Source organism: Hemicordylus capensis, chromosome 2, assembly GCF_027244095.1.
Source record: "Hemicordylus capensis ecotype Gifberg chromosome 2, rHemCap1.1.pri, whole genome shotgun sequence".
Classification (NCBI taxonomy): Eukaryota; Metazoa; Chordata; class Lepidosauria; order Squamata; family Cordylidae; genus Hemicordylus; species Hemicordylus capensis.
Window position 1 is genome coordinate 287162201 of NC_069658.1, and position 72089 is coordinate 287234289.

Sequence of the window (72089 nt, forward strand, 5' to 3'; positions counted from 1 at the left end):
TTGAGGGACCACTCTTCTTACTTCCCTCCATTGTGAAGATGGTCCATTTATTCCTACCCTCTGTTTCCTGTCTTTCAACCAATTACCAGTCCACACATGACCCTGTCCCCTTATCCCATGACTGCTACATTTACTCAAGAGCCTTTTGTGGGGAACTTTGTAAAAAGCTTTTTGGAAGTCCAAGTATACTATGTCAACCAGATCATTTTGTCTGTCCAGCGATGAGACAAATTGTGGATCCACCAGCCTCTTAAGTGTTATGATTGAAAAGGATGAGCTTTCTGCTAAGTCAGTGCCATCATGTGGGCACATATACACTAACATGTGATTATTTGGAATTCATCTACATTGAAACTTAAGAAATCTTAATAGTATACTTGATATCTCAAAGTAAACAACTGTCGTCTAGAGATCAGTGGTTAGTGAACCTGTCCTGAACATACTGGTAGTCCTTGAAATTAAAAAATGTTGTCCCACACCACCCATGAAACATTCCACTCTTTGCGTCAAACAGTATGTTGCTTATGGATAAGGGTTCGTGTTTTCTTAAACAGGCAGTTGTTATGCAAGAGAAAACTCTACAGTCTTCTGTTTAGAAGGAAGTAAATCAAAGAAATAGATGCTTTTATCCCTTTTCTATTGCTCATGAAACTAGTAGGGCTGTCTATGACTAGAATAACTAGATGCAGTTTTCCTTTGTAATTTAGGTTATAGTACCCTGGTACATGTGTGTGTTATGTTCTGTCTCCTCAACAGGCGCGTAACAATGATAGGGCAAGGGGAGACAGTTGTCTGGGGGCCCCACTGCCTGGAGGAGCACCCCAGAGGCACCTCATGTGACTCCCCATTGCCCCCTGCCCAGCCCCAAGGCCCCTCAGCCACTTGCCCTCTTCGCCGTCTCTCCTGCTTGTTCTGCTGGCCGCAATGGAAGCAGCAGCCCAGCTGCAGAGAGCTCCTTTTCTCCCGCCTCTCAGCTGATCGGTGGGTGGGCGGGGCTTCCACGGAGGTCTGGTGTAGGCCTCTGTGAAGCCTGAACTCAAGTAGGGCCCAAGCAAGCCAGGAAGGAGGAGGCAGCCAGAGTGTTCTCTGCAGCAGAAGACTCCTTGCTGCCCTGCTCAACCCAGACCAGCATTTGCCAGGTAGAGTGTGAACTCCTTTTTGTGGTTACCTTTCCCCCCCCCCCATATATAGGGATCTGCTTGCCATAGGGCGTGGATATGGGGGGAGGAGGGACCGAGAAGTCTCTGAATATTTATTTTGAAACAGCTTGGAAAATTTGCTGACTTAAAAAAAACTATCTAAAAAGTCCTATAAGTGGCTTGTTTCATGGCAGAAAATTGCAAAAACTTCTGGAACAGTATTTTGTTAATTTTATTTATTCATTCATTCATTTATAAATGCACTTATGTTCAAGTTGTTTTGCAACCCAGAAGGTCTGAGTGAGAACTGTGAAGCATGTGTGGTGCTTTTATTTTATTTTTCTTGTGTGTGAACTGCTCCCCAATAACTTGCAGGGACTTCAGGGTCAATCTGGCCAACATGTGAATGCAGCACCTCCATTCCAGAGGAGATGTGTCTTAAAGGGCTTTAAAAGCCTCCTGTGAAAAACCTCCTGCAATCAAACTTGACTGAATTTGTTCAGAATTCTGAGAAAACAAACATAGGCTCACCCTGCATGGTTGAAAGTCTCCTTTGCTAATCTGCAGCGAGGGGCCCATTTTAATAATTCATCTTTCTAGTGTGTTCTAGGCATTAAAAGTAATACAAATGTATAGTACTCAATGTATATCACTATATATTGTGACGTGTGTGTGTATTCAGTGAAATGTATTTGCAGGCAGCATACTTATTTTGGAATATCAGACTTAAATCCTTGGGGGCCTGGGGTGTGCGGAGGCCCTGGACTTGGGGGGGGGGCATTTTAAAATCTTGTCTCTGGGCCCACTCCAACCTTGCTACGCCCCTGCTCCTCAATTATTGCCAAGGACAGAAGAAAAAATGCGTAAGCGTGGTGGTATATTCCTCTTTTCAGCCAACAGCTGGAGAGCTTACTCATGCATTTTCCTCCTGTTCATTTTTATTACAGTGATGTGTTTGCTACAGATAAGCTTGAAAAAGAATCTGCAATTTGGCTGCATTCCAAATTCCATATTTTGCCTCCATTTTAAATCATATAAACTATTGCATCATTACACAAGGTCAAAACAAAAAATGCAAAATCATGCTTATCTAGGTTTTCAAGGTTCTGAAGTTCAGATAAGAGTCTAAGACTGCCTGAGATAACATGAAGCTCTATAGGTAACAATTATAAGGAACCTGGACCAATATAGCACCATGTCAAGGATTATACCTACTTAGGTAGTACTCTTGAACACACCTCCTTGGGAAGAAATGCCATTAAAATAAATAGGACATAGGATTATTTCATGTGTTACTTTTTCAAAATCAAGAAAATAATGAAATTAAAATAAATGTGGAAATGTTGAAATTACTGCATTGTTTGGTACAATGCATTGTTTGGTAAAATTCAGATCCTTTTGAGTGTTACAAGAATGCAAGAGAGTGTAAACTCTTGCAACACTGAGAATCAAGAATCAGAAGCAGGGTAACCATACCTTAGCTTGCGTCTTAAAACAAAATAAGTAGAGATGTGCAGAAAGCTTTGAGCTAGAAACGTTCTGATTCAAAATGAGCAGTTTCACGTGTCTTGAGCTTGAAACTGAATGGCCTTCAAAAAAAGGGCCTGTTTCAAGCTTGGAATAGAACAACCCTGTTCCAATTCAGATCCTTTTGAGTGTTCCAAGTGCCATTTTATTAACTATTAACTGATTTTAATGGTGTTTTAATGTAAACTGCCCTGAGCCTCTTGGAAGGGCGGTATAAAAGTTTTAATAATAAATAAATAAATAAATAAAATTTTGGACTCCTGGCAAGGGGCAGTGGGAGGTACCTTTAAAAATCATTACCTGGTTGCCACTTGCACCTGCAAGCCCCAACGAGTAGCAGTGCCCTCCCTGGCATCTCACACCAAGGCTGCCCCACCTACGGTGCACTTCTGACCTCTGTGCATATACGACAGCCATTTGCATGGTCAGCACCACCAGGCAAATGGCTGCTGTGTATACTCAGAGATCAGAAGTGCACCGTAAGTGGGGCAGCCTTGACATGAGATGCCAGGTGGGGAGCTGGTGCTCGCAGGTGTGAGCGATAAGCAGATAATGATTTTTAAAGGTACCTCCTGCTGCTCCTTGCTGGAGTCCAAAATGACACTCATAACACACAAAATGTTCCAAGCTTGTTCCTTCGGACAACCGACTTGATCAGTTGTTCCAAGAGAACATTACGAGCATTTGTGTTCCATTCTGAGCTTGGAATATAACACAAATCCTGTTCTGTGCACATCCCTAAAAATAAGATAATCCTAGGTATGGAGACTTCCCAATTATTTGTTTATAATTTATTATGATGGGAAAATGAAGAGTAGTAATCAATCACTTCAGCATTTATAGAACTTCTATATTTTAAAAAAATCTAAAAAGAAAAGATATCCATGTAGTGTCATAAAAGATCAATCAACAATACAAGGTAACAATAACTAGGTGGGATCGCATATTATCCAGAAGCAAACAAACTTAGCTGTTTTATATGATAGAAGGAAAAGGTTAATGCATCCCCCAGTACTGGTGACACAAAAACTACTCTGGCCCATAAAAAAATATGAATCTGCAAAATGAAAATGTTTCTGAAGCAGGAAACATCTGATTGACAGACTAATAAGAACATAAGAACCGCCCTGCTGGATCAGGCCCAAGGCCCATCTAGTCCAGCATCCTATTTCACACAGTGGCCCACCAGATGCTGCTGGAAGTCTACAGACAGGAGTTGAGGGCATGCCCTCTCTCCTGCTGTACCTCCCCTGCAACTGGTACTCAGAGGCATCCTGCCTTTGAGGCTGGAGGTGGCCTATAGCCCTCTGGCTAGTAGCTGTTGATAGACCTTTCCTTCATGAGGTTATCCAAGTCCCTCTTAAAGCTATTTAGATTGTTGGCTGTCACCACATCTTGTGGCAGAGAATTCCACAAGTTTATTATGTGTTGTGTGAAAAAGTACCTCAGTTTCTTGGTCCTAAATTTCCTGGCAATCAAATTCATGGGATGGCCCTTGGTTCTAGTGTTATGTGAGAGGGAGAACAATTTCTCCCTATCCACTTTTTCCACACCATGCATGATTTTATAGACCTCTATCATGTCTCCCCGCAGTTGTCTTTTTTTCTAAACTAAATAGTCCCAGGTGTTGTAGCCTTGCCTCGTAAGAAAATTGCTCTAGGCCCCTGATCTTCTGCACCTTTTCCAGTTCTAAAATGTCCTTTTTTAGATGTTGTGACCACAATTGTATGCAGTACTCCAGGTGTGGCTGTACCATAGTTTTGTATAAGGGCATTATAATATTAGCAGTTTTATTTTCAATCTCTTTCCTAATGATCCCTAGCATGGAATTGGCCTTTTTCACAGCTGCCGCACATTGAGTCGACACTTTCAACGAGCTGTCCACCACGATCACAAGATTCCTCTCCTGGGATCTGACAACTCAGATCCCATCAACGTATACTTGAGGTTGGGGGTTTTCATCCCAATATGCATCACTTTTCACTTGCCAATGTTGAACTGCATTTGCCATTTGGTCACCCACTCACCCAGGTTGGAGAGACCCAGTTTGGGGAGAACAACTACTACAAATAATATATTTGTAGTAGTTGTTGCAGATAAATTACATATAAATTGCTTAGCCTCTATAAGTAATTATACAGGAAGCAGCTTTAACTGAGAAGTAAGAGTTTGATATTTATTACTAACAAAAGCATAGGCTAAGAAAGCAATAAATAGACTAATAGTATCTTATGCAGAGAGAGGGAGAACCTCTCAGTTTGTACTTTGAGGTGGAGTCACAGTTTGTTTCTTTCCTCCTTATTTGCTGTCCTGAATTCAAAGTACAAAGACACATTCAAACATAGACAAGCATGCCCCAAACAAAGAACTGAGACAATGCTATGGCAAAATCCTTACAGTAATGGTGGTAAAATAATATTGGTACCACAGAGGGATACATTGTACAATACATACAAAATGGCCCTTTATCCAGGAAGCCACACAGAGGGTGCAAAACCAAGTGACAACTTTATTTAATATATGATACTAGAGAAAACTCCCTGAAGTAACTAGTTGCAGGCAACACTGACCTAGACTGGTTTAGTGTCTGATAGCTGAACTCCGACATTTCCTGATATGGCAAGCCAGGAAGACCAATACACTACAGAATCACTAGATTTTGTAGTTTTTGCAGCTTTACTTCTTAACTTTCTAAGTAGACTGGACATTTTATCAAGAGACAAAACTCAGGGGAAAAATTAAGAAACTATAGGCCGCATTCACACATAACACAGAATGCACCCATGGTTCCACACCCCCTCCGCCTGCTCTCCCATCCAAATTCAGATGTCAAGGAGAGCTCCCCCTCTGCAATCAGCAAGACTGCAGAGAAGAGAGGGTACTGACTGCTCGGGCTTCCTTCTTGACTGAAGGACAGCACCAGCAGCCAATAGCAGCCAGAGCGAGGGAGGAGCTTCCTCCCTCAACTCTGGTTGCAAAGCAGAGTTGGCACCACAGAACCAAAGGTCCAGGTGGTGAACCTCAATACAAACCGATGGTACATATCACTGTCCGGTGAGGGAAACCATAGGTCCATTTTATGCCATAACTGCAGCTGCCTGCATTTGGACATTAAGAAATTGAAACTGGAGGCCCCTTCACCTCCAGGTTTGTGTTATGTGTGAATGCGGCCTACAGTTTTTAGCAACACTATTTCCTGTCATTCAGTTTTATTTGAGCAAGAGTCATAGCCAAATTCAAGTTAAGAGGCTGAAAATCAAGGCCGAAGAATGAAAATGACAAACTATTTAAGTTATGATTGGAGCCAGTTCTGTGGAGTATATTATTCCTTTGCTGATCCAGTTACATTGGCTACTGACACACTTTCAGACTCGAGTCAAAATGCTGGTTGCTACTTTTAAAACCCTAAAGGTTTCTGCAGTCAGCTGGGCTCTTTGATGGCGCACCCTTGAGGTCAATTGCAGGGCCTCTCTTGCATAACCTGCCTTCTTCAGAGGTGCATTTGGGACATGGAAAAAGGCCATCTAGCACCATGTCTCTGTAGCATCACCCTGGGGTGAACACCTATAATTCCTGGGGCATCCATCTAGCTTCCTTGTTGTCCTTTAGCTTAAGACCTTTTTGTTTAGACAGGTTTTAATCTGAATCATTGATTATTTTGTTATTTTTGGGCTGCTTTATCTGCTGTCTCTGTTTTGATTTTGTATTGATTATGTGATGCTCTTTAAGTTTATCTTTGTGTTTACAAATTGGTGTGTTAACCTTATTGTTAGACCCCTTGGAAGCCTTCATAAGAGGCAAAGCAAACTATAATTACTTTCAAAACAAACTGTCAATTAAAGTGGCAAATAGAAGTTCTCCAGCAATAAAGTTGTATGCCTGGGTTCCATCAAACAAAGCAAGGAGAACAGGGCACAAAGGTAGAACCAATACTAGACTCTCCAACAAGGAAGCAGACAGCAAAGAAGCGAGATACAAAATAGATTACGCTGGTGAAATCTAAAGAATACCCTGTAATATAGCTCTGGGCACATATAGCAAAACTAGGATGTCAGAAAGCTGCAGTGGTGAAATGCCTGTTTTTCATACAAAGGGAGTTTATTTACTGGACTGTTCAAACATTCTATTTCCACCTACAATATGAAGTGGTACAGTCCAACAACATATGATAGTAATGACAATATGTTTTACTCTTTAATGAAATATCAGTAGGACTTGGGTCCTTTTCCATGCTTGAACTCAGTAGTACTTGACAGATACATACATTGGGAAGCCATGTCCATTGTTCACATACAAACATTCATTTCTATCATGAGTATTAATGCTCATACAAATAAAAGTAACATGAGAAGAAGATGGGGTAAAAGTATATGGATTGTATATATTTAGATTTCTGTGACATTGTGAGTGCATGGTAGTGTGACTGCATGGTAGTGTGACTGCATACTATAGAAAATCCCCTGACCTGAGAGGCAACACTGACCTGGACCTGTTCAATATATCATAGTTAAACTCAGGCACTTTCTGAATTTAACTATGACAAACTATGGCAAGTTAGGAGGCCCAACACACAACAGAATCACTAGAAAGGTTTTACAGCATCACTTTTCATGTTGCTAAGTAGACCGGACATTTTAGCAAAACGTATAGGATTGGATCCAGAAGGTAACTTGCACGAGTTGAAGACACCTCCAAGATGATCCCCTATTTCTGCTGCTGCTCACCTCCTGCTATGGCCCCACTATGCCTCACCCTATGCTATTCTGGAGGATCCCACAAGGGGCTGCAGTGGGAAGGGGTAGTGGGGAAAACTGACTGCATGAGTGGAGTTTTGTTTAAACGTATCAAACCCATAGTATTGAGAGCTAACTACAGAAAATCAACTCCACACATGCACAATTTATTTTCTTGTCAATGCATCAGCTATTCTAGACCACCCATTTATTTTTTACCACAGGAGATATTGTGGCTTGTCTTATAATATCATTCAGTTAGGATCTGCATAATTTGAGATGATTAAAACTAGACTTTTTTTATTTCAAAAACCCGCACACATCCTCCTATCTTATTTCTAAATTTAGATCTTAGCATTGCTGAATGCATCCCACATCTAATTAGCCATCCATCAGAGCTAACATTGATCTTTTATTAAACGGCCCTGTTATCATGAAAATATAAGGACATTGTGTCGAAGACTATATGAGAAGGGGAAAAAATATGGATTTAATTACAAATGTTTGAAACAGCTTACTAATATATATTACAAGCCTAGTTCTGGCAAAATACTAGTGTAAACTAAGATGATGTAACCTTTCCATCCCCTTGGATAATATTGAAAAAATTAGGGCATCTGGTATTCCAAAGACTAAATACAGGACATGAAATAAAAATAATATGTTCAAAACAATTTATTATTCTTTCTATTCTATTCTATTGTGTAGAAATACACAAAACTAAAACAATAGTATATTTTCCCCATGTTCATCCCTGCCTCATTCCGATCCTCTGTTGTCTCCCTTGTGTCGATGGCCTACATAAACAAAAAATATACTCAGATTAGTCCCATTATTAATTTCAATGGGGTTACATTGAATAATTTTCCTCATCATGTCAGCGAATATCTAGATTCTAGACTGCAAGCCCTTCAGTGCAGTAGGGATGTGCACAAAACCAGACCTAGCGGTTCATTTCGAATTTGAACCTGACCCAAACCGGGGAGGGCCGGTTTGAGTGCCGGTTCTGCTGAACTAGCCACTGGGCCAGTTTGAATTCAAACCAGAGTCAAACTGGTTTGAAGAGGTTCTGCCATAGGGATCAACTGGAATTGGGGCCACACACTCCAAAGACACAGTTCCTTGCCAGCACATGGATGGCTGCCCCTTGCTCCTGTAGGCACTGGAGCAAGAGATAGGTGGAGTTCCACCACATCTCAACATACCTAGGGATTATGTGTCCAGGTAGGCCAAGCTCACACTGCCTCTCTCATCTGCCTACCCTTCTTGCTCCGGTGGAAATAGGCTACTATCTTGTAGCATTTTCCCACAAGAGCAGCTGTGGCGGTTGCAACCCGTGAAGGGAGTAGCTCCCTATGTTCCCACACCCTCGCCTCCTTGATGCCAAGTGCATCCCTCATGACCTGGTGCAAAGTGTGTGCCATACAGAGTATGGACACAAACTTCAGCAGGCGTGCCACCCTCAGCAAGTTTACACCATTGTCAGTGACCAAAAGCCCCTGCAGAGGTTTGGCTTCTTGGACAGCCACTCCTCCACCTGGCACCTACTCAGCTGCCACGTGGTCCGTATCCAGTGGCTACATATGCAGCAGAGCCCACCTGGGGGGCCAGCACATGCCTGGGGGGATGTGCTCTTCTTCCCTGACTGAGCTTTTCCCGATTACTACCACCGCAGCCAGTGCGGCTGCAGTGCGGGAGCAGTTATCACCAGTGCGGGAGCCGCAGTGCAGGAGCAGTTATCACCAGTTATCACCGGAATGTGATCCTGTGCGCAACAAACTTTGGGGGACTTGAGCAACTTGGGGAGTAAGTTCTTTTCACCGCCCTCTCCCCAAACCAGCATCACTCGTCCCTCTGCCTGCAACCCTGCTCCTGAAGCCCTGCCCTTCACTCTTCTCAACATCCCTTCCCCCAAACCAGGCCCTATTTAAAAAGATACCAAGTAACCTAAACCAACTACACACCAAAGCACCACCTAAAGCAAAGCACAAAAAAACAAAGACTGAACCTAAAACTACACAAAGAGCACAAAAACCAAGCAAATCTGAACCAAAACCACCATGCAACCTCACTAAACCAACAACAAGACTCGGGGAAAACAGCACTAGGAAACCAATTAATAGAACTGAACCTCTCTCTCTCTCTCTCTCTCTCTCTCTCTCCATGTACCTTCTCCAATTGAATGGTTAGTGGCCAGCAAAAGCCATCGATCGTGGTCCCTAGAATCGTGGATGCTATTTTCTGCATCCAATTCTAGCCATTCTTTCGCATGTAACATGAAACCACAGTTAAATGGGGCAAAGGATGGGGTTTGTGGATGTCCAGATGCATGAAAATGTGGTTATGTGGCAAAAGTGACCTGTGGTTTCCTTCGGCAAACTCCAATTTGAACCTCTGGTTTGTAATGAGTTTTGTCGCCCCAACTGGAGGTTTTGCTGCAGCAACATTACAGCCAAACACAGACGCCGCCATAACTGCTGTTTCATGCTGTTTCTGGAACCTTTTTCATGGACAGGGCAGCCCAGACCCTCCTGGGATCATGCCCATTCCATGCCTGTGGCACTTCTCTCTGGACACCTCTACAAGCACTTGCCCCACCCACCCCCGTCTCTGATCCAATAAAACAGTTTCCTGGCAACAGGGAAACCACCATGTCCCAGCCTGTCGAACAGGAAAGTCACATGGGGTCAGGCCCTCTTCCCACTCTGTCCCTTGTTCCCTCTTCCTGGCAATCAGGAGAGAAAGGGGACGGGATGGCAAGATGGGCACTATGCTCTCTGAAATTAAAGCAATTAAGATGTGTGTTCACAAGCACATGCAGTTGTGGTAGCAACAGAAACAGGGCAACCCCATTAGATCACTTGGATGGCAACATATGGTAGGGCGGTCATACCCAGGGTAGGGTTTCAAAGAGCAGCCCCAACCCACTCTCACAAGAGTGTCAGGCCATGGAGATACACATGCAGGTCAGATTGCAGATGTCACCCGGCCTGGTTGATCCACACAAGTGAGCTGCGGGGACAGGTACCGCGCCAACACCTTTCCCTGTCTTGGCAACTGCCACAAAGAAGCAGTCAAAGTGGGCTCTCTTCCAGCCTGTCCACTCATTTGAACATGTCCATCTTTATTTTTGCCTGGAACAGTGACCCCACTCTCCTGGAGGCCGTAGACAACCAGGCCTCCCCTCACCCATAGTGGCCAATCTTAATACACCACAAAGCCAGTCCAAACCAGGGGAAATTGAATGAAGATCTTCCTTGGTCCCAGTGTTTCCCCAGTCTGCCCATTCTGGGTGCAATCAAAATTTCGTTTGGGTAAAAATTTCCTTTGGGTAAAACTTCCCAAAATTTCCTTTGGGAAGTCTCCAAGACTTCCCAGGAGAGAAGGGTATAGCTATGCAAAAGTTCTAACACAAACCAGAAAGATAGGGGCCCCAAACTAGCGGGGGCCCTTTTTTTCAGATGGCTCATGAGCGCACAGTCCAATGGAAGACCATAGGCTGGCAAACCTATGGCACTCCCCAGTAGACTGGCCCTCTCATGAGAGGGCTAATGCCCGGGCGGCAAGCCACCATGGGGGCAGGAGTGTAGTTTGGTCTCCATGGACTGCTTTGCCAGTGCAAGCCATCACAAGAGCATCCTTGGTCACAGCGGGGCAGACCCCAGGATCCTTTGCCCTCCCTCATATATATATATCCCCTACTAGGAAGTCATCATGTTCCCTTCCCTTTCCTGAGTAATAGAAAAATAGTGCCCCTCAACATCCCTCTCTCACTAGAAATTGTTCTTGTGCAAGACTGGTTTGTATGTTTGTTTGTTTGTTTGTTTGTTTAAAACATTTATACCCTGTCCCTTCAGTATACTACTGCTTGGTGCGGCTCACAACATTAATAAAATAGATACAATTTAAAATAAAATACTAATAAAATTAAACAAGTTAAGTTAAACAAGTTAAAAGACCAAGCTAAAATGGCATTTTAAATTACATTTTAAGGTTTTTTAAAGTTTCAAATTAAAAGTTATTTGAATAGCTAAAATCTGAGAACTATAAAAACTAAAGAACCTACCGTACCAGATATATGCAGCAGATAAACATTTAAAAGCCTCTTTTAAAAGATTTATTTTGTTGTTGTTTTTGAGTGAAAACTGAGGGAGGGAGCATGGCAAAGCTCTTCGGGAAGGGTGTTCCAAAGCTGAGGGGCCACAACCGAAAAGGCCCTGTCTCTAGGCCCTGCCAACCGGTTCTCTGTTAGTAGCGGAGCAATGAGCAGGGCCTGCGATGATGAGTGGAGGGCCCTGGCAGGTTCATATGGGTCAATGCAGTCCAACAGGTACCCCGGCTCCAAGCTACCTAGACCTTTAAAGGTCAAGGCCAACACCTTGTATCTAGCCCAGAAGCAGACCAGTAACCAATGAAGCAGCTGCAGGATGGGTGCGACACTCATGAAGTTACTTTTGCCCGTGTGCATCCTTGCAGAACATTCTGGAACAGCTGAAGCTTCCGAACCATCTTCAAGGGCAGCCCCACGCAAAGCTCATTGTAGTAGTCTGATCTGATATTACCAAAGCATGAGTGACTGCTGTCAGGTCCAACTTCTCCAAGTAGGGATGCAGCTGGTGTACTAGCCGTAGCTGGTAAAAGGCACCTCTGCACACCACCTCTACCTGTGCTTCCAAGGTCAGCATAAGGTCCAGAAACACCCCAAAGCTGTGGACTTTGTTGCGGGGCTCTTATGAGGGGTGGCAGTGCAATTACTGTCAGATGAAGGGCTTGCATGGCATTTAAAGGAATTTAAATGCCCTTTCTCTGCCAAGGGCAGGCAGTCCATTGCAAAAATGCACAATTGCACTGGGCACTGAGCCCCCTTGAAGATTGTGGCCAATGGCTGCCATCCTGGAGACATTCTGATGCCTTGTCCACAGTCTGGTGACATGAGTGCTACAGAGCTTGCTAGGATGTGGCCTCGGTGGACCAGGAAGATGGAGGGGTTCCCCTACCCTGAAAATGGAGGTTGCCAGGTTGCGTTTGGATGAACGTCTGAGATGCAATCCACAGTTAGAAAGATTAACAGTGGGTTCAGCAACCTCCAGTTTCACATTATGTGTGAATATGGCCTATTGGTCCACCAAACCCTGTAGTTTCTACTCTGACAGGCAGAGAATCTCCAAGATCTTGGGCAGAGATAGGTCTTCCCTATCCCTGCTCCCTGCAATCATTTTACTTGGAGATGCGGATAACGGAACCTTCTGAAAGCAAAGCTGAGATGGGGCTTCTGGTGTTCCTATGTACAACATGGGCAATTGTGGCTGAGGATTATGTAGTTTAAGTCCAACAACATCTGGGGATCCAGGTCTGAGAACTCTAGGGGTACATCATTATTTTCTGGTAGAATAAGCCACACCTCCACTTTTATCTCACTTAGAGAAATCTGTCATAACTTCTTTCAGCTAGCTGGACTACTCACATTCTCAGTGATAAAACCATCACCCTTGCCTTGTTGAATATAAATAATAGTTCCTGATGGACCAATTCATCTATTGCTTTTCTCAGCTTTAAATCTGAAATCTTAAGCCATTTTCACATGATATGAATTGCACATTAAGGATGTGGAAGGGAGTTGGGATCATGCCCACCAGCATTCAGTAAGAGCTTGCAAACAGATTTTATGTGCAAACACTGTTCACATATAGGTGTCTGTAGACATATATAATCTGGGGAGGAGGAGGAGGAGGAGGAGGAAATTGTGTAAATAAACCTATCCACGTAGGGTCTGTTCAGAAGGACTACTCAATTTGTGCAGAGTGAGAGAGGGGGTAGGGCCAGCAAGTAAGATCCTGGCACACACACACAAACCCACATGTTACATGAAAAGGGGTTTCATTATCTTAGCACTATTTACATTTATATTTTATTTCAGTTAGAACTACTGGAACTATCTGCAGTGTCCTATTTATTTTGCATAATGAGAACTAGTATATTATATTAAAATAGAATATTTGATAAAGAGAATATTTAAAAGATTATACTGGCTGACATACAGTGCAATTATACTGGCTGACATACCACACAAAGCCCCACTGATAGAAGTGTGGGGCTGAGCTCACTCTGCCTTTCTCCAAACAATGTTTATGCTGTGCTATGGAGCTCAGAGCCACCTAATGGCAAAGCGGGAAAATGACTTGCATAGTGAGCAAGAGGTTGCTGGTTCAGTCTCCACCGGTATGTTTCCCAGAATATGGGAAACACTTATATTGAGCAGCAGCGATATAGGAAGGTGCTGAAAGGCATCATCTTACACTGCATGGGAGGAGGCAATAGTAAACGCCTCCTGTATTCTACCAAATACAACTCCAGGGCTCTGTGGTCGCCAGAAGTCGACACTGACACAAGGGCACAACTTTACCTTTATGGAGCTCAGAAAGGAACCATGGCGGACTTTTAAAAGTGTCAGCACAGAAGTGGCTCTCTGCACTGATCTGCACTATTTTTAGCAGCCACAGAGCCTCTCTGTACTCCATAGCACAACACACAATGCAGTTTGAGGGAGGGTGGAATGAGCATGCGTACCCTGTGCTTCCTTCAGTGGGGCTCTGCATGTATGTCAGCCACTATCACATGAGTATGAAATCCAATCTTATCTTTTCCTTTGTTAAATCACTAATAAGCAATGTCTTTTAAGAGTGTGAGGGAAAAAACCATGTTTTTCAGTCACCGATTATCATCCCATTTTCACTTTGTAGAATATAACCCTTCTTTATATGAAAATTCATATCCGGCTTATAACAAGAGGCAAACAAGCATAAAACTGAAGTAATTAATAAAATTAATGTCAGCATGCTCATACTTGTGTTAAACTGGTTTAAAATCTCATAAAAGCAAAACTGAAATGCATGGATTTAAAACAAAATTACATTAGGGAGTAACATGAAGTTCATTTACATTTCTGATCTGCTATAAAAATGCAGATCAAGTATACTACTACTATGAATATTTATATACCGCTTTTCAACAAAAGTCATATATATATATATATATATATAGAGAGAGAGAGAGAGAGAGAGAGAGAGAGAGTGTCCCCCCTGAGGGCTCACAATCTAAAAAAGAAACAGAAGATAGCTGACAGCATCAGCCACTGGAGGGATGCTATGCTGGGGTTGGATAGGGCCAGTTGCTCTCCCTCTGCTATATAAATAGAATAGCCACATTTAAAAGGTATGTCTTTGCTCAGCAGGGGTTGTCCTGCATGTATTTTGACATATATCTGAAATGTCTATATGGAAACAAGAGAGCAAAGGTAATAGCATGATCCAGCCAAAGTTAAGCAGTTTTAAGTGATATTGATTTCAGTAAGCAAGATTGAAGTGCAGGATTTAACTCTCCCCTCATTTAAATAGATGAGACTTACACCTGCTGAATTTGCAGTGGATTGTTTGTTGAGTGTTTGCAATGAACACCTTTATTCTGATGGCATTTGAAATGAAATACATGTAGAAGAAAACATCATTCGTGAGCCAACTATTAGACTCTCCAATAACATGTATTACACTGCAATCTTAAATTAAGATGTACTTCACATCAAAAAAATTCAAAATGTTATTATGGATCAAAAATGATAATGATCAAAAATATATATCAAACATATATCATTGTTGGGACCCAGTCCGACCTACACCTTTATTAAGACTGCCTTGGTTGTTTTGCTGATTGACTTTTACTGAGGACAGCAGGCAGGAGGACAGTGCACTGTTTAGTTCTCCTGGATCTCCTACCAGCATTTCATACCATCTAATATGGTATTATTGCAAGGATGGATCTGGGGGTATGCTGTTCTGCAGTGGTTCTGGTCCTATTTCAAAGACACAAGTTAGCATATGCAAATGAGCAATGCCTTTTCAGGGGGATTGGTGAGGAGATTACCAGTGGTTAGATATGGTTTGAAAACTCAATTAAATGTTTTGCCTTGCCACCACTTTAATTGTTTTGGATTTTTTTAAAAGTAGGAACAATCAAGATATATATATATTCTCTAAGGCGTACCTGTGGCTAATCCCGTGTGTGGCAGATCTTGCGAGAGTTCGTGAGCAGAAGCACCATCGTGATTGGTCAGTGGAGATTCCACATGCAGATAGGGAGGAAGAGTTTGTGAGAGCAGAAGCAACGTGGTGATTGGGCAGTGGGGATTCCATATGCAGATAGGGAGGAGGAGCCTGTGATGGCTGAGGTCAGTTGGAATGGAACTGTTACTGGTTGGAAGATGTTCTTGATTGTAGAGGAGAGGAATCTATATTTATAAAAGGATAGTGGGCAGGGGTCTGCAAAGAGAGGAGTCGTGAGGGAGGAAAGAGCCTTTTCAGCAGAAGGAGGCTGCCACTGTGTGAATTAGAAAACAAGATCTGTTAACTCAGGAAGGGAGAGAGAGAGATGAAGAGAGAAAGAAAAGAAAAAAGAAGGGTGGGGAAGAGAGAAAGAAGGAAGGGAGAGGGACTGGCCCAAGCCTGTCAGCAGCCTGAGGGTAATGAGTGGCCATGGTGGCACTTTTTGGCAGCAAGGAAGGGCCCAGTCAACCACTGCTGCTGTTTGGGGCTACCGAGGTCATTGGCGGAGGGAGGCAGGCAGGCAAGGGACAGGCCCAGGCCTGTCAGTGGCCTGAGGGGAACGAGCGGCCATGGCGATGGTGACAGCGAGGAAGGGCCCAGTCAACCACTGTTGCTGCTGCTCCTCCTCCTGTGGGGTGGAGCTGGGCTCGGGTGAGGGTGGGGAGGTCTCTGGGGATAAGGGGCTGCAACCTGGCCAATAGGTGCCGGCAACACTGCAGCTGTGACCAACAGGGGTGAGGGGGATGGAGTAAAGGGATGGAGGAATGACCAAGAGAGGTGAGGGGGATAGAAGCAACCGGATGGAGGAGGAGGAGCAGGAGAGATGGAGGAGGAGGAGGAGCAGGAGGGTAGAGAGATATCTGAGGTGAGGGCGGCTGTGGCCGGGGGTGAGGGAAGCTATCAAGTACTAGCACACAGATGCGCTGCATAGGTTAAGCTAGTTTAAAATTAATTGATCAAAAATTAAGATTAGAGCTCTGTTTTGCAAGATATGAAAAATGCATGTTTCAACACAGTTTTGAGGACCACGGTGCCAGTTTTAACAACTGAAACAGGGCACTGAGTCATAATTCCTGAGATGAAGTTTCCAATTAGTTATTTTTGAGGTCAGGGTACTGTGAGAAAAGTTTTATTTCTACAGGATAGCAAAGTAGGAGTAATCCCACAAAAATATGAAATTGTTAGACAATATATAATGGTATCAAAGATTGTGAAGCAAAGAGGTGGTGGTGAAGGTTCCTTATTATCTTCTTGAACTAACAAAGGATGTCAGGCACACAATACGAGCTATCTAGTGAATCACAGAGAGATGTTTGTCCCAAAGTTGTCCTTTTGAAAGGGAATAAATTATGTAATTAAAGTGTACTTTGTGAAATCACATAAAATTATCCCTTTTAGGATCAATCCTGAAAAGAAATTTAAACTGACCATGTGTGGTTTTTAATGAGAGAATAAAAATACAGGGGAAAGGGGGAAAACAAGCCTAACAGACAGCAAAGTTGTGGAGCAGTTGAACTTAGAAAAGCTGTTATAGATGGTTCTTTTTTACGTGACTTTGAAAAGGAAGCCCAAAATAGGTCAGCCTTTATTTTATTTTTAAATTGCATCTCCGAGACACAGTGGGTTTTTTTCTCTCACACACATTCATTTTGGTATAATCTGATACCAGGCAGAAAGAAATAAGAAAGCCTTCCAAAGATTCAAACATGTGCATGAAAATGTTAAAATCACAGGCCTGTGCATTTAAAAGGGAGAAAAAGAAAGGAAATGTTTTTACTGCTGATGGAAGAATCTGTGACTCACCTGGATTCACTATTATGAGGATGAAATGGATTTTTCCAAATAATTCCCATTTATTTTCTCAATTCTGCTGTGTTAGAAGGAATAGATATTTGACAATTGCTCCATTTTCTTGAAAATAAGTATAATACTTCCTTATGGTATAAAACTTTCTCCAATCAGCTTTGTATAAAAAGTCCAGAAGGTGATATGAATAAATCAAATAGAACAAAATGTTTACACACATTTCTTCAGAGTATTTACACACAGCAATGTCCCAGAGCACTAGAACATTTGTAGAAATATTAGGCAATGTTTTATCTATTATTTCACCCATATACTTTTTCCAAATATAATATTTTATCAAATATTCTTACAGGAAGAGACAACATGGTGATCCTTCAGCTGTTGATATCTCCATTGGAACTCATAATTGTCATGAGGTAGCTTTTATAGTTTATTTATAGGATTGCAGCAGTTCCACCCCTGCTTTATCTCATGTTATGAGCCCCAGGAAACATCAAGATGTCTTGCCATATTTTTTCTTCTACATTACAGTAATTACATTAGCAATTCCTCTCTCAGTTCCTCTTCTAGTTTTCCACATGATGATGGAGTGCATTTCTGTCATTCTATGTAATCCCAGGGACTCACAAACACTGTTGTAAGATATCACTAGAGTATAGATATGTAACTAGAAGTGCTCTTAGTTGCAAAACACAGTAGCCAACATTCAGAATAACACTGCACTACTGCAATGAACAAAGACGCACACATGCAAGAAGGTCATGTAGCTGAGGAATGCTCACAGTTGCTCAATTTCTTGCACTCTCTATCTAGGGATGTGTACAGAACCGGTTCGGCGCTCCTTTTCTGGAGAACCAAACCAGTTCAAAATGCCGGCATTCGAGCTGGTTCATAGGCCACGGGGATACTTTAAGGGGCAGGGAGGGTGCCTGTTACCTGCCCATCCATGAACTCCAATCCCCCCACCCCGCCGCTAGTGCTCTCTCAAATAGTGTGAGTGCAGGGCGGCAGTGGTCCTCCTTGCAGCCCCATTCAGCATCGCCACACAAGTGCCCGGCGCATGTGCCCACGGTGCACACACACACACACACATTGGCCATTTGCCTGGAGATGCTGAACAGGACTGCAATAAGGAATGCTTCAGCCCCATGCCCATGGTTTTTGTGAGAGCGCCATGGGTGGGGGGGGAGTGGGTGGGCAGGGATGGACAGGTAAGGCACCCTCCTTGCCCCTTAAAGTAACCCCCCACCCTCCTGGGAGTGCACAGAACCAGTTCCATGTACTTGTGTAATAAGGCTAACAGCTGAAGCAGCCTGTTGTACCAGCACAATAGTAGTCTGGAATGCAAGTTCCAAATTTAGCTGAACTAATTAGCACAACGTCCAGGTACTAGTTATATATGTTTGCAGCAGTGCAGCATTAGTCTGGATGTAAGCCAGACTAATGCTGCCCTGGTGCAAACATATTTAAGCCTGTCTGGATGTAAGCCATTGATATTCACTGGGAGACATTGCCATTATATGGTGCCTTCCATTCTGGATCTCAAAGTGTAAGATAAGAAAAGAATTGTCCTTCTGGATCAGACAAACCTCCATTTAATCCAACATTTTGTTTTACAGAAGTGAACAGGCAGATGCCTCTGGGGATTTCCCAAGCAGAGTATGAAAACAATTCCCTCTGTCACAGGGTTGTGGCTAGCTACCAGAGAACCAGTAGGACCCAGCAGAAGATCAGGAGTGAGAGAATAGACTTGATGTCAAGAAGCAATCGGTGAGTCAGAAATGAAGCAAGGAGATAACAGGAACAAGGAGTGAAAGACAACTTGAAGGTTAGAGCTTCAGTTGCTCTCTGGAATGGAGAGATAGTTTGGGCAGTTGACACAATCACTCCAAGTCCCCTCTCCCACAAAGCAGAGCTATTAAGAAACTTGGTATACACCTGAGCTGAGGATGATGCAGCAAGTTGGGAGACAGCTGGAACGCAAGTGGAGGAAAACTCCAGATCAGTCTCAGCAAACACAGGTTAGAGCTCATTATCGAGCCTATTCTGTAGCAGTGATGGAACAGAATAACATTTTTTTCCATCCACCTTTGCATCCTTTCAATGTTGTCCAGCGGGGCTTTTCCGCTGTTAGAATCCTCTGTAGTATATTGTGACACATTTGCACAGCACTTTGAGAGTAAAGTCACTCGCATTTGCCATGCATTGGACTCCACAGTTGATGCAGTGTCATTGGGAGAAGTCTCCAGAGTACCACCTGGTCCAGTTTTTCTGGAAGAGTTTCAGTTATTGGTGCCCAAGGATGTGGACAAGGTGTTCAGTCAAGTTTGGCCAAGCATGTGCATGCTTGGCCCTTGCCCTTCATGGCTTATTAAATCTAGTAGGAAAGGAATTTTTATCTGGGTCCAACTGGGAGTGGTCTCAGTTCCACTGAAGGAAACGATTGTTCAACCACTCCTAAGGGAACCTAGTCTGGACCCTGAGAAAGTAAACAATATTTCCTTCCTGGGCAAGATGCTTGAGCGTGTAGTCACTGATCAGCTCCAGACACTCTTGGAGGGAACGGATTATCCAGATCCATTTCAATCAGGCTTCAGGCCTGGCTTTGGAACAGATACTGTTTTGGTCACCCTGTGAGTTGACTTGTGTGTTGGGGGGGGGCCGAGTATAACCCTGATAATTCTCTTGGACCTCTCAGAAGCTTTGATACAATTGACCATGGAATCCTTTCAGATAGGCAGTGACTGTCCTGAATCAGTGCCTGGATGCAGTAATGGACTGGATGAGGGTGAGCAAGCTGAGACTCAGTCTGGACAAGACATAAGTACTGTTGGCCAGTGGTTCCTCTGCCTGGATGAATGATCTTCACCCTGTTCTAGATGTTGCACTGTCCCCAAAGGACCAGATGCACAGTTTGGGGTGCTCATTGATCCAGCACTGTCACTAGAAGCTCAAGTGGCTTCTGTGGCTTAGAGTGCCTTTTATCAACTTCAGCTGATATGCCAACTGTGACCAGACCTGGATAGAGATAGCTTGACCACAGTTACTCATGCTCAGGTAACTTCTCGCTTAGATTATTGCAATGGGCGGCCTTTGAAAATGGTCCAGAAAATGCAGTTGGTACAAAATAGAAAACTGAGCCCAGACAAGAACACTTTGTAGCCTTTCTGCCTGAGAAAAGAGCCAATGAACAGCCTGGCTTGGAAGGCTGAGCCCAGGGTCTGGTAAGGGCATTCTTTTTGGCAAGGCTTGTAGAGTTCGGCTGTCTGCTACACAGGGCAGCAGCAATACTGGTTCTCAGATTCCCAGCCTTGACACAATGGACACCCTCCTAACCATTTTGGACTTCCGTTGTCTTTCTTTGCCAAAAACATGGCAACCACATCCTAATTTGCTACACTAGTCAACCTTCACATATTTCTATTCATGACACAAAGTGCTAAATTATTGCCTTTTAACACCAAAATGGTTTGAGTCAGATTACCAGCAAGACTGTCTCCTCGTGCAAGAAACTGCCCATCCACAATGATCAGCTGCTGTGGCCCTCTTGCAACCTTATGAGGCACGGGGTTCGTGGATATGTGGGAGAGGGCCTTTTCCGATGCAGCACCTAGAATGTGGAACTATCTTCACTTCCCATCTCTGAGTTGTTTGATTTATTGGCTGCTTTCTATTTATTTTTCTGCTATTTTATTACCAATTGATTTAGTTTTGCTTTTATTAATTTTATACTATGTTTTTATAATTACCTGTCTTCAGGCAAGATAAGTAACAGATAACAAAACAACTACAATAACAGCAAGTAGCTGATCCAGCGCAGACCATCTGCACCCCTAGTTTTCCCTGTCATTTCCCCCCTCCCTTCAGCCCCAGTCCGTTTTCCTTTTCACCCCTCCCTTCAGCCCCAGTCTAGTTTCCCTTACCAGCTGAGCTGGGCTGTGGGAGCTTTCCCTCCCCGCCCGCTGGCAGCACTTTCCCTCCCCACCAGCTGGCCGCTGCTGCCATTTTCTCCCCATCCCCGTTGCTGTCCCCTAGGCAGCTGCTTGCAAACTCCTGCGAGAGCTGCCACACATGGGATTAGCAACTGGTACATTTAGGAGAAATCTATATATAGATAACAACAACAACAACAAAGGCTGACATCCAGCACAGCATTAGGAGAGCAGAGTAGGAACTGTGCCCTTGCAGCAATGTCTGTGCCAAGCTCAGCTGAGCAGCAGAATACACTGGTGGGGTGGGGGAAGAGACATTTTTGTTGCTCTCCCCTCCCTCAAAAAGTGTTCTTTGGCATCCAGGAATAGGCTTCAGGGTTGTTGCTCTGCATAGGCTTCATGTATAGGCTTCAGCAGGTGCTCTGATGCTCTCCCTGCACGCATGCTCTGTTACTCAACAAGCCTTTGGCTGAGCTTGAAGCAGACTTCACTAAGAGGGTGCAGACTTCACTAAGAGGGGGGTTCAATGGGGGCCAGACAGGACTTGGCCAGTCAGGTTCAAGTCCAGTCTGGACTCGAACCGAACCAGGCCAGCCTGCCAGTTAGCAGGGGATCATCAATTATAATATTTATTTATATATTATTTATTTATTCATTCATTTATTTATTTTATATATAGAAATACAGTTGGAATATTTTTGTAGATAATTTTTTGTAATAAAAAAAGCACCTACATCGCTAATGAGACATATATACTGTACAGGCTTTTCATTTTAAAGGAAATTAATTTTACTGTCATTTTTGCTCAGAATTCATTTGTTGAAAAAGAAGACATACAATGACATTGAAAAAGAAAACACCCAGAAGATGAGATATATGTTTCTGCTGCCACAACGACAGATTCCAGAACTGATGAGTGATGGATAAAATGGCAGCTCAAAATGACAGGCTTCAAAAATCACAAGAAATATGCTGAATATTATTCCCTTGGTACCTTAGCAGCCATCAGCTGTTTTTTCTTCTTCCCCTTTTTCTTTTTCTTCCAACAGCTGGAAATCTAGAAGGGGGTGGGGGTGGGAATTAAATGCATACATGGAAATGGAAGGTAGAAAGGTTAATTTTAGACAAGGCAACAGAGTGTTCAGTTTTCTTACAAAAAGTAAGGAATGCTTCAGTTAAGTTCTATCCCGCTTGTCTTTCTCTGCTCTCTTTCTGTTAATTTATTTTACATACACACAAGAATTTAGGAGAATCTAGCAAGGTATCTTGATGTGAACTCTATATGAACAATATTATAGGAAGTACAGACTCTATTTTTCATATCATACACGTGTGAAGATAGAAGGCTTGTACATTAATAAAGACTTATTGAAGGAAGATTATATTGCCAAAGAATGCATGAAGATGTAACACATTATAGCGAACTGGTATTTTACACATTCAGTCCACTAATAGTAGTCAGCAGGGAAACATTACCAAGTTAATTACAGTCTGCTGTTTCTGATGGTGTAGAAGCAAGCTATTTTTATTATTTTCCCATTGCACAACTTATTTTCTGGGACACAGAACATACATAGACAAGACACGTTTTGAATCCAGAGTGCCTCTACAAAATTAATTTAGATTCCTTACACTTTGGACTATTTGGAAGGTGGAATACCAACAAGGCAATTCTAAGGATCTTTTGAATTACTTCTTATTTTAAGTCTCTTGGTTGCTAAAACCGCCAGGATTTTTCAATCCAGATTTTGAATGATTGTAGTGACACTAAAACTCATTGAAACTGTTCACAAGAGCAGCCCTACCCAGGATTGGGCAGACCTACCTGGAAGTGGCTGGATTGCAGCCCATCCCGGGGTTGCCCCTCCAGGTAGCCCAGGAATTTCCCCCAGACTTTTACCTGGGTACAAGACTGCAAGTGTGCCCTTGTACACAGGTCCCCAGTCATTTGTCTGCTCAGACTTCAGGCAGCCCAAGCAGACACAGAGCTGGGCAGAGTGCCCGGTTTGAGGGGAAATCCTTCAATGCACTGCACTCCTTGCTCAGTGCATATCTGGAGGCCAGGCTGCATTTTTCTGGCCTCCAGATAGCCACAAAGCTCCCGGGAGAGCCACTCATGTGGGAGTTCAAGCTGCACAGCCAGAAGAACAAAAGAGATTGTTGGGGGGGGGTTAAGGAACAATCCTGCCTCCCCCCACCCCGCTCACCCCACTGGCTCTACAGTCATGTGAACAACCTTTTTATCAAATATTTCTTGTCAGCTGAATCTTACGTACCTAAATCCAAGTTTTTTGGCTTATGGTGAGCACATGCACATGGAGGCTTAAGAAAACAACTTCTTCATTATGAGCCCCTCCGCCCATGGAGGTCGTCTGGAGAGGTCTGTTTCCAGTTGCCGCCAGCTCGGCTGGTGGCCACATGAGGGTGGGCCTTCTCGGTTGCTGCCTTGAGATTGTGGAATGCACTCCCTACTGAAATACGATCCTCCCCATCTCTGAAATTTTTTTGAAAGCATTTGAAAACTCACCTCTTCACCTAAGCTTTTTCAGCTTTTTAAATTTTTAGGTTTTAATCTGTGTTTGATTTTAAATTATCTACATTGTTTTAAGTTTTTGTGTATGTTTTAAACTTGTTTTTATGTTATTGTTAACCACCCAGTGACAAAAGTTTGGGGCAGTGTACAAATCTGATTAATCTGATTCTCTTGTAAACCGCCCTGAGCCATTTTTGGAAGGGCGGTATAGAAATCGAATTATTATTATTATTATTATTATTATTATTATTATTATTATTATTTAAAATAAAATAATAGGGTTCACATTTCTTCTATGCGTGTTCATTTGAAGGTAATTAAGCCCACATGTAGACACAAAATCAGAATTTTAGAGTTGCAAGGGAACTTGGAGTTCTTCTCATCCAATCTCCTCTGCTCTATGCAGGCAACTGCTACAGTATCTCTGGCAGATAGCGGTTTAGCCTCCTTTTGAAAACATGTAGAGAAGGAGAGCCCACCACTGCACAAGAAAGATTGTTTCACTGTCAAGCAGCTCTTACAGTTCAGACATTTCTCCTAATGTCTAGCCTGAATCTGCTTCCTCGTAATTTCAACCAATAGTTCTTGACATGCCCTCTAGAGCAAAAGAGGGCATTTTGTCTATCTGACCACCCTTCAGATATTGGAAGAGGACTATCACATGGCCTCTTAGTCTTCTCTTCTCCAGGTTATACAAACCCATTCATTCAAGCATACTACGAAGGACTTGCTTTGCAGGCACTTGGCCATCTTTGTTGCCCTCCTGGTTCCGGTTTATTAATAGCCCTGTTCAGACATTCAAAAGAATGCTGCTGAACACATTACAAGCACATGAAAATGGTAGCGTTTATTCCCCCCACACACCTTTTTAAAAAATTAATACACACTTTATTGGAACAAAATTTACAGTGCAGAACAAAATTGATCCAAACACTTTGGATTCAAAATTGATCCAAATTGGTCTTAGCCCGCTCTCCCCGCAGACAATCGAGCCGCAGCCCTGGGTGGCCAGATCAGCCACCCACATGACTGCCAGCTCCATCATGGAGCCGGCAGGGGCTGAGGGGATTGAGGGCCGTGCGGCCCCTGGAAGTTCCATGATGCCCCATGCAAGTGCATGGGGCAACCTGGAGAGACCTCCGACCCCAGGAAGCTGCTTGCAGCCTCCTGGCGGGGGTCTCCTCATGTGTCAACGTGTCGCGGAGCCACACTGTGGCAGCAAATGATCCAGAAACCCAGGTTAGTGGCGCACTTGCTCTGCTAACCTGGACTAAGGGGAGGGGTATTCATGGCAGCTAGCTGCCGGGAGCTGTGAGGCTCCCGTTGCAGCACACGGTCGCCCAAAAGCGGGCTAGGCTCCCTTATCCCGCTTTTGGGGGATCATGAGAATGGCCTGGTGGTCTGGTTTGCACGGGACCAAATAATATGGGTTAACTTCTTTGAAATCGGAATATACCATAAGTTCTTGTACTAGATATCCATCAACAAGTATTGATTTTTCCAGTGCTTGGCTATAGCTAACCTGGCAGCGGTTACCATAAACACTACTAATTTTTTTGACCCCAGAAAATATATTTACTTACACTAGCTGGGGGCATAATCCTATTTTCTGATTTGTGATCTTACTCATCTCTGTTGATACCTCTGTCTAAATGTGTAAGACCCTGGGGCAGGTCCACCAAAGATGAAAACAGGTTGCCTTCATCCCACAACCACTCCAGCAAAGCAGAGAACAGTCTTTATGAGTGAGGGTATTCTCACCATAAGTGGAAAGCGGGCTAAGGGAGTTTAGCCCACTTTCCATGGATCATGGGAACCAGCCTGGTTTCCCCAAAGCAGGAAACCCGCTTAAATACTCCTCTCCTTAAATGAGGTTAGCGGAGCAAGCAGTCCACTAACCCCATTTTTAAAAATCGTGTATTGCCACGGCGCAGGTCACCGCTGCAGCAACACATGAGGAGACCCCCGGCGGGGGGCTACAAGCAGCCTACTGGGTTTGTGGGTCTCTGCAGCATCCTGGAAGTAACGGGGGCTGTGTGGCCCCCCCCAATCCCCGCAGCCCCTGCCAGCTCCATGATGCCCCTGCCGGCAGTCGTGTGGGCAGCTGGTTCAGCCACCCTGGGCTGCAATAGTAATCGTCTGTGGGGAGAGCGGGCTAAGCCTACTCTCCCCGCCAGTGGCGTAACTAGGGAAAACGGCACCCAGGGCAAGCACTGAAATTGCGCCCCCCTGCCACACACCCCGCCACACCCCCCCCAACATACATCTGACTGACACACATGTTTCAGAAAACTTTTATTTTAAAAATTTAAAAAATTACAAAAATTACCAATATCATACATGTGGTCAAGCTCCTATCTACCACTTCAGATTTATTTTTTAAAACTATCCAAATTGTGGGGCTATCATTAATTTGTTTGGATAGCTCAGGTTAAAATGCTGGAAAACGACAAATTTCAGTATGCTGGGGCTCATGAAATACCCAAATATTATACGGAGTTGTATTTGGAAAAACTAAAAGAAGTGCCTTTCTAATTCTCTGCTATGCATTGTAGCATCACGATTACATAAGTTTTAAAAATAAATGGAGAATTTGACTTTTCCCAGATACTCTGAAAATAATTAAATGATATGCAGAGTAAACTGTGTCACTGCTTGGAATATATTCTAGTATTTCAGAAAGACAGAAAAAATGAGAGAAAGAGCAAGAAACTCCCAGTGGGCCTTAATACTAAGGATTTCACATTGATTCAAAGACAAACTGACCATTAATAGCCATATTATTAAGAGATCACATTTAACTCACTTATCACAAGAAGCAAAGTAAGAGCAAATGGATACAATCTTAGCTCATAAACTTCAGCTCAGTATTCACAAGCCCTGATTCTCTGTACATAGTGCCAATCTGAATATGTGTACAGTGACATATTATATTATTATTATTTTTTTAAAAAAATTACCTGTAGCCCCTTTGGGGGACATCTTAAAGGCTGTGGGGGGTCTGCAAAGTTTCCCCCTCCTCCCACTGGCCTCTAGGGCCTCACAGGCACCATTTGAGCATGTGCGGTGGTCATTTTTAAAAATATTTTTTTATAAAAATGGCCGCTGAAAACAAAATGGCCACTGTACATGCTCAAATGGGCTCTGTGAGGCGTGGCATGCCCTAGGGCCTCACAGAGGCCATTTGAGCATGCCCAGTGGCCATTTTGTTTTTGGTGGCCATTTTAAACAATTATTTAATTTTAAGAAATTGCACCCCCCTTCAAGTGGCGCCCGGGGCACATGCCCCCCCTGCCCCCCTATAGATACGCCCCTGCTCCCCGCAACCCAACTTAAGCTCTTCTCACTGATTGTGAGAAGAGCTTCAGTGTGTGCTAATTTTATTGAGGTCAGGTACCATCAATTGAAAACTTTAAGAAAAGTTATCCTTAATTTGAGCCGAGGAGGAAGTAACTGTCTTGCATTTCCCTAAGTTCAACCACTCCTAGTCTTTGGTTTCCTATTAGAAGTCCCCAAGACACTTTAAGGCCAGGTAGTGGGTTCCATGTGTGGTTTACGATCAGCACATATAATTTTGAAACCACAGCTTTGAGGGAGTCTGAGGCTTCCAAAACTAGAACTTCAAAATTTGTTAACTGTCTATTGACTTGTGCTGTTATTTCTGAGGTGAATATAAAGGATCTGCACTGTAAAAGATATATCCATGTGCAGTATAGAGGACCCAGAATTTCCCCTATAGCCTCTAGGTCAATAGAGTTTCCACACTGGTGAAAGTTACACAATCTGGCAACTTCCAGATCAGTACCTTCCAACAGTCAAGGAGATGTTGTCAAGGAGAATAGTCCAACAAAATTTGAGATGACAAAAAGTTTGAATAAGAGGTGAATGAAGGGGCACTAAACTCTTATGCCATTTTGCCCATCTCTTGGAAGTGGCCCTCAGAAAAGGGTTGTCTGCTGCTTTAAACTTGTTAATCCAATCTGGTATTAAAGGCAAGCTTTTAACTCTATAAGAGTATTGATCAGCAACTTCCATATTAACCCACAAGTTAATTTCTACTTTGATCAGCATTCATAAGATATTTTGGAGGTGAAAAGCCTCATAGTAGGCACGTAGATGTGGGATTTGTTAGCTGTTTTTGTGTAACAAACGCTGTATCCAAGTCTCGAGTTTTTGTTAGCATGAATAAAAGAGATTTAAAAAATTTGCCATCTCTGCAGAGTGTGAGCAGATAAAGTAAGACTTGAAACAGAAACAATAATTTGGGTAGTAACACATTTTAAGTGCTGCCAGGAGAGATAGATCCCTTTCCACTTCCGAATCTTTCTTTTGATCTATTTTAATACTGGAGTGAAATTGAAATGTTTAAGATTTGTGAGATTCTTGGAAATGTGTACTCCCAGATATCTAATCTTTGTAGAGACTTTGATGATGCACAAGGATTTAATTATGCCCTTTTGAGACTTGGTGCTGATCTCAGTACCCAAGATTTCTAATTTAGAAAGATTTATTTTTAAACCCACTACTATTTCAAAATTTAACAACACATCCTGTATAGATGAAATAGCCTGTAAGGGATCTGCTAATATTAAGGCAATGTTGTCTGCATATAAACTGATCTTATGTTCAGTACTATTAATGGTCAATTCTTTAATCTGCTAATTACCTCTAAAGGCCTGAGCTAATGGTTCTATGGTGAGAAAACAGCAGCGTTTATCTGTAGCTGGCAGCACTATAACTGTGATGGCAAGTGCTTCTGTGATTGGCAGTTTGGGGTGATCCAGGCTGCTCTTCACAGAAGCAACTGCCATCACAGTTGTAGCACTTCCCTTTGCAGATCAACACTGCCACTTCCATGAGCAGCAGGACAAGAGAGATGAGTGACATGCCAGGGTAGGACTTCCAACCCACTTTCAGCATGTGTAAGCGCGTTCAGTGGTGTTCTTTTGAATGCCTGAACAGGACTAATGTCCTTCTAAAATATGGTTCCCAAAACTGGACACAAGTGAGGTCTGACCAGAGCAGAATAGTGGAACTATTACTTCTCATGATCTGGATACTACCTCTGTTAATGCTGCCCAAGATTGCATTAGCTTTTTTAGCAGCTGCATCACACTGCTGGTTCATGTTTGACATGTAGAGGCTATTCCCACGATCACTGGAAAGCAGGTTAAGGGAGATTAGCTCACTTTCCAGGGATCGTGGGAACCACCGGCAGCTAGCCTGCCCAATTGCCCCTCCCCTTAAATGAAGTTAACTGAGCGAGTGCTCTGTTAACCTCATTTGGTTGCTCGTGTGTCACCATGGCGCGTGGCGACACGTGAGTAGAGGATGCCCTGTGCACTCACATGGGGCATCCTAGAACTTCTGTGGGCCATGCGGCCCCGTATCCCCACAGCCTCTGCCAGCTCCATGATGGAGCCAGCAGCCATGTGTGCAGCCGATCTGGCCGCCCAGCTACGAGTGGCTGCTCATCTGCAGGGAGAGCATGCTAAGTCCGCTCTCCCAGCAGAACCTCACTATCTACTAAGACATCTAGATCCCTTTCACATATATGGTTGCCAAGCCAGGTCTACTCCATCCTATATTTGTGCATTTGATTTTTTTTTTCTTACTCAAATGCAAAACCTTTACCTTTACCTTTATCACTTGTTGGTTTGGGTCCAATATTTGAGCCAGTCCAGGTCAATTTGAATTTTGGTTTTGTCTTCTAATGTATTATCTAACCCCTCCCAACTTTGTCTCATCTGTAATATTACAAGTACGTTTCCTCCCTCTCTAAGTCATTTATGAAGATGTTGAACAGCATGGGACCCAAGGCAGAGCCCTGTGCCACTCCACTTAATACCTCCCTTCAGGATAACATGGAGCCTGTGATGAAATACAGATCTCTATCTTAACTCAAGAATGTCTTACACTTACACTTCAGTCTCAGTACTCTGAATGGGGAGCATTCCTCCCTTTTATCACTGAATGAGGACACTCTTACTTTTATCATTGAAGGGACAGGGCCATCAAGATACAAGCCTAAGCTCTTTTCCACAAATGGTAACTGGCTCAAACTGGACCCACCTTTGGTCATGTAAGTTTAGGCCCGTAAAGGAGGAGGAGGAACCTCCAGTTTGGAGGGGGAACCTCAAATCCCAACTGGCCCCAAACCAGTGTGATATCAGAGATGTGCTAGGCCTTCTCATTGGATCCAAGAGCTGTCCATCCTGGTAAGAGGAGGATAGCCTTCCACCTCCATAAGGGCTATCAAAAGAGAGGGCAAGGGCCTGGCTAGCGTTCACCATTTTCCATCTGCTAACAGGTGTTCCAAGGGAGAAGCTGTAGAGATAGGGGTGTGCACAAACCTGAAATCATGCTTCAGTTCTAATTCGGACCGAACCACATGTCCCCAAACTGGTTCAGTTGAACCAACCATCCTTGCCATTTGACTGAACTGGTTTGGCAGTTCGAGGACCTATACTTGTAAGGGCAAATCTGGTGAGGATTCCTCTTTACAAGCAAAGGGGTGGAGAAATCCTCTAATGGGTGGTGGGAGGTGGCGAGAGAATTAGTTTAAAGCTCTTAGTGGCCTGGCCCGCCTGCTGGTGCCACCACTCGCCCTTCTGGTGCAGCCCAAGTGCACTGCAATCCCCATTCAGCAAGCTGCCAGCATGGTGGTGGAGTGGTTCCAGCCTCCACATGTGTGGATGCCATTTGCACGGCCACACAAATTATGTGACTACACAAATGATGTCTGTGCATGCACAGAGGCCAGAACTGCACCATCGCTGTGCAGGAAGCTTGCTGAACAGGTATCACTGCGTGCTTGGGCTGTAGGGGGGGGCAGCAGTGGTGCTGGCAGCTGTGCCAGGCCGGTAAGAACTTTAAACTCCTTTCCTTACCATGACCCCTACCTCCCTTTCGATACCGAACCCGTCCTTCCAAACCGGCCTTACCTCGGTTCAATCGCGGACTGAACTGCCTTTGGTTTGGTTCACGGTTGAGCCACCAAACTGGCCCGGTTCAAGGCAAACCAGTTCAGCATCGAACAGTTCATGCACACTCCTATGTAGATATTAACACTCTCTCAGCCAAGGACCTGCCTACTGCTAGGTTAAGGTAAAATTCAGTGCTAGTTAGTTGATGGTTTTGTATTTTGTTTTGAATTCCTGTGTGCCTTTCTTTACTTCCAGTTTCCCCTATTTCCCCCAATTCCTTATTCTGTGCCCAACCCTTATTTCTTAATCAATTTTATATACGTAGAAGTAGCTTCAGTCTGGTTTAAAAGGTTCTGGAGGGTTACTTGCAAAACTCTTCCCAATGTGCCTCTCACTATCATGCGCTATTGATGAGTTATTTTTAAATTAATATATTGTTGTCTAGAGTTGAGTTGTGTGGATTCTGGCTGTACAGTGCCTGTAAGTCCCATGCCACACAGTTCTATCCCCTGCTAACTGAGCAAATAGGCACCTTTTTAAAGTGGTGATTCTCTCTACTGAGCAGGGGGAGAGCAACTGGCCCTATCCAACCCCAGAACAGCATCCCTTCAGTGGCTGTTGCTGGTATCTACCTTATGTTTCATTTTTAAAATTGTGAGCCCTTTGGAGACAGGGAGCCATTTCATACATTCATTCATTCATTTATATCTATGTAAACCACTTTGGGGGGTTGGTTAAAAAGCGGTATATAAATATTTGTTGTATTCATAGGTGTCTGAGCCTGGTCAATGGCTTTAGATCAGTCTTCAACTGGTGGCAACCTACCTCGAAGGAGCAGCATGCTCCTAAATTGGGATCAGAGCAATGTCTCTACTGAGGATAGATCCCAGGAAAGCATAAAGTAACCCTCATCTCATCATAGGGCCATTAATGAGCACCTGTTGTATATTGATTGATGATTAAGTGCCGTCAAGTCAGTGTCAACTCCTAGCGACCACATAGATAGATTCTCTCCAGGATGATCTGTCTTCAACTTAGCCTTTAAGATCTCTCAGTGGTGCATTCATTCCTGTTGTAATCAAGTCCATCCACCTTGCTGCTGGTCGTCCTCTCCTTCTCTTGCCTTCAACTTTTCCCAACATTATGGACTTATTCATAGGAAAATGGGTGTCCCAGAACATCTCATTGTTCTCATGAGACACCTATACACAGGACAGGAAGCCACAGTCCAGACAGAACAATGTGAAACAGACTGGTTCCAGATTGGCAAAGGAGTAAAACAAGGCTGTATACTTTCTCCATATTTATTCAATTTATATGCTCAACATATACTGAGAGAAGCTGGATTGGAAGAAGATGAGCATGGTTTTAAAGTTGGAGGGATAAACATCAATAACTTGTGTTATGCTGATGACACCACTGTGATAGCTAAGAATGTGGATGATCTGCAAGCTCTAGTAATGAAAGTCAAAGATCACAGTGAAAAATGGGACTGTTGTATATAAATGTATACATTTAGCACCCATTGTGTAAACCCATTGTGTACAACAGGTTGTATTCTGACCTTCAAATGAGCATGGGAGGGGACTGCTGACCCATTCTTATGCATGTTCACTCATGAAAGGGGCTATTAAGATAGATAGGAAAAAAACCTAAGCAATATCCCTATAGGACACTCTTGGGTCCTTGGCCAAAAGGATGGCCATACTTTTGAGTTGAGAGAATTAAAAGAGAAATAATATCTTGTGAATAGAGCCAAGAAGCTGGGCAGTCTTTTAAGATAATACATTTCCCTCTGTCAATCTTCTAACTTCAAAAGAATGGCAATCCTTCTGGCTGAACTGCCAAATGTACCCCAAAACACTGTGGTCCAATTGATACAAACCTTGGTGGTGGATAGCTGCTATAAAACTGCTTCTATATAGGCAGTGTGCTATATCACAGTGATAACATCTAGGTAGAAACTGTGTGGTTCATCTGGTTCAAATGATCTGTGGCTATGCCAGTGCCACAACTCTACCTCAGACCACAAGTACATTAGCCGTTTCTGGAATCCATCATATTATCAAGATAACTGGGTATGTCACTTTCCGAAAGAACTTCTAGAGAATCAGTGAACGCATGTAATGTGTATCATCTACCCATTATAGGCCAATGACTTTGCTACATGGCAATAGTTACACTGATGGCTTCCACTTTAAAAAGAAAAAAGGTAGATATGTGTTGCAGTGCAAGAGATGTTGAAGTGCAACATACAGTAATTATTTTAAATACAATGTCAGGTCAAAATGCAAATATGGAGTGCTTGCCACTCTTGAGAGGCTAAATACAGTGAATCTGTTTCCTGGGCTACTGGCTGACAGGATGTCAGCCAGTATTTCATTTACTTGAATATGCCTTCTTACAAAATAATACACAAAATGTTTGCCATTTAAATCCCTCTTTAAGGCCTCAGTGGTGACTTAGATTTCATACATCTTGCACTGCCTTCCAAAAAGAAAGAAGAAATTGGGTGAATTTCAGTCAGCAAGAATTTCACTGACTTTTGCAAATTAAATTCACAGAGAAAAGTAAAATGTTACAAAAGAGAATTAAAAATAAAGTGGGCTTCAAGGCTTGATTGTTTGATGTTTTAATATTCATGAAAAGGGGTAATTATCTGATTGTAATCTGGCCACCCTGTTTCTTTAAACTTGCTATTAATTTTATACAGATTAATTAAAATACAAAGAGGCCAGCTTTGTGTCATTTGCATCCCTCCCTCCCTCGCCCCACCTCTCTCTAAGAAGTGGCTTTATGGAGGGTAAATCACACACATCTCACAGGTAGAATAATCTCTTGAGAGACAAGAACTGAGGTTCCTAAATAAAATGAAAAAATGTTTGATTTCTCACTTTCATCTCCTGAAAGGTTATTTTAAAAAGTTAACTGCTGAGGAGGAACATATGCATCCTAAAATTAAATATTCAAAGCATGGCCTGGAAAAGCCCATTGCGCCCACAGCTTAAATTGACTGTTGAAAAGAAAATATTTGAAAATAACACAGAATTCCAGGACATACATCTAAATCCATTCCCTTGCTAATATGTAAATGCAAAGTGATTCTGATGCATTTATTCACCAAATATAGCATTGCATTTTGAAAAATGAAGAGAGAGCGAGGGGGTCAAAAATTCACTGAAGCCTAATGTTTGTTTCAGTAATGGCTGAAGTGTGTCCCCAATAGACTTGCTACACAACCGCATCTATTTTGCCACTTCTTTTTAAAAAATTTCCCCAGAACTCTGAAATTACCTTCATTTAGCAGATTTTTCACAGCCTGAGTGTGATTCTTTCCCAAGAACACTATAAAGCTTTAGTGTTGGCCAGATTTTCAAGAACAGAATGCAACAGTGAATAAAGCATACTTAATATGGCCAAATTAAGGAGGGCAGTGGTGGCATATGCCCTGGGCCCCTGTATTCATAAGCCCCACCCCACTTCCTCTCTTGCTGGGATGCGCTGGCCTGTCTCCTCCAGATGTCTTTAAAGCATCTGTGTTCTGATGCCTGGTTCTTCACAGTGGCATGCTGACATGTCTGAGTGACAGTCAGGGAGTAGGAGAAGGCTGGTTCAAATGTGGGGGGAGGCCAGGACACTCAGACAGAGAGGCTCTTCTTATAATTAGTGAGAAGAGCCTGGATGGGGTTTGCGGGGAGAGCGGGCTAAGCCCGCTCTCCCTGCAGACGAGCAGTCAGTCTGCTCTGGGTGGCCGAACCAGCCACGCACACGACTGCCGGCTCCATTACGGAGCCAGTGGGGGCTGGGGAGATCGGGGGCCGTGTGGCCCCCGGAAGCTCCACTATGCCCTGCGCAAGTGCGCAGGGCATGCTGGAGACACCCCCAAGCTGGGAGGCTGCTTTTCAGCCTCCCGGTCAGGGGACTACTCATGAGTTGCTGCGGCATGGAACCACACCGCAGCAACTCCCAATCGGAAAGCCTGGGTTAGCAGAGCACTTGCTCCGCTAACCTGGACTTAGGGCAAGGGTACTTTAGCAGGTGACCCACTTAAGAACCACCAGGCTCGCATCCGAGCCTGGTGGTTCTCACGATGGGAGGAAATTGGGCTAGCCTCCGCTAGCCCAATTTTCTCCCATCATGTGAATAGCCTCAAAGCTTGTTGCTACTGCTGCTGTGCTGCCCAGATAAACTTAGTCCTGATAGAGCTCGGCCTTGTGGCTCTGAGTAGCACCCAGCTGGTGTGTGTGTCTGGCCAGGCCAGCTGCATCCTCTAGAGACTCTTCCAGATGGGTGCCTGGGGGGAAGGCCTGAGACTGCATCGAGCCCCCATGGTAACCTGGAGAGAAAAGAAGGGAAATCAAGGTGGTGAAAGGACAATATTCTCCCAAGGCAGAGAAGGGATGAGGGCAGGGATCCCCTTCTGTAACTGTATCTGGGGCAAGGGGGGTGGAGATTCTCCTCCCTTCAAGTTAGGGACTGAGATTCACTTTTTCCATCCCACTCAAAGTATATCTAGAAAGGGATGGAAGATCCCACCCACCCACAGGTACACTGCCATTCCCTCAGGTGGCTTTCCCCCAGTGTTACCTGGTGCTCCAACTGGGCCTATTCTTGGACTAATCAGACGTGACTAGAGTGGTCTATGTCTCTGTTGCATCTTGACTGGGTTACTGTAATGCGCTCAATGTGGGCCTGAAGATCCTCCAGAAACCAGTTGCTTCAAAATGCTGCAACAAGAGTCTTGACTGGGACAAGACTCTTGAATACAAGAATACAATACAAGACATGAATACAATTAAGAACAGGCTGCAGAAGCTGAACTGGTTGCCTGTTTGTTTCCAGATGAAATTCAAGGTGTTGGTGATGTCCTTTAAAACCCTCTGTGGTTTGGGACCAGGGTACCTGAGGGATCACATTTTCTCATATTCTGCCGAATCTGTAAGAATCTGTACGAATCTGCTAGAGAGGGACTCCTGGGTGTGCCTCCAGGTAAGGTTCATTTGGTGGCCATGCAGGGTAGAGCCTTTTTCATCCCACATCCTCTGAAATTTCCTATCTAGGGAGGTACAGTTTACTCCTCCCCACTTTGCTTCAGATATCTTGTGAAGATGACCCTGGTTCAGAATTTGGGTGTAATTTGGGTGTAATGCAAATTTAGGTGTAATGTGGAACCACGGGTCCAATGGACCCATGGCTCCGTGCCCCACTTCCCCTGCTCTCCCATCCACATTCGTACCAAATGGAATGCTCCCTCTCTGCAGTCTTGTTGACTGCAAAGAGGAGAACATAGCCACCCCGAGCAGTAGTATACTGGAGGAGTGGGGTATACATATTTTAAATAAATAAACAAACATAAGAACAGCCCTGCTGGATCAGGCTCAAGGCCTATCTAGTCCAGCATACTGTTTCACACAGTGGCCCACCAGATGCCTCTAGGGAGCCCACAGGCAAGAGGGATGTGCAAGCCCTCTCTCCTGCTGGTGCTCCCCTGAAACTGGTATTGAGCGGCATAGTGCCTCTGAGGCTGGAGGTGGCCCACAGCCACCAAACTAGTAGCCATTGCTAGACCTGTCCTCCATGAATTTGTCTAAGCCCCTTTTAAAGCCATCCAAGCTGGTGGCCATTTTCACATCCCATGGCAAAGAATTACATAAATTAATTATGCACTGTGTGATAAAGTACTTCCTCTTGGCCCTAAATTCCTCTTGGCTCTTCTTCCTCTTGGCCCTAAATTCCCCAACCTTCAGTTTCATGGGGTGACCTCTGGTTCTAGTGTTGTGAGAGAGGAAGAAAAAATTCTCTCTCCCCACCATCTCCACTCCATGAATAATTTTATACACCTCAATCATATCTCCCCTTAGTCGCCTCTTTTAACAAGGTAAAAAGCCCCAGATGCTGTAGCCTAGCCTCATAAGGAAGGTGCTCCAGGTCCCTAGTCATCTTGGTTGCCCTCTTCTGCACCTTTTCCAGTTCTACAATATCCTTCTTTAAGATACGGTGACCAAAGCTGTACACAGTACTCCTGATGTGGCCACACCATAGATTCGTATGAGGGCATTATAATATTAACATTTTTATTTTCAATCCCCTTCCTAATGTTTCCTAGCATGGAATTAGCCTTTTTCACAGCTACCACGCACTGAGTCGACACTTTCAATGAGCTGTCCACCATGAGCCCAAGATCTCTCTCCTGGTCAGTCACTGAAAGCTCAGATCTCATCAGCATATATGTGAAGTGCTGGGGTGGGTGGGTTGCCCCAATATGCATCACTTTACACTTGCCAACATGGAACCGCATTTGCCATTTTGTCGCCCACTCTCCCAGTTTAGGGAGCTCCTTTTTGCAGCTCCTCACAATCTGTTGTGGGTTACACTACACTAAATAGTTTAATATCATCTGCAAATTTGGCCACTTTGCCCAACTTCTAGATCATTTATGATCAAGTTAAAGAGCACTGGTCCCAGTACCGATCCCTGGGGGACCCCATTTCCTCCTTCCCTCCATTGTGAAAACTGCCCATTTATTCATACCCTCTGTTTCCTGTCCTTTAACCAGTTACCAATCCACACACATGAGCCTTCCCCCTTATCCCATGACTGCTAAGTTTACTCAAGAGTCAAAAGCTTTTTGAAAATCTAAAGGGCTCTCCACACGAGCAGTGTTGAGAGCCTAAAGGGTTTTTGGGGGAGAGCAGGCCTGACCCACTCTCCCCAAAGATGATCGCCGAGCCTTCCCTGGACGGCCGGATTGGCCGCCCAGACAATTAATGGCTGTGTCATGGAGCCGGTTGGGGGGCATCCTGCGCCCCCCCCAAGTCCTAGAATGACCCTTGTGAGTGCACGGGGCATTCTGGAGAGACTTCCAACACTGGGAGGCTTGTTGTAGCCTCCCAGTCGGGAAGCTACACGTGAGTCACTGCAGCGTGGAGCCGCACTGTAGCAACACAGGATTAGAGAAATTGGGTTAGTTGAGCACATGCTCCACTAACCTCATTTGGAGGGAGAGGCTTATAGCTGGCTTGCTGCCAGGAGTCATTGCAGCAGATAACCAGCCGAAACCGGGCTGGGCTCCCTTAGCCCAGTTTTGGCTGCTCATGAGAATAGCCTCTCTGTATACTATGACAACCAGGTCACCTTTATCCACACACCTGTTGATACTCTCAAAGAACTCCAAAAGGTCAGAGAGGAAAAACCTGCCCTTACAGAAGTCATGCTGGTTCTCCTTCAGCAAGGCCTTTCCTTCTATATGTTTAACAATTTTGTCCTTAAGTATGCTTTCCATCAGTTTACCTGGCTCCAAAATAAGCTGACCGGCCTGTAATTTCCCAAATTCCCCTGGATCCCTTTTTGAACATCAGAGTTACATTGGCTACTTTCCAGTCCAGTACAGAGCTGGATTGTAGGGACAAGTTCTCTGTTTTTGCTAGGAGATCAGCAATTTCACATTTGAGTTCCTTCAGAACTCTTAGGTGGATGCCATCTGGCCTGGCGATTTGTTAATTTTTAGTTTTTCAAGACAGTTTAGAACATCTTCCCTTGTCACCTCAAATTTGCCCAGTTCTTCAGCTGCTAAACCTGAAAAGCTCAATTCTGGAGAGAGTATCTGGTCAGTATCTTCTGCCATGAAGACTGATGAAAATAACTCATTCAGCTTCTTGGCAATCTCCTTATCCTCCTGAAAAACCCTTTTCACACTGTCATCATCTATTCTGAGGGGTCAGTTGCCTCCCTGGAAGGTTTCCTACTTCTGATATATTTAAAATAGTTTTTGTTATTCCCCTTGACACTTCTATCTATATGCTCCTCATATAGAAAATATTCTCTTTTTGCATCCCTTATTGTCTCCTTGCATTTCTTTTGCCAGAGTTTATGTTCCTTCCTGTTCTCTTCATTTGGGCAGGACTTCCATTTCCGGAAGAAAGTCTTATTCCCTTTTATAGCTTTGCTGACTCTACTTGTTAGCCACGCTGGCATCCTCCTGAACTTGTTGGTACCTGTCCTCCTTCTTGGTATACATTCCAACTGTGCTTCTAGTACTGTGGTTTTAAATAAGTTCCATACTTTCTGGAATGAGTTGACCATCCTGACTTTCCTTTTCAACTTCCTTTTTACCAGTCCCCTCATTTTTGAGAAGTTTTATCTCAAACAGAGGTAGGGGAAATGGCTGCCATGGCTTTCTTTTTAAATGAAGGACAGCTCCAGTAGCCAATAGCAGCTGGAAGAATGGAGGTGCTTCCTCCCTCAACACCTGTTGCATATGAGGAAAACTGCTGCTCTAGCACTCAAACGTAACACTTGCACTGCAGATCTGGAGTTAAAGGTGGTGACACTCACTACAAACTGAAGGCACAAAGGACAGTTTGGGGAGAAAAACTGCAGGTCCATTTCTTTAGGAAATGGCAGTTGCCCACATTCAGACATACAGTTTCTGAAACAGGAGGTGAAGGGACCTCTGGTTTTGTGTTAAGTGCGAATGCAGTCTATAATTCTCCCCTCCTCCTACCTAAGTTTTTGCGAACTCACAACTGGAAATCAAGAGCATGGACAGCTCTCAAAACTGGGTAGGATGCCTGTGCTACACAATCTATGATCTTGTGGACTAGCTGGCTGTATATCAGTGACTGAGGATCAGAAACAATCTCCCTCTTATGCCAACCTCACAGCCAGACCAACAGCTGTGTAGAACTCTGAGGATATGTCTGCAGATTTCTTTCTTTTTATACCACTCCTGTATTCTCATGTAATTACTTCCATTATGCTCCATGAACAATTACCATAACAATATGATATCTCACAAGACTGGGCAAAGCATCAAGATTGTTTTGCAGCAAATTTTGTAGCAATGCATAATTTTGGCCAGTATTTTGGTAAGAGAAAAAAACAGAATATAAAAGCAACCCATTTGAATACTAAACATGATTTGTGATGGTACCATAATCTTTGTTGGAAGCATTTATAAAATGGTATGTGATGACATTTACAAACGTGGGGCATGAACCCCAGGAAATTTTCCATTGCAAGAGAGCTTCCTACCGGATTGAGCTCTTGATGGAGTGTCAGCTGCATTTCACAGATGAACTAGGAAATCAGAAAATTACCACAACCTTTGAGAAACACTGTGAAGTATAGTGACAGTGGCATCTGATTTATTCAGAATAAACATGCAACTAAATTATCCAGTTGTCAAAGTAAATCACTATATAATGCAATCTTCTTTTTATTTGTTGAAATTCTCTTTTTTGGTTTGATCTTATTCCTCCCCCTTTTATGTTTTCTTTCCACATCTGAAAATGTGTAAGTTTCTTTGTCCACTTGTAAAAAGCATCTACTAACAGTTCTCTTTCCAACATCTCAGCTTGTAACATCTTAACATATTAGTTGCTTATTATTATTCTTAAAGTGAAAGTTCAAACAGCATGAAGTGTTTTCTACTTGGAATCCCCCTGAGGAAAATCTGTGTAAATAACAAGTTGCTAAGATGAAGCCGAACTAAGCACAAGACCACTTGGTTACACTCTGTGGAGTTTGGATGAGGGGCAGAATAAACAGGTCACACCACTGAAAACTCCAGAGTGCATTGCAAAAGTCAGAATGGCTCTCAGAGTACACTCAGCAATGAGGGGAAGTGCTTTACCGACCACTCATTGCATTGTAGACATTCAGGCCCAGGATGCTGAGCACTCTCTGTGTCACAATAGGGAAGATCTCCGATAGTTGAAACAACCTTTCCTTCACTGGATCACAGAGTAAGACCTTGAGAAGAGCAGGGTGCTGGCACCAACTCCCTATATGGCACTCTTAAGGTCTCCAGTCCTGGGAAGCAAAGGTGTATTGTTGTTTTTAGCCTCTCCTGGCTGGATCAGAGACCTTTGCTCCCAGAATATGGAGAAGGACTCTTGCCTCACATGCCTTGACAGAAGAGGGAAAATCACCACTGACTCACCTTACAATCGAGGCCTTTCTACAGTATCTTGACAAAGTTGACCTAACACTTGTCAAAAAGCTCAATCCATTTCAGAACTAGATCCACCCACCAGTAGCAATGGTTCTTGTCAAGATTCTGGAGGAAGAAGCTTGAATCTATCCATTTTTCTACTTTATACCCAAGGGCCTTCATCTCACTGAGATGGCAAACCTGTGCCTGGGCTGTTGTGCCACTTCACACTCATGCGTCTTGTATAACTGACCCACAGGGAGATGTACAATTCCCATGTTACAAACCCATAAAGAAACAGATAGGGTAAATTTATTCATGCTCCTTGTTCACACTACTTGAAGTGTCAGACTTCTGAATCCACTTCTGCTGTATGAATAGTTTGATACAAATTTATACTAAGCAGCGAATACTTAAATGTGAAGAGTCAATCTGAAAAGCACTGTAGCAGAATCCACATTATCCAAATTTCAATGACCTTAATCTCCTTGTTCTCCAAATGCACTATATTTACTCTTTCCACATTTAATGTAGTACTTTCCACATTTAATGGAGTTCTAAGTCTAATTATATTTATCCAAACCTCTAATTATTTAAATGTGCTGAATATTTCCCAAACTCTTTTAATATGTACAATTATGTTATATTCTCTCATATGTGTTTTCTATAGACAGATCTTTCAAAATTATAGCTGTGCCTTTCATTTGCTTTAATCAACATTTAAGAATCTTGTCAATACAAGGTCTCTTGAACTGCATTTTCAACCTCCACTAATGCTGCTGAAGGATTTGCTATACAGCTCTCAAGCAATCTTTCACTCTAGCTTTAAAATCTGATAAATGTTTGGATTCACATTTGAGAAACTGGTCTGAATTGACTGATGTGCAACATATTTATAAGCAACCCCTTTTGAACCCCTCTGTTCTCAGATTTCCTCCTGGCTAGGTTTTGATCAGCCTCACTACTATTTTTTAAATAGAATAGTCAGTGTGTCTGTGTGTGTGAGAGAGAGATCACTGCAGCCTGATTATGAACAGTTAAGCTTCAGGAATAGCAGTTGCTTTCCTCTGTGTAGTACATCTCATAGAGAAGATGGAAGGAATTGAACTAAGACAAAATGTAATGAATTTCTTGTACATTTTTAAGAAGGCCAAAAGAATCTTGTTCAGTAACAGAGGAGGGAATGCTCCAAAGCAAGGAACAATATTGTCTGGAAGGGGGAAAGAAGGAATGTATCCCACTGCCAAAGCAGGGGCGTAGCCACTATTGGGTGAACAGGTTCAAGGAACATGGGCCACCACCCCTCAGGGGCCATGCCTTGGGGCCCCAACACTCCCTCCGCATCTGACATCAGACATGGGAGAGGGGGATGGTTTAGCTCCCAAGCGGGGCCGCGTAGCCCTATTCAGGAGTGAAATGGCCATAGTTGCGTTCGCAGCATGGCCAGGAGTGGATCTTCCCTGCCTTTAAGACAGGGAACAGCTGCTCCTGGCCACACTGCGAACACAGCGCTGGCCTGAATCTAACGCCCGAACAGGGACGTGCAGCTCCATTCGGGAGTCAGACCATGCCCCCCACATCTGACATCAGATGTGGGGGTGTGGCTAACCCCCACATCTGACTGCAGACATAGGGGGCAGGCGAGTGCGGCCGCCACCATGGCTGGACACAGGCTGCCGCTGGTCTGGCTCCACTACTGTGCCAAAGCAATGGTCTACTACTGTATGCTAACCTAAACTGTTCCCTAACTGGTGCAAAATTGCATCAGACTGTGCATGGGATATCTACATTCAGACTCACATGCCACTGAAAGTAATAGAGAGAACACTGCATAACACCCTCCCCCCCTTTTGCTAACATAGTCCTTCATCCACTGAGGGGGAACCCTTTCACAGGATGGTCTCTAAAGTCTACTGGTGAGTGTAGAAGGTACTGCACACTGGCAACTCCCACAGGCAAGGAATAACTATCACTCTCATCCCTTGCTGGCTCTGGTAATTCCACAGGGAATGTGGCAGACACATCAGTTCCAGATTGCTCCAAGGAAGATGCCTCTGATGAGTCCATTGGTGCCAATTCACTCTGGGAAGAACGCCTTCTCAATTGATCAATGTGGTGATACCACACTGGTCCATCTGCCACAATAGTCCACCTGACAAAGGTCCAGTGACCTGAATGATAGTGTAAGGAACCCACCTTGGTACAGATCCTTGCAAAACCTGTTCATGTGGCACAAATGAATGGAGATTAGGTGCTGACAGAGCAGCATCCAGAGCATATTGCTGTTTGTCTTGTACGTCAGTTAATCCAGATAGAGATGGTCAAGACAAATTTATAGATATCACCCCGTAGGTAAATCAGTGGTAGGGATGTGCACAAAATAATTTTTGTGATTTGAGTTTGAATCAAATCAGCCTGATTCAATTTGAATTTGAATCAGCTGCCCTCAAAGCAGGGTAGATTCAATTCAAATTAGAATCCACTAAATTTGATTTTAATGGGCTAGGGAGCAGTGGAATACATTCCTTCTTTTCCCCTTCCAGATAATATTGTTCCTTGCTTTGGAGTATTCCCTCTCCTGTTCATGAACAAGATTCTTCTTTAAAATGTATATTATATTCAGTACCTTTTAGCTTAGCTCAATTCCTTCCTTCTTTTCCATGAGATGTACTGCACAGAGGAAAGAAACTTCTATTTCTGAAACTTAACTGTTAATAATGATGCTGCAGTAATGTTGTAATTTTCTGCCATAGGGAATAATGGGGATTGAAAGCAGACCTGTTATTTCCTGTGGGTAGTGCCTAGGTGATCAAAGGTGGGTTCGGGGATATGGCTCCATGGGTGCTACCTTCTACCCAACCCGTACGGCAGTGAAGCATCCTGGTGATTTTTAGGGAAATTATATGTATTTTAGAATCTTGGTATTAACTAAATTTTTCTCATAATGAATCTCTATGAAGAAGCAATGTAACATCTGAGAATTGAATGAGGTGTTTCACATGATCCGTGTGAAGTGCCAGATGGGGTTCGGTGGGGAGAATGGGCTTAGCCCACTCTCCACACAAACGTGCAGTCGCTCATTGCTGGGCGGCCGGATTGGCCACCCAGACAAGCGGCTGCTCCAGTCGGACACTCCCGCGCCTGGCCGTGGATCCATCAGGAGCTCCAGGAGTCGGGGAACCGGGAGTGCCTCTGGGCAGCACCCTGGGCCCCCGAACTCCAGAAGGCACCATGCAAGTGAGCAGTGCCTTCCTGGGGTTCCTCTTCCCCTTTCCCCCCACCCCGAGTGTGCAAGCCGCAACTGCAAGCAGCCGTAGCTGACACACTATCCACAGAACAAGGTTAATGGAATGCTCACTCCGTTAACTTCATTTAAGGGGAGAGGTTGTTAGGTGGGCTAGCCGCCAGAGAACCACCAGGCTTGCCCTTGATCCCAGTGGTTCCCACAATTTATCAAAATTGGGCTGGGCTCTGTTAGCCCAGTTTTGATCAATCGTGAGAATAGCTTCAATGTGTTTAGACTCTCAGATGTTACATTACTTCTACACAGGGATTCACTATTCAAAACTGCCCAGTTTTGATTCAAACTGGGTGATTCAAAACCGCCCAGAGACTTGCGTTTTGGGCGGTATACAATTATGTTAAATAAATATGTTAAATAAATAATGAGAAAAAATTAGTTAACACCAGAAAATCTAATGCACATAAAAAATTCCCCAATAATCCGAGTACCCCATTGCCTTTTGGCTTGGGTGGTAGTTGGCACCTATACCACCATATCCCCAAACCTGCTCTGGAGTACCTAGGCACGACCCACAGAGAATAATGGGGCTGCTTCAAATCCTCATTATTCCCTATGGCAGAAAAATTCAAAATCATTCAGAACAGGAACCCACCTCACTCCTTCAGCAGCAGCAGCAGCAGCAGCACTTCCCTCTTCTCTCTCCATGAGGAAGAAGGAAATGGCTGCCTCAGAGACTCCCCTTAAGTACATTTGAAAGTCCCTCAATATGCCTCCAGCATTCCCTTGTCCCTCCCCACAGCCAATGCTGGCACAATTATCCCTGGCAACACAGGATTTGCAGGATAACAAGCCAACCAAGAAGCAAAAGGGATCGTCAGCCAATTGTTAAACACTGCAAGGAACCAACCACAGTGTCAGAGAAGGTCAGAGGAACATGATGAAATGGCAATGACTAAGGGAAACTCAAATCTCAAATCGATTTGAATAGAATCTGGGGAGATTTGATTCAGTTCTATTTTGGCCAAGGATGCCAGGAAAGATTTATTTTGAGGTCGACTTGCTCCAATTCACCAGATTCAAGTATAATTGATTCAACCTCGAAACAATTTGCACATCCCTACTCAGCAAGACTAACCCCTGTTGTTGAGCAAGGAGTAACAGGTTGAGCAATCAGAAACATGGCAAGATGTATTGACCAGTCTCTTCTAACAATTCACTTCAAGGCATCCTTCATTGTCTGCACCATCCGTTCAGCCTGGCCATTTCTTTGGGGAGTAAGAGGTGCAATTGTGACAGCCCAGATAAGGTTTCTGCCCACAAAGTCCTTTAACTCAGCTGATATGAATGTGAACCCATTGTCTGAGATGTCAGGCAATCCATGGGTTGCAAATAAATGGGGCCTTGCTATAATTGTCACAGTAGATATTTGTGAGGGCACTAAGACCAATAGACAGAGCTGGGGGGGGGCAGGCAGGGCACGTGCCCTAGGCGCCACTGAGGTGGGGGTGCCACCCCAGTTCCTGCCACCCCCACCCCATTGCCCACCTGCCCAGCCCCAGGGCCCCCAGCCACTTGCCTCCAGCTCCGGCCTAGGATTGGAGCAGCCTGCAAACTGCAGAGCTCTTCTCTCCCCGCCTCTCAGCTGATCGGTGGGTGGGCGGGGCTTCCAGAGAGGCCTCCGAGTAGGCCTCCCTGAAGCCTGAACTTGAGTAGGCCCCAAGCAAGGAAGGAAGGAAGGAAGGAGGAAGCAGGCAGCAGACCCTCTGCCCAGACCAGACCATCCAGAACAGCTATTGCTAGGTAGGCTGTGAATTCCTTTTTGTGGTTACCCCCATATATAGGGATCTGCTTGCCATAGGGCTTTGATATGGGGGGTGGGGCGAGACTGAGAAGTCTCTGAATGTTTAATTTAAAACAGACTGAAAAATGTGCTGGCTTTCAAAACAAAAACTATCTAAGGCCTATAAGTGGCTTGTTTCATGTCAGAAAATTACAAAAACTTCTGGAACAAATATTTATGTATTCATTCATTCTTTCATTCATTTATAAATGCACTTATGTTCAAGTTGTTTTGCAACCCAGAAGGTCTGAGTGAGAACTGTGAAGCATGTGTTGTGCTTTTATTTTATTTTATTTTTCTTGTGTGTGAACTGCTCTCCAATAACTTGCAGGGACTTCAGGGTAAATCTGGCCAACATGTGAATGCAGCACCTCCATTCCAGAGGAGATGTGTGTTAAGGCACTTTAAAAGCCTCGTGTGAAAAACCTCCTGGAATCAAACTTTACTGAATTTGTTCAGAATTCTGAGAAAACAAACATAGGCTCACCCTGCATGGTTGAAAGTCTCCTTTGCTAATCTGCAGCGAGGGGGCTATTTTAATAATTAGCATTTCTAGTGTGTTCTAGGCATTAAAAGTAGCACAAATATATAGTAATCAATGTATATCACTATATACTGTGAAGTGTGTATTCAGTGAAGTGTGCATGTGTATATTCAGTGAAATGTATTTCCAGGCAGCATACTTATTTTGAAATATCAGACTTAAATCCTTGGGGGCCTGGGATGTGTGGAGGCCCTGGACTTTGAGGGGCTGGGGGCCCATTTTAAAATCTCATCTTGGCCCATTCCAACCTTGCTATGCCCCTGGCGGTCACTACACATGGGTTTCTGCACAACACCTGCACAGAAGAAACTTCCATGTAGAAAATGTGTCTCTTGTAAATTGACCCTGAATTTTCCATCCATGACTGGGATATTTGTGAGTTAGAGTCAATAATAAAAGAACAGCACACTGCTTGTGACAGGGAGGGGCAAATTACAATGATTTCTTAGTCTGGCAGGGGCTGGTTTTGGCCCTGGCAGAACTTGGCTGTCTGCTCCTGTTGCAAATGCATCTATCTAGTGTGGCAAACTAATGTATCCTCCTCCCTCTTGGTGTCAAAGTAAGCACTGGTGTGGTGAATGCACATATGAGCCAACAGTCATCATAAGACAAAGGCTGGCAGGAATCATTCACTGGTTTATAGACCCACCACCACCACCACCTTCTTCTTCCCCTATTTTGCTAGTGGCTATTTGGGCAGGTGATCCTCTAGGACAAAGTCATGTTTTTTTAAAAAGAATGAGATGAGACAGAGAAAATGACACTTGGAATCCTCACATAACTCCTGACTGTTGTTCTAAGTCTTTTACAGAGATGGCTCATGTTTTCAGGTTTTGATCAACAACCATGTCTAGATGGTACAGTGTTCCTTTTAACAAGGATTTCCAGATATTGTTGACTACAAGTCCCATCATTCCTGTTTGGACAGGGGTGCAATTTCAGTGCTTGCCCTAGGCGCTATTTTCCCTAGTTACGCCTCTGCTAAGACCTCTTCAAGCCACTTTGAGTAGAAGTCTACCACAATCAGGAAATTCTTTCCCTGAAATGGTCTTGCAAAGTCAATATAGATTCTCGACTAAGGCCTTTGGGTCACTTCCCCAGGGAAAGATAGGTGTCCTTGGTGGGTGATGTTGAGTAGCTTGGTATGTGCTGCACTCATTCATACAGTTTTTTCAATGTCCGAGTCAATTCCAGGTCACCAGACATAACTCCTAGCCAAAGCTTTCATGTGAACAATTCTGGAATTTGCTGCATGCAGTGTGGTTAAAATGGTTTGTTGACTCCCTTCTGGAACAAAAACATGATTTCCCCACAAAAAACATCCTTTATAGGCAGACATCTCATGTTGGTGGCTTTTTAATGGCTTAAATTCTTCTGGCACTTCCTCAACTAGCCAACCCTTCCACACCCAATTTAAAACATGAGCTTGGGATCCCGAGTGGTTAGTTTTGCAATTTGATCAGCCTGAAGGGCTAGAGGGCCTCCAGCATCAAAACTCTATTAGCAGCAGCACAGCAAAATCCAGAGATTGAAATGGTAGCCAACTCAGAGCATCAGCATCAGTAAGCATTAGCTATTGTTCTTCCTGGCTTGTAGACAAGTGTATAATCATAAGCATTAAGCAAAAGAGTCCAGCATTACATACAAGGTGACAGCACTAGGGTTGTAGGCTTGTAATTAGAGAAGATTCCCAAAAGAGACTTGTGATCAGTATGAATTTCAAAGGCTTCACAGCCATAGAGTTAGCTGTGGAATGTCTAGACTCCTGTGATAATAGCAAGCGCTTCTATGTCAATTTGTGTATGATTCCTTTAGGTGGAAGACATAATCCTAGAAGAGTAAGCAACTGGTGCCTCTGTGCCATCTGGCAACTTGTGGCTAAGCACAGCTCCAACACAATAAGGTAAAGCACATATGGAAAGAAACAGTTGTTTCTTTTCAACATAATGTACAAACACAGAATCAGAAGTCAATCTTTTCTTGACATTCCGGAAAGCATCTTCATGCTGTTGAGACCAGCACTAAGGAACTCCTTTTCCCAGTAAATGATCAAGTGGCTCAGCAATAGTAGCTTTTGTGGAAGTAAAACAACACAAAAATTGAGTAGTCCTAGGAAAGCTCCTGTTTGGCGGGGTGGGGGGAGTAGGTGCAGCATATATTGCATGTACCTTATCTTGGTGGGGTAAATACCAGAAGCATCAATGCAATAGCCCAAGAATGTGACACTGGAAGTTCTGATTTCACACTTCTTTTTTAAATGGATTCCTCATTTGTCAAAGTGAAGCAGAACTTCCTGAAGTTGAGTAGCAAGTTCCTCCTCTGTTGATCCCATAATCAGGACCTCATCAAAAGATAGCACAACACCTGTAATTCCAGAAAGCAGAGACTCTGTGAAGTGTTAGAACAGGGGTGGGGAACCTTGGCACTCCAGCTGTTGTTGAACTACAACTCCCATCATCCCCAGCCACCATTATTGTGGCTGGGGATGATGGGAGTTGTAGTTCAACAACAGCTGGAGTGCCAAGGTTCCCCACCCCTGTGTTAGAACATTCCTGGGGCCACAAACATTCCAAATTGGAGATGCTTAATGTGGAATGCCCCGCAGTGGGTGATGATTGTTTGGACATCTGCTGTAGCATCAACAGCCGGTTGCTGGTATGCTTGGGCCAGATCAAGCTTTGCAAACAACCACCACCAAGAACAGCAAGTACTTGATTGACTGCAGGCACTGGATATGGATGCTGCTTAAGTGCCTTCTTTACAGTGCAGTTATAATCTCCACACAGTGTCAATTTCCCATTAGGTTCCAGTACTGGCACAATTAGTGTAGCCCACTGGGTCTCTGTGACTGGTTCAAGAACTCCTTGTTTGATAATGTGTTCAAACTCTTCCTCCATTTTTTCACATAGGGCAAAAGGCAGATTTCTGGCTGTCATGTGAATTGGTGCAACAGATGAATCCAAGTGGAATGACAATGGCTTTCCTTTATAATCTCCCAGTTACTCACAAAACACCTTGGGAAATCTGTTAATCACTTCTTCTGTCTAGTAGTAATGGTGTGAATTCCTTGGACACTGATTCCTAGTAGTGAGAAACAGTCCCTCCCTAAGAGGTTTTTGCATTCCCCTTTTACAAGTGGAAGCTTGTCTTGGTAGGAGCCATACTGCACATCCACATTGCAGCTTTCAGCAAGATCAACCTTGTATTTGTTGTAATCACGAAGAATACATGAGGGAGTCAACAACTTGGAGGCTCCTGTGAAAAGATGTGAAGAAAGATTATAGATACTCCAGACCCTGAGTCAACTTCCATCTTGCACCAATGAATACTGTTGCAAATACTGCAGCATCTTGAGGCTCTGTCACAGACTTTTTGAACATGATACAGCTCTTCACTACACTCTTTAGAGTCAAGTTCATGCAAAGTTGAGTGGTGTGACTCCTTGTTAAAATTCTTTGGTTTCTTAGTGCTGGACTTTGAATGGCGTGCTCGCTCAAGGTAGCCCTTCTTCTTACAAAACCTGCACTCCACATCCTCGAATCTGCACACAGAGCAGATTCACCCTTCACAGCCTGAGCAGAGTTTGCTATAACCGGGCCTATCTGCAGAAATTGTGGAAGGTGCATTTTCTGTGTTCTGCTGACCCTGTTGTCCAGAATTTTCACGGTGCTTGGTATGAATAGCATGAACATTAGTTGCTGCCTCCTGGATTTCTGTGACTTGTAGTGATGCAGTTTCACTGTCTGCCTTTTCTTGAGCAATTGCAAATGTCAAATTTGGCTCAGACAGGACCCTTCATTGCAGTGCTTCATCATAAATCCCACACTCAAGATGATCCCTCAGCATATCTTCTAAGAAGTCCCCAAATCCGCAATGTTGAGAGAGATTATACAGCTCTGTGATATAAGCAGCAATACCTTCTCGAGCAATGCTGTTGAACACAATTGTGAAATTTAAATCTCTGTATGATGACTGGTGGTGGTAGTGGTGAGAAATGAGCCTTCAGTAATTCCACAAGTTTGTCAAATGTTTCATACTTAGTGAGGCAGGAGCAGTGAGTGCTTTTACTATAGCAAATGCCTGGGCCTCACAGACAGTCCAAAGGCAGAGATCGCTTTTGTTCAGGGCTAACTATCTTGTTTGCTTCAAGATAAAAGGCAAGCCACTCTGCAAATGAATCCCAAGAAGCAGGCTGACTAATATCAAACTCTTCAATGTGTCAAAAAACAGCCGTTTTCGCACAGGAACTACTCAGGTTGTCAATCTGGGGCCTTTTCAGACTGCTTAACACTAGCACTTGAGAACAGAGCCACACCCTGCTGGTCTTCAGCTCTCAGCAGATCCCATCCTCATCTCCAAAAGTGCTGTGTAGGTAGCAGGAAAATTGGAGGGATCACACAGGTCTAAAAACACCTGTATTGTGTGTGGAGGTCTTCAGACCCCACAGAAACTTCTGGGCATGCCCTGACTAGTATGCTGCTGCCACCATCTGGTTCACATCCTGGGAAGATTTTTTCTGATCCCTTCCCCTGAGCGTACACCAGACTGGGTTGAATGGGATACCTAGTCTCCCTCACAGTATCACCAAACACTTGAAACTGTAAAGTGATCACTTGTGTGTGTGTGTGGCGGGGGGATATTAGAAAATTGTAGCTCCTTTGGCCTAGGGCTTGGGAGACATGTGACTTGGGGCCCACCTTTCCCCGCTGAGCACTTATGAAACAATATTAACAATTCAAAAAGCTTTATTATTTTAAAAAAGGACAGAAATTTGAGAAAATGGGGGAAATAATAGAATAGACTTCAGCCTTATTAATAAATCAGGCAACACGGGGGGGGGGATAAGCTAATGCAAAATGACTACAATTACTGTCCCTACTATAGCTTTTATCCTGGTCTTTAGGGCTGTTATACTCCACAGGCCTCCAAGTCACCTTCTCAGCTCTGCTGGATAGCTCAGAGAGAGAGAGAGAGAGAAACACTTCACCACCTTCTCCCCTCCAAAACCTTCAAAGAAACTCACAAAAGGAAAGAAAAAACCTGCTCCCAAGAGATGGAAAAGCCAATTCTTAATTTAATTGGTTCCCATGTGAGAGACTGTAGCCAATTACAGGGCTTGGTTTGTGGTCTGACTCTGACTGTGATGTCATCTGTCCTAGCAACCAGGCCCAGACTCCTTTGCTCACTACACCACCACTGCTGTTCTTTATTGATACACTTGGGATCTGCAGAAGCACCACCCAGCAGCCACAGCTCCCCAAAACTACAGGAGCTGCAGAGAAGCAAAAAGCACAACTAAGCACCTCCTGGCATACATAACATAACTAGGAGGGCAAGACATACCTTACATGCACTAATGTGAAGAGGATTAGAGATGGAGATTGGTTTAACTGCCTAATCCTCATCTATTTATACCCCTGTCCTCAACAAAATTCAGTCTAGAGCAGCAGGGGGTAGGATGAATTTGACTTTTCACTTCAGTTTTTTTTTTTTTTTTTTTTAATGCATAAATATATACAGTGCTTACAGAAGCTGCTTGCAAAATCTGTAGGGGAGGAAACCTGGAGGGACTCCTTGAACAGATTTAGCTGATACCATTGGATAAACATTGCCTTATCCCTTCTGGTTAGGAAATGCTGCTGCAGGGAAAGAAGCAACCTCTCTGCAGTCCATTTCAGTTCATTTCACAGCCATACAAAGAGATTAGCAGAACTGCATAGCTAGCCAAGGTGTGGGTCAAACAGAGCCAGTCTGTGTCACTTTAAAAAAACACAGAGAGAGAGAAGAAAATGCTTCATTCTATGCTAGAGGCAATGCTTTTTTTTTTTTAATAGTCTTGATTCGATTTTAATTTCACATTTATAGCAGAATTAGGGAACTACAGAATTTGCTGGAAGTTTGGGACCAATGACAGGGCTGTACTATCATTTCTAAAATAGAGCAAGATGTTAGAATGATCCAGGGCTGGATTCATTTTTTCTGGGGGGGAAACAAATGGCAATATATTTTGCATGTTCTTTTAATTTTGACAAGAGAGTCTTTGTGTACAGAAGCCTGAAGAGACATATATCTTGGGCCTTGTACTCCTGTTCAAGGCCACACTGAGGTAACCTGGGACTCACAGCAAAACATAGTCTTGCAGCCCTTCTGCTGCCTTCCCCCATGGTAAAAGTAGATAACAATAGTAATGGAATGTTGGGGGCTCTTGGCATTATGGCAGTTTGTCTCCTTTGGCCCCTATTGCACCCCTGCTTACATCACCCTGGTAGCTGCAGAAGACATTACAACTGCTGGGGTGGAGTAAGAAACACTCATGCCTTAGTCCTCTCCCGGCTGGATTACTGCAATGTGCTTTACGTGGGGCTGCCCTTGGAAAATATTTGGAAACTTCAGGTGGTACAGAATGCAGTGGATAGGGTTCTGTCTGTGACTTCTTGTTCAGGACATATTGCACTTATTTCGAAAGGGCTGCTCGGGCTACCAATTTGTTATCAAATCCAGTTCAAGGTGTTGGTTATTGCCATTAAAGTCCTTAATGGTTTGGGCCCTGGATATCTGTATTTGTGATATTAGGAACATAGGAAACTGCCATATACTGAGTCAGACCATTGGTCTGTTTAGCTCAGTATTGTCTTCACAGACTGGCAGCAGCTTCTCCAAGGTTGCAGGCAGGAATCTCTCTCAGCCCTATCTTATACCACCAAGTACTACCACTTAATGCGGCTAAGCCATGGCTCCCAGAGGACGAGCAAGAGTGTCCTAAAATCACCTGCAAACAGAAAGCTAGTGAGCTAGGCAAAACATTCAGGGAAACCCACTCACATTTCTTAAAAGAGTGTGTGGTATCCAAAAGAGTGTGGCAGGGAGTAAGCAAGCTGTTAGAGTGGCCTGATTTGGAAAAACAGACTTGGGAAAAACTAACCTCGGGTTTGAGTGATAGAACCTCTTTTTGAGGTCCCAGAAAGAAACCTTCAAGGAAATGGGACGGAACGGGTGCCCTCATACTAGGGAATTGGAACGTTCCCCTTCTCGTAATCAGGTTAGTAAACCTGTATGTCATTTATGCAATGCTCCTGTATAGGAATAGGGAGGGAAGACGCGACCAAGAGGTTCACGCAGATGAGACAGTAAATCTCTTCTGGAAAAGTTTGTATGGTTATGTGCAAAAAGACAAGAGTATCTCTTCTAAACAGCAATGGGACAAATTATGGAAATGGACGTTGGACGTAACCGCCCCCCCCCCATTACCTGATATGCCTTGTAATCCCCCACCCCCGAGTTACAGTACTACCTGCATATACTTCATAACCTTGTGGATTTCCAAATCCTTGGGTGTAAATCTTTGTAGATATACCATGTACAAACAACCATTTTGTATATAATTGTGCTTTGGCAATGTACTATATGCTTTGGTAGTTTGTTGGTTCAATAAAAAAATCTTGTCCTATCTTGGAGAAGCCAGGGAGGGAACTTGAAACCTTCTGCTCTTCCCAGAGTGGCTCCATCCCCTGAGGGGAATATCTTGCAGTGTTCACACATCAAGTCTCCCATTCAGATGCGACCAGGGCAAACCCTGCTTAGCTATGGGGACAAGTCATGCTTGCTACCACAAGACCAGCCCTGTGCTCCCAAGAGTTTCTGCCCACCCAAGAAGGTCATGAGAGGGGGTTCTGCTCCATGTGCTGACACTGAGGGAGGCTCGACTGTAGTGCATGTGGGATAGGGCCTTTTCTGTTGTTGTCACCAGGCTCTGGGATGCTCTCCCAGTGGGTGTCCATTCTCTGGAGTCGGTGGCTGCTTTTATATGTTCACGCTTTTACCTTTTAGGGATTGCCCCTCTCTCCTTTCCAGCTATTCTGTTTGGTTTTCATGGCAGTTGCTTTTGGTGTTTTTTATGGTTTTATGGTTTTAATTGATTTTAATATTTTAATGTGATTATATGGAATCTTATCATATTAACTTTTGTAAAATGACTGACTGACTGATTGATTGATTGATTGATTGATTGATTAAGTGCCATCAAATCAGTGTTGACTCTTAGCGACCACATGGATAGATTCTCTCCAGGATGATCTGTCTTCAACTTGGCCTTTAAGGTCTCTCAGTGGTGCATTCATTGCTGTCATAATAGAGTCCATCCACCTTGCTGCTGGTCGTCCTCTTTTTCTCCTTCCTTCAACTTTTCCCAGCATTTGTAAACTGCCTAGGGATAATTTTATGAAAAGCGTTATATAATTCTAACCATAAAAAAATAAAATAAATAAATACAAGGCCATATGGGAGGATCCTGTGCTGCAACTCCTTATACCAGGGTCATCTCTCAGAAAACTGCACTAGTTCAACACGGGGAGGAAAGGAACTATAGCATGGACTCCTCTTGTCTGGGGCTTCTCACATTAGCTAAGAAATATCATAAACTCCCCAAACATGCAGGTGCTTTCATACACACTTATATTTCATATGCACTTACATTCATGCATTTCCCTGGCTCAGAAACATTTTTAGCCTACTTTTCTTAAGGAAAGTAAGCTTATGAGATCATCCAGCTTTCTCTGTGTGTGTGTGTCTGTGTGTACCCCTATCTACTTCACAATGCCTGGACTGATTTGAAGCAAATTGGTACAGTCATAGGGACACCTGTATAAACTATGCTATGTTATCCACTCCAGGGATGATGTCATCCACCCCATTCAAGATGGTGGACATGTGAACATTTGAGGCAGAAGTGGGCTAACTTGTGAAGATGATAATTATCAATAAAGATTATAGTGAAAGGAAAGTATGCAGATTAATATTTACCAGATCTTCTTGTTTCAACATACTGTATATACATTGGCTTGAAACCAAGCTGAGTCCTCCAATCAGGAGACAGCAGTGTGCCAGTGAGTCAGGGAGTGTGGGAGATGATGAGAGAGCTGTTGCCCAGCTGGTGGGCCTCCCTCAGGGTCCCTGGAAAATTTGTCCCCACTGTTCCCTCTAACAGAGATTCCCAGATGTTGTTCACTACAACTCCCAGCATCCCCAGCTGCAATGGCCTTTGGCTGGGGATTGTGGGAGTTGTAGTCAGCAACATTTGGGAATCCCTATTAGAGGGAACACTGTTTGTCTCCCCCCACCCCTTTTCAATTCTAACTATGCCCCTGGGTGGCTATTGGCTAATATTTTCTTTGAGGACAGAAAAACACCAACAAAATCCCAATATTATCACAGCAAAAACCTCCAAGGAAGCAGTTTGAAAGCGCTTCAGATGGAATGACAGGTCCAGCATTTATGTTCCCAGCACTTTTGGAATTTACCTTCTGTTTCTCTGGCTTCAATGTGTGCTGCTCTTCCTCCTGCTTTGCTTCTTGCAATATCCAATTAACAGGATAAAAAGTGGTGCTCTCACCTGCAGGGCTAACATGCACATACTATGCCATAACAGGTAAGCTGGCATTCCTCTTACTGAATAGCCCAAGTCAGAGGTAATGTCTGAAATCATTTACAACCATGAAAAACTCAGTTTACTTAGCAAAAGAAAATTACTCAAGAACTAATGCATAATGGCAAGGAGTAGACATATGCAACTTGGAGCAATGCAGTAAAAATGAGCCAGCTAAATGAAATAAAGATGAGCTGAGGAGGTTATGGACTCCTGCAAAATGATCTTCTCTGGTGTGCTATAAACTCCTTTTCCCCCATGAATTTTAGATGGAATTTTACCAATTAATAGAGTTTTGGTTGGTGCCAGAGAGCAATAGATTAGAATTTGATGTTCACATTTTCAGACTTCCCCTGAAGAAAGATGAGGATGACTAGATGTATAATATTTCACTTGCTTTAGTTGAAGCACAGATTTTTACCTTGAGGTTTAGTCACATACTTGAGCCAGACAGTACCAACCCACCCACACCCTCCATCTAAATGGTACCTAAATCTAGAATTCCTTTGTGTTATATATATGGTACCCCCCTCCTCCTAGAATTCCTTTGTGTTATATTTTTCTAGAAGAACTCCTGTGACCTATTAACTAATATTAACATGTTGGCAAAAACTGCACCTCTTGAATTTCTGTTTGTCATGCAACTGTTAAAGAAACAGACCTCCATACTGCAGTGCACAGCTGCTCTGTGGCTACTGAGGAGTGTATAATCACACCTGTGATGCTATTCCCATCGAGAATGATGAGAGTAACATCACAAGTGCGATGAAACACCACTTAGTAGCTACAGAGCAGCCCCACCTTCTCAAACAGCACAGGCAGAGTGTAGAGTGGCTCAGAAGCAGCAAGCTTGCCTCTCACATGGATCAGCTGCTCCCTGCGCAGTGTGTTGGCCACACAGTCTCTCTTTATATAAAAATAAACTCTTCCTCTCTCTCTGTAGCCCTCTTCAGACAATCTTTTCCCTCTGTACAGTGAAAAGATATGGGCAGGCTTGTCGCAAGGGGAGAGTGAGCCCGTGTTCGACTCTCTCTCCAGTGGTCCCTTGTGTGCACTAGCATGTGTATGATGTCACACACAAGGAACAGGGCGGCTCAGATTCTTTGAACCCGGCTGCCTCATTATAGCTCCGCCCCTGGATGAGGGGTTAGCAAGATCACACCTGCTAGCCATACTCCCGTACTGACCCACCTTCTGGCCATTCCTCTGAGTAGGTCAAGTGTCAGAGGTCGGCAAAGTCAGGCAGCTTCCCAGGGGCTTACAGCCATGGGAAGGCTCACAGCCAGCCACCCCTTGAGACCCCAGGCTCACATCTGCGGGGTGGCTGCAATCACAGCAGCAGCCAGTGGTAACAGTTGTGTGATTCCCTCAGTATTGTCATTGCTGCCTTCTCTGAACACCCCCATCTGCAAATGAGAGTGTTTTCCGGGGTCCCTAATCATCACTTAGTAGCCAGCTGGCCGTAAAAAAAAAAATAGCAGCATTCATTTAAGCAAACATCTTAATCCCAGAATCTTCTGCAGCTAGGATGCTATTATGCAAAACAAACGTTTGCCATTTCGCTCTGCACAGTCATTACACATGCAACAAGTGATCAATGTGTTCTCTTTATCTGGTATTTAAGGGGAGAAGGGGCTTTAGAAGTGCAGCATTGGGAATATAGTCCTGTACTGCACTCCTGATTCCTTGAGTCAGGATTATTGGTTTGGGCTTAACTGAAGGACCTCTGGGAAGCTTTGACTACGGTATTTCCAAATAAGTCCTAGGGTAGATAGGCTGTTATCCATGCTATATCTATGTAGGATTTTACAGCACTATCCATTTGGCATCTTTCTCAAATACTACATGCAATTCTTTAAAATTAAAAACGCTGCATATTTGTTCATTAAAGCACTGCCAGAAAAATAAAAGCACATGCAAAGCAAAATGATAGCATTAAAATTCTAGGAATGAAAGAGAAGGCAGCATGTTGCTGAAATCTTGGCAACTGCTAGTAATGGCGATGTGATAGGATGAAGACAGCAAAATGTAATTTTAAACAGTGGGAGAAAGAGGAACCCAAGAAGAAACAAGGCTGGAAGAAAATAGCTGCAAGTGGGGCTAGGAAGGAGGGACACAGAACAAAAGGACACACAGATTCACAATAGATCAGAACCAAACAATGTGGGGTGCGGGAGGAAATAACATCATTCCATAGATACATTTTCCCTTGAAAGCAAAGATATAGCTGTAGTGCAATTTGCTGTTTGTTTAGAGAAAGTATTAGCAGGGAGCAGGACAGTGTTCCCTTGGGAATATTTGCTCTAAGACTATGCTAAACAATAATTTGCATGTGATGGCACCATGGACAACATATGAACCTGCTTTATATTGAGAAAATCAATTGATCCACTGCTTAGTTGGAGGTGGTTTTCTAAAGCCTCAGAGAGAAGACTGGGGTGGAGAGCTGGTCTTGCAGTAACAAGCATGAATTTCCCCCTTTGCTAAGCAGGGTTTGTTTTGGTTTGCATTTGGATGGGTGACACATGTGAACACTGTCTGCTGTAAGCTGACGGGGCCATAACTCCATGGTACAGCATCTGCTTGCTTACAGAAGGTTCCAGGTTCAATCCTTGGTATCTCCAGGTAAGGCTGGAAAAGACTCCTAACTGAAACATTGGAGAGCTGCTATAGTCACTGTAGATCAGGGCTGCTCAACTTTGGCACTCCTGCAGATATTGGCCTACAACCCCCATAATCCTTGGCTATTGGCAACTGTGGCTGGGGATTATGGGAGTTGTAGTCCAAAAACAGCTGGTGGACTAGAGTTGAGCAGGCCTGGTGTAGATAATACTGAACTAGATGGACCAATGGTGTGCATAAGGCAGCTTCCTATGTCCCTAGGTCTTTCCCAGCCCTGCTATCTTTAATTGTTTTAGGTGAAGATAGGAATTGGATCTGAGGTAGTCTCCTCCCTTAGCTTGGCCTTTCCTGGAATCTGAACCCAGGGCTTCTCATGTTCAAAGCAAGATTCCTTTAGGCCACCAAGCCTGGCCTCAAAAGATGTGACAGAGACAGTTCTGTTCCAGGCTTACAAGATGTGAAATCCCACATGACCTCTTCATTAGCGGCACCTCTGCAAACCTGGCTGCTGCAGAGCATAATGCCAATTCAGAAAGTTCAGCACAGAAGTCTACAGAACTATCCATGGCAATGCAGATATAAGCAATTCTATATAATGTGCAGTAACACAATGTCACATAGGAGAACAGAAAACTGGCTTTGCTGTGATAGGGTGAGCAGAAGTGCTTAAAAGGTAAAGACATCTGCCTGGAGGAAAGAGCTAGTGTAGGTGACACAGACAACTGTGCATCTAAGCTACGGTGGGTATACTAGGCACCTTCCCCAACATGCCAATCTTGAAAATATTCACGATTAGACTCAAAGCAAGGAAAACGACCAGGGCCAGCTCCAGCTTGAAGGAAGCCTGTAGCAAGCTACCAACCATGGTCCCTCTCCTATCTGAATGGGTCTTGAGAGAGTCACTCTGCTGCTGCCACCAGATGAAGATTACGGACAAAGAGGGATCTGAAATGATCTCAGAGATCAGCAGTGGGCCCATCAAAGGGCGCCGGGCCTTTGCAATTGCCCAAAGATGCTGACCCTGATGTAACAATTGGAGAAAGACTGCTTGCTGTTTGTTAGGGATGTGCACGGAACCACAGCTGGGTTGGGCGGTTCGATTCCAGCGGAGGTGCTGCTTTAAGGATGGGGAAGGTGCACTTAATCCTTCCACCGCTTTTCCCCTGCCAGCGCTCATTACTGGTAAAAACCTTCAGGACGGCAGTGTACCTCCCTGCTGCCCCTTCCCCCTCCTCACCCGGAAGTGGCCAGAAGTCCCATGTGCACGTGCGCAGACGGGGGGTGCACACGCGACATGCACAATCGCACCCGGGACTTCTGGCCACTTCTGGCCAAGGAGAGGGAAGGGGCAGCAGGGAGGTACACTGCTGCCCCGAAGGTTTTTACCAGTAACGAGCGCCGGCGGGAGGAAAGCGGTGGGAGGGGGAAGTGCACCCTCCCCTGCCCTTAAAGCGGCACCCCCCTGAAGTCGAACTTCAAACCGGCCCCGTGTTCGAACCTGTTCAGAGACCCTTAAAAGGGCCTCCAAACAGGTTCGTGCACATTCTATTTGCTGTCTGTGCATTGACTAATTTGAACACCATGCTCATGACAAATGGACCTCATTTAAAAACTCTGTTGAATGTTTAACTCAACGCTCTTGGCTCTTGGTCCCCAAGCATTCAAATTCAAGCGTTTGAGAAAGAGCTGTCAAAGTCTGAGACCCTAATAGAATGCAGCAGAACAATCTAAGAACCCACAAGCTTGGGAATACACAAACAACAACAACAAAAGATATTTATATACCGCTTTTCAACAAAAGTTTCCAAAGCGGTTTACATAGAGAAATAAATCAATAAATAAGATGGCTCCCTGTCCCCAAAGGGCTCACAATCTAAAAAGAAATATAAGATAGGCACCAGCAACAGTCACTGGAGGTACTGTGCTGGGGCTGTATAAGGCCTGTTACTCTCGCCTGCTAAATAAAGAGAATCACCACGTTTAAAAAGTGCCTCTTTTTAAAAGTGCCCAGTTATCAGGAGCAAAGCTCCATCAAAGACAAACAGCTCTTGCACATCATGCTTTCCTTGCAACTATCACTCAGTTGCAGTCTTGCTGTGTATTTGCAGTATGGCTACTGAATACTTAGAGTGGAAAGTGATTATGAAACCTCCATTATGAATAGAAATGTACTGCCCTGAATAAGCTGGCACAAAGCTAACCGCAGTAGATTTCTGACTTCTGACTACTGAAAGTAAATACAGTAAGAACCACAGATACAATTACGTAACTATTTTGTGGTAAATATTTGCAAATCTTTCTGCTATATACTGTTGAAATGGAAATTAAAGGAATAACAAATATAATTGAGAGGGGCTTGATCTAGTCAATCCTCTTATTTCTTTCTCTCTCTCTTTCTTTCCTTTTATTCATTCATTCGTTCATTCATTCATTTTTACATTTATATCCCACTTTTACTCCAAGGAGCTCAGAGCACTGTACATGGTTATTTTTATCCTTACAACAACCCTGTGAGTTAGGTTAGGTTGAGAGAAACATGACTGTCCCGGAGTCCCCCAGTGAGTTTAATAGTTGAATGGGGATTCGAACCCGGGTCTTCCTGGACCTAGTCTAACACTTAAGATGCTTACAATTTCCATTTGTGCTTTAAAAAGCACAGATATTTCAAGTTAAGGTGGCCATCCTCAGTTCTGTTTAGTGTGTTTAGAATTGTAGCTTAAATGTTAAAGTGTTGACTGCAAATTACTAGATGGCAGAATTTGTGCTTCTGGCAACCCTAACCCCTGTTGCCCCACCCTAGTTACAAAACTTCTTTATACAAATTTGCAGCAACTTCTCACTTTTTCACCAGCGGCATTTCTATCAACACCAGCAGCATCACATTTTCCCCCTACCTTAGCCTGAAATATTGTGCTTTTTCTTGTCATCTTTTATTACAGAGAATCAGAAGCATTTCCATAATATGTTTTGGTTTTGTAATTCCATAGTCCACCAACCAAATCTATATTCTTTTTTTAAAAAAGAAAAAAGGACACAATTCAAAAATATCATTCCAATATGAAGATCCAACCTCTAATGTACTGTTAGTTGATATGCCAAGCAATTTCCAAAAATCTTTTCTTTTCTTTTTTTTTGGCACCATAATCTCCCAGGTTATTATACAAGGATCAAAAGCCTTTACAGATTTATAGGAATCTGAATAATTATGCAACATCTAAATTTTAATTAGATTCATAGTTTACATTTTTAATGCTGGTTTTAAATGATCTTAATGTTAATGTTTAAATGATTTTAATTGTTTGATTGATTTGGTTTTTATTTTAACTGTTAATTGATTTTAATTGTTTGTATTTGTTGTAAACCACCCTGAGCCATTTTTGGAAGGGTGGTATATAAATCAAACAGATAGATAGACAGATAGATAGATAGATAGACAGAGGCTATTGAAAATATCGGTCCTCCTATTCACCATATAAAGTTTCAAATTCTTCATCATATGGACCAACAAATACACCACCAAAATATTGGTGGGTTTCCCTCCAGATTTTGATGGCATCATTTGTATGTTTGCCATTGCAATTCATATAGATAATGTTGTTGAATGTGAAAGTATCAGCTCAATGCATAGGCTAAATTCACACATAACAGGAAACAGGAGTTCCCTACACCTCCATTTTCCTCACCTGCACGTCCGAATTCAGGAAAATTGAGTTTGCGGCAGAAAGGGACTGGCAGTTTCCCTCCCCAAACTTCACTCTGAACCTTTGGTCAGAGAAGAGTTGCGCCTCAGCAAACTCAATTTCTGCGGTGCCATCATTACATGTGAACATTGGTACCAAAGTTTCAGTCCCACAGAACCAGAGTTGGGGCCCCATAGATCTGGCTCCTCCTAAATCTGGCCTGATTGGCTGTGTGGGCTGACCATCTGTCAAGAAGGAAGCCTGCATAGCCAGCTCCACCACCTCTCTGCAGTCTCACTGACTGCAAAGAGGCAGCTCTCCCAAATGGTCAAATGCAGATGGGAGAGTGGGAGGAGTGGAGGCACAGAACCGCAGGTCCATTGGACCTGCGGTGCTGCATTACACCTGAATTTCAGCACCTGCTTATCTGTATAATTAAGTTTCTTGCTGAGTAACTCTATAATCCGGTGCCACACTAGATAACATAATTTAGGCTAGGTAACTTAGATTAGATTACATAACTTAGGTTGAGACAGGGGAACTGGCACTGACACACCCTAAAATTTATAGATTTTCCATACTTGAGCAAAAGCTTGACCCCAAATAGAAGCGATCCTTCCCACAAAAACCTGTTCTCAGTAGGTGTTATAACATGATTTGAGTAACAAAATGTGCAACCTAGTTGACTAGGTGGTGGTGGTGGTGGTGGTAGTAGTAGTATTGTGTTCTTTAAGCATGAGCTATTCTAAAAAAAAAATCAGTGGATAATCATTACCATCCCTTTTAGCAACTTTTGTTGGGATGATGAAAACTTTCCAAAATAGAGGGATGAACTTATTCATATCCCACACACAGTCACTGCCCATCTCCTAGAAGCTGAGAAGTGAAGTTGTTTGATATTTCAGAAAAAGAATGGTACGTTAAACAACTCTGGAATTGTTGTGAATGTTCCAAATGCCAGAAGAGGCCTCTAAAAACATCCTCTATCTGTATAAGCAAATTTGTACCCGCAGGAGAGCATTGCAAACCCTTATATAATTTGTGGTATCATTCTCTCAGTGTAATTCTACAGCTACAAATCTATTATGTCACAACAGTAACAGAGGCCAGTTGATCTGAGCAATCATATGCAACAAACAGAAGAATTTGTCCTTCATTTTGATGAGAACATCCTCTGTTTCCTTTCTCCTTTTTTTCCAGTTCATTTTCTGTTCTTCATCATACATGATTCTCTATATTTCTCTCCCAGTGCTTCCCTTTCTTATACACTTAGTATCTCTTCCTCTTTGCAGCAAATCTTCGACTGTCTAAAGATCCACAGCTGTTGCAAGTCTCCAGAAAGCTTTCTTCACAGGGAGTGATTAAAGTCGCCTGCTTGCTTGTTTGCCTCCTTGAGCCTGTCTGTTTTGGTTTGGGATCTAAGTAGTAGCTGTGCAGTGTGTATTTCTTGTTTCTTAAATTCTCCAGATTGTGTGTGATCTCTATATTAGCTTCTCATCCTATTACTTCTGCTTCACTGTCCATGAACAATATGTACTCTGCATCTGTTTCTGTCACTGGCTTAGCAAGCAGTAGTGATTTTCTCCTGCCAGATTTCTACTTTTCCATGGAGTGGGGGAGGGGGGAGAAACCATATATGTCTTTTCAAAGATCATTTTCATCTAAACCAATAGGAAATAAGATAAGGAAATAGGTTTCGGTGGACTGAATGTTGGACTTGGATTGCAGACTCAGACCAAGGTCCAGGTGCCTGTACACATTGAGGCTGTTCTCACAACTAGCCTCGCCCTGCCCCAAGCAGGGTTAGGCTGGTCGTGAGAAGTGGCAGGATCCTCGCAGATCCCTCCACTCCCCGGCTGCCTAACCCCCTTAACAGACCTGGCCTTCTTCCTAGGTTAAGGGTGCTCTTGCACCCTTATCCCAGCTACCAGATATCGTGTGACTCCTCGGGCTGCATGCAGCCTGGGGAGTCTCAGAGGCGGGTGCATAATGCACCCGACGGTGTCTGATGGGGAATCCCCAATGCAACGTGTGTGTCGCGCATTGCATTGAGGGATGCCTGGAAGCTGGAACAACGAGTTCTGGCCCCAGATCACTCCACCCTGCTCCGTGCTTCACAGAACTGCAAGGAAAAGGGTTGCCCACAGGCGCGTAGGAGGCATGCCCCCCCCGCACCCTCCAAGCCCACCAGGGGCAATCATGTGAATCACCCTGTTCTCTCTCATCTTCATGTCTCTAAATTCCTCCATAGGGTTGTTGTGAAGTTGAATGAGATTAACTTCCTTCAAAGCCTTAAAAATCCCAAGCTAGCTTCTCCACTTCTGCAGTGAAAGGTAGAAGAAAGAAAGGATGATAGACATTTGGGTGTAAATTGCCCATCTCACTGGAGTCATCGTGTTTCTTCTATTGTTGTCCCACCCATAAACTTACACAGCATTGGCCAAAGAGCCTCAGCCTACTTTATTTTAGCTCTGGTAATGGTCCCATTCTTTTTTCTGTCAATTTCAATTTCTGTCAATTACCATTTCTCTTCTAGTGCACTTTATTCTGTCCTTATGCAAACTTGTTGCCTTTCATCAACCTTTCCACCCACCCCTTTTCCATTTCGGTGTGTTTCCTTCTCTGCTTCCCTGTTCCTCTTTAAATCTTTGGCTCCCTTGTAAAGGAAACCCACACAGAATCAAACTGAAATGCTTCCTCTGACGTAAATCTTTCTGAATTGCTCTCAATTGGCAGCATTTAAGACACTATTTTTCAGAGACCTGTAGATCTGAATCCACAATCCAAACAATCCAATAACTTAGCAAGCAATTTTTTAAAAAATCAAGGGAGGAAGGATGGTGAATCTTCCGACTGCATTTTTGCTTCCGAGACTGACATTCAACCCTTGGGCTTTCATAAGGTATTGTGTAAAAAGAAAAAGAAGATTCTTATTCCTATGGCTTGTGAAAAGGTGCTAAATGGCTTTGCTAGTTGCCTCATCACCAGGCTTTACTTGGCAAGAAGCTCTGCTTTTTGTCTGGATTTACTCCTTCATTTTGGTATGCACAGTGTCAGGCACTTCATAAAAAATTGGCCATGCTTATGTCAGTGATATGACATAATATTTATTTTTTATAAGATCATTTATATGGACAGCTCTCTTCTTTAGCTTTCAATTCCTGCTAGCTTCACTGGAAGGGAAGAACTCAACCCACTATGAAATATTCCTGCGGATCCTCCATTTAAATAAATAATAGCAGTTGCACAGAAGCAGTTCTTGGTGGATTGTGCTCAAAGTCTTTTGTTGCCTAAAGCAGATGTTCACTTATGTATATATTCACACCCTTTGGTTCCAAGGAAATCTTAAACTTTTAGACTTTAAAGCTATCACCTTTAAATTAATACAAAAGAAAAAGTTATAGTGCTGATATATTCAGTGTTAGCTGATGCTCATTTTTTCACACTACTTCTACTTCTGTTTTGTAGCCTAATTATATTGTCTTCATTGGTTTCTCCACTCATTTGTTACTTGCCTACATTTCACTTTAATCCATTCTGTTCATCCCAAATAGTGCTTACACGTTGCAGGAGCAGCATGAAGTTGAAAAAGGAACCAAAAATATATAAACCACACATTATTTGAGTTGTGTTTTGTGGCTCTGCAGGTGATGGGTGGGACATTAACACAAAGCAGGCCAAGTGGCTTATTGTGTCATACTTTTGTAGACAACCTTCTTCTGATGAAATAAGTGACTGAGCTATAATAGGTTGTTGCAATAAACCAGCTGGTCTTTAAATGCTACAGCACTGTTTTTAAAGGTTAAAAAAACAGTCTCATGTCCATTAGAAATTTTGTGAACATTTGCTGTTTTCTGCTAGGCAAGATTCAGATATATTCCTGGCAGCAGAAAAACTGCATGTGGTTCCACATGGCAGGCCTGTTTGTCCATTTAAAGCCCTAAACCATCAGACAATGAAACTTGTGATTTTATTTTGCTTGAAATTGCATGCATTTGAATCAAGCTTTTGTATTGTGCTCTTGATATTTGAAAATGTTAAATACATGTATCCACTGATGGTGCACCAACAAAAATATCCATGGTATTTTACTGTTGTTTTTTAAAAGTGTTGTTTTCCTATTATACCTATGCATCATGTTAGTGGAGTCCTTTAGATTCATTTAAAAGTTAAATCCAATGTTCATTTATCCACTTCGGTTAATTGTACATTTATCTATCTATCAAATTTGTACACCATCCCAAACTTACATCTCTGGGTGGTTTACAATAACATAAAAACAGTTAAAAACATATACAAAAAACTTAAAACAATTTAATGATGTAAAAATAAACCAGAGATTAACACACACACCCCTAAAAAACACTTTTAGGAAGCTGAGAAAGCTTGGGCAAAAAGATGGGTTTTCAATTTTTTGAAAATTGCCAGAGATGGGGAAGATCATATCTCAGCAGGGAGCGCATTCCACAATCTCGGGGCAGCGACCAAGAAGGCTCGTCTGTGTAGCCACCAAGTGAGTTGGCGGTAACTTTAGTCAGACCTCCTCAGGTGACCTCAATGGGCAGTGGGGCTTGTAGTGAAGAAGACGCTCTCTTAGAAACCCAGGGCCTACGCCGTTTAGGGCTTTATAAGTTATAACTAGCACTTTGTATTTTGTCCGGAAGCCTATTGGCAGCCAGTGTAACTACATCAGTAAATAAGTAACATGGTCACTCTGAGATGACCCAGAGACCAACCTGGCTGCCAATAGGCCAATAGGCTTTTAAAGCTGAAACCAAAGGAAGTCAACAATGTTGTATACAAAGGGCTATTTTACACAATATGTTCTGAAGACATTGATCTCCCAATATCTATTTTTATCATAGGTCACAGATTTTCCTGTGGTATATTCCTGTTTCAAATGTGTTTTCAACTTGCCACAGCTAAGAGTAGCACAGAATTAGGGGTAATTTTTAAACACTCCTAACATTTTAACATTTTTCTGTGTTAACAGCTTTGATAATATTCTCCGATCTTACAGGGCAGCTCCAGAGTGCAGAGGCTCTCCAAACTCTAAGCTCTGCTAAAGGGCGTAGCACAGGAGAAAGTGTTACATATCCACAGGGGCTCAAAGTTCACGTGCTTTGCTAGTCAGGATGTCAGCCACTGTCAATAATTTTTACATAACTCTTTGGAATTGGAAATAGGCCTGATGTTTCACAATATCCCTGTATAGAAGTTGGTTATCTGCAGAATTGCAAAGATGGTTCCAGCGATGGAATTCTCCCCTTTCCATCATTAGAAAGCTTGGGAGATATTGAACCACCAGCTATTTCAGAATTCTGTTCCTGTCATCACAGGGTTGCTATTTCAGGATGTTCATCCTATAGTTATCCAAGATACTTAGCCCAATTTGCAACATTCATACCTTCAACATTCATACCTTTTTAGGCTCTATTTACATGTTTTCCATTTTCTCCTATCCCAGTCCCCTGTAATTGCATTCCTCTTGAGGCGGCTTGAATATTTTTATACTGTGTTTACATTTTCAACCAACTAGGCCAAAATAGCATAAAACTGTCAGATCTCAAATTCTATTACATTATATCAATGTACATGAGCTGAAGATCTAGTTTATTTGATCCCCACTACAAAGGAGAGCATATCATGGAATTATGAATAAAATATAGCCCTTTATCAACATTAGAACAACCTAGAAAAACCTTAAAAACAGAGCTGTAGTCAAATTTAGATTACAAAATTTTGATGCTGTTTCTCTTGAGCTGTCTTACAGAGATCTTTTTTCCATCCTCAGTCATGCATGCAGAAACCAATTACTTGATATTTGAGCTGTAAAGCAACAGCAATTGGGTGGCAATTAAGACAACAAGTAAGTCTTGAACAAAAGGCGGTTTTGTTGTGTGTATCTGAATTATTTATTATTTATGAATAACAAAAACTTCAACAAAGGGAACAAAATCTCTCAGAAATCGAGCAATAGTTCAAAGAAAGGATAGCGATTTGATCAAATTACTGGCATGCATAGAATTCCCTTGTAAAACTTTAGGTGCAATAAAATGATATTAGGAATTGCAACTATTGAGGTTATCTAAATGTAAATACATATTTAGTGTTGTGTTAATGGGGTATGGGTTTTGGCAAATGTTGTATTAACGGCAGCTTCTAATTTATCACCCATAGATTGCATAACCAAAGCAAATGTTTGAAGAGGGTTAAGAAAGTGAAAATTTAATGAAAAGCAGAATTAGTTTGAACAGAAATACAGGCCTTAACCTCTATCCAAAGATAGTGTGCATGATATCATCAAGCATTTCTTTTGGCTATAAACCTGTGTACATATTTTTAAAGTGCCTTAAAATACATGTGCTGTATTCAAAAGAATACAACTAAGGCATACTTAAATGAAGCAAATTGGGCCAGATTCAGCAATATTGTAGGGAATGGTCAATGTCATAAATGCTTCTGTTGAGGGTTGTCATTTGCTTTCTGCATATATCTACCAGTTAGTATGGTAAGTGTGCAACTTTGGCATTGACAGATCTATGTGGAGAACAGATTGATACATGTTACTATCTTTATATTGCTTGGAGAAAGCACAGGGACATTTTTAATCTTCAACCACACTACCATTATAATATGGTAGCCTTTGGATGATTTCAAACATAGGATACCTCTAGTTTGTGTTATTTAGATCCATCATTCTCACAGACAAAAAGAGTTCCTAAGAGATTATCATGCTTCTCTAGAAACAACTTCCCTAGTATATGTTTGTTTAGTATTCACTGGGCAAAGAGGCACACATCTTTCCTCTTGCTCCCACAGCCAACCACCATGGGTGGCTGTGGAGGTCAATGTACTCATTCTCCTCATATCCAAACAGTGTCACTGATAGTCCTTGAGGATGATGGAGCAACTTCCCTTTTTCCTCCAGAGAATGGCTACAAATGGTCGTAGTTTCAAACTTCAAGTGAAGAAATGGAGCACACTGTATTGTTTTAAGATGTTATGTTTACCCAGCAAAAAGTATCTGACATAAACAAACAAGTATAAGTGCAGGATCATATGATGCAAGTTCTAATAAACAGCAAAGAGTTGGGAGAGCTGGCAGACAGCTATGATGCCTGATTCCACAGCATATTAACCATGTATACTGATCCTGATGCTAAACACGAGAATGCCCATAACTCCTTAACCGTCATCCCGAGTCATTAAATTTTACTCATGAGCAGAAATCCTTACTCCCCAAAGGTCCCATTGGTTTCAGAACTTACAATAATTGTATATTTTTCTTCAGGGAGTTTAGCAGTGATCCCAAGCATGGCACCCTATGCAACTGCACAACTCACCGATAACATGAATTGCTAGCTAGAAAAAAATGAACATTTCAAACCCAACACTAATAAGATCCAAACCTTCACATCTCTGTTCACAGCATTTCAGCTGAAAGGAACATAGCGTAACTGACCTAAAGGCAATAACCACAGATTGTTATGCTGAGACCTTGGGTTAGAGCAGTATAAAAATGTGCTAAATAAATAATAAAATATAGTAGCTAGTGCATTCTACAAATTAGCCTTCCACTGTTCTTGTTCTTGTTGTTATGTTATTTATATAGTTGCCCCATAACAATATTTCTCTGGTGGCTCACAGAGTAGATGTCACATCTTTTGTTTGTTTGTTTGTTTGTTTATTTCTCAAGGTGTCCTTGAGCACACACTTCTTGTGTACATATGATACCAGCATCTTATTCCATCCAAGCCAAATACAAATGACAAATGCTTCCCTATGTGAATGTGGTTCTGTATCTGGGGGTATGTCCAGTTTGATGTGTCTCATAGTGCCTACATAAGTAAACCCTCTGCTTAAGAGAGCCTCTTCTAGTTCTACACCGGGAAACCTGCACCACTATTCCCAAGGGTTGTTCTATTGATGTACAATGCACAGCATACAGGGCTACTTATCATTGCTGTAATCCTCCAGTTTGCTTCCCAAAGTCAATATTTCCTGTCAGTGGAAAGGATCTTTCTGCATCATTGCACCACCATATTTTCAAACTGTACTTCTTAAGTTTGCTTGGCATGTGTTGCCAGAAGCTCCAGCATCCTCAGAAACCTATCAAATGCTCATCAACTCTTAGATCAGACACAGGAATGTTGCATTGCTGAAGCTGTTGTGCAAACAAGGTCCAGGTACCTCTAAGGGGTACCAGATTGTCAGTCACTCTTCTCTCCAGTCATGTGGTTTTGTCATAGATCATTAAATATCTTGTGATGACCTCAAACCATCTCAGCTATATTGTTGAATGAAAGTAGGGATGCTCCAAATGTGCTGCCCACAGTCCCTGCAGCACTTCATGATTGTTGTGAAACACACCAGTCAAATTAGGCAAGCCAAGAAACCTGTTTGGTTTTGTTAGATCAAGAGGCTTCCATATGTATATATTCTCAGGATGCCTCTCATTTCTCTGCATGGATGCAGTAAAATCTCTTGATTGGTTTCCCTTAGAATGATGTGCAAAATATCATCTGTGACCACAAACATGAAGATATCTACTATTGTGTCTCTTTTTGTTTCACACATGCCCCTGCGTGTTCGTATATGAGATCTGCTTTTGGCCAGTGATGAACTGGTTGTGGTATTATAGGCCATCTTATGCCTTTTCTACCCATGATATAGCCCATGATCTCAGCATCTTCACTGGCAATTAAACGAGGGTCAGAAGACTGTTCATTGCCATGCTTTTCTCTATCCACTCTCTCTGCTTCATGCATATTTTTTACACCTCTATCACATATGCCAGTAGTTGCCTCTTTTCCAAACTAAATAGCCCCAAATGCTTTACCTCATAAGGAAGGTGCTCCAGGCCCTTCATCATCCTGATTGCCCTTTCTGCGCTTTTTCCAGTTTTACAATGTCCTTCTTCAGATACAGTGACCAGAACTGCACATAATATGCCAAATGTGGCTGCATGGTTCCAAATGTGGTTCCAGGTGGCAAATTTGTTTATTTATTTATTTATTTATTTATTTATTTATTTATTTAACATATTTATATACTGCCCAAAATTTATGTCTCTGGGTGATGAAGAAGAAAATCAAGTAAATGTAAAGGCACTAAGAATTATTTTTCCCCTCTCTCACAACCCTAAAATCAGGGGTGATCCCATGAAACTGAAGGTCAGAAAATTCAGGACCAACAAAAGGAAAAGCTTTTTCACACAATGCATAATTAATCTAGAATTCTCTGCCACAGGGTATGGTAATGACCACTAGCATGGATGGCTTTGAAAGGGACTTAGACAAATTCATGGAGGATACGTCTATCAATAGCTACTAGTCTGGTGGCTCTAGGCCACATCCAGTCTCATAAGAACAGCACTGCTGGATCAGGCCCAAGGCCCATCAAATCCAGCATCCTGTTTCACACAGTGGCCCACCAGATGCCGCTGGAAGACTACAGGCAGGAGTTGAGGGCATGCCCTCCTTCCTACTGTTACTCCCCTGCAACTGGTACTCAGAGGCATCCTGCCTTTGAGGCTGGAGGTAGCCTATAGCCCTCTGACTAGTAGCTGTTGATAGACCTCTCCTCCATGAAGTTATCCAAACCCCTCTTAAAGCCATCCAGGTTTTTGGCTGTCACCACATCTTGTGGCAGAGAATTCCACAAGTTTATTATGTGTTGTGTGAAAAAGTACCTCAGTTTCGTGGTCCTAAATTTCCTGGCAATCAATTTCATGGGATGACCCCTGGTTCTAGTGATGTGAGAGGGAAAAGAATCTCTCTCTCTCCACTTTCTCCATGCCATGCATGATTTTATAGACCTCTATCATGTCTCCCCGCAGACGTCTTTTTTCTAAACTAAAAAGCCACAGGTGTTGTAGCCTTGCCTCATAAGAAAGGTGCTCTAGGCCTCTGGTCATCTTGATTGCCCTCTTCTGCACCTTTTCCATTTCTACAATGTCCTTTTTAGATGTGGTGACCAGAATTTTATGCAGTACTCCAGGGGTTGCCGCACCATTGTTTTGTATTATAATAAGAGCAGTTTTATTTTCAATCCCCTTCCTAATGATTCCTAGCACAGAATTGTCCTTTTTCACAGCTGCCTCACATTGA

The 72089-nt window shown here is 43.2% G+C and overlaps 2 long non-coding RNA genes across 2 annotated transcripts; both read left to right on the top strand.

Annotated features, from left to right (window-relative positions):
* The first annotated feature begins 1035 nt into the window (after positions 1 to 1035).
* Positions 1036 to 24053, top strand: LOC128342496 (uncharacterized). Its single transcript, XR_008315023.1, has 4 exons — positions 1036 to 1139; positions 17654 to 17717; positions 18921 to 19071; positions 22043 to 24053. It is a non-coding gene; the product is annotated as an uncharacterized LOC128342496 (long non-coding RNA).
* A 21530-nt stretch (positions 24054 to 45583) lies between these two features.
* On the top strand, positions 45584 to 50753 carry LOC128346174 (uncharacterized). The gene is made up of 3 exons (XR_008316821.1): positions 45584 to 45670; positions 48070 to 48157; positions 49164 to 50753. It is a non-coding gene; the product is annotated as an uncharacterized LOC128346174 (long non-coding RNA).
* Positions 50754 to 72089: the final 21336 nt, after the last annotated feature.